Genomic DNA, 72,089 nt, shown 5'->3' with positions numbered 1-72,089 from the left:
CGACCAAGTGTGCGGGAAATGTATCCAGCTGCAGCTACTGACAAACCGCATTGCGGCACTGGAGCTGCGGATGGAGTCATTATGGAGCATTCGCGATGCTGAGAACGTCGTGGAGAGCACGTTTAGTGAGATGGTCACACCGCAGGTAAAGGTTGTACAGGCAGGAAGTAATTGGGTGACCACCAGGCAGAGTAAGAAGAGCAGGCAGGCAGTGCAGGGGTCCCCTGTGGCCGTCCCCCTCTCAAACAAATATACCGCTTTGGATATTGTTGAGGGGGATGACTTATCAGGGGAAGGCAGCAGCAGCCAACTTCCTGGCACCAGGGGTAGCTCTGCTGCACAGGCTGGGAGGAAAAAGAGTGGAAGAGCTATAGTGGTAGGGGATTCTATCGTAAGGGGAACAGACGGGCGTTTCTGTGGCCGTAAACGTGACTCCAGGATGGTTTGTTGCCTCCCTGGTGCCAGGGTCATGGATGTCACTGAGCGGCTACAGGGCATTCTCAAGGGGGAGGGTGAGCAGGCAGAGGTCGTGGTCCACATTGGGACCAACGACATAGGTAGGAAGGGAGATGAGGTCCTGCATCAAGAATTTAGGGAGCTAGGTAGCAGATTAAAGAGCAGGACCTCAAAGGTTGTAATCTCTGGATTACTCCCAGTGCCACGGGCTAGTGAGTATAGAAATAGGAGGATAGAACAGATGAATGCGTGGCTAAAGAGTTGGTGCAGGAGGGAGTGTTTCAGTTTCCTGGATCACTGGGCCTGCTTCTGGGGAAGGTGGGACTTGTACAAGTCGGACGGGTTGCACCTGAACCAGAGCGGGACAAATATCCTTGCGGGGAGGTTTGCTAGCACTGTTGGGGGGGGGGGGGGGGGTTTAAACTAACTTGGCAGGGGAATGGGATACAGAGTGGAGCTACAATAGGGGGTGATGTGCAGCCAAATATAGAGAAAGAAACAAGTCAGCTTGGAAGACAGGGCAAATATGTAAGTGCAAGGCTGGATGGCATCTATTTTAATGCAAGGAGTCTTGCGAATAAGGTGGATGAACTGAAGGTGTTGATAAACACATGGGAGTATGATATTGTTGCTGTCACAGAGACATGGTTGAGGGAGGGGCAAGACTGGCAGCTAAATATTCCGGGGTACAGAATCTTCAGGCGAGACAGAGGGGGAGGTATAAGAGGAGGGAGGTCGCAATATTAATTAAAGAATCAATTACTGCCATAAGGAGGGATGATATATTAGCAGGTTCCTCTAATGAGGCCATATGGGTGGAGCTTAAAAACAAAAAGGGGGCAAGCACTTTGATGGGAGTGTACTATAGGCCCCCAAACAGTCAGGGGGAGATCGAGGAACAGATATGTAGGCAAATCTCAGAAAATTATGCAAATAATAGGGTAATAATCTTGGGGGATTTCAACTTCCCCCAATATTAACTGGGATACTCAGAGTGTAAAAGGCTTAGAGGGTACAAAATTCTTCACGTGCATCCAGGAGAGCTTTTTGAGCCAGCATGTAGAAAGTCCTACAAGAGAGGGGGCGGGACTGGACCTAATTCAAGGGAATGTGGCCGGCCAAGTGGAAGAAGTGCTAGTAGGTGAGCACTTTGGTGACAGTGACCATAATTCGGTGAGATTTAAGGTGGTCATGGAAAAGGACAGGGAGGGGCCGGAAATAAAGGTTCTAAATTGGGGGAAGGCCGATTTTAATAGGATAAGGCAGGATCTGGCCAAAATGGACTGGGATCAGCTGCTTGTAGGAAAATCCGCATCGGAGCAATGGGAGTCTTTCAGAAGGGAGATTGAGACCATACAATGGCAACATGTTCCCGTAAAGGTCAAGGGTGGTTCCAAGAACTCCAGGGAACCTTGGATGTCAGGGGATATACGAGAATGGATTAGGAAAAAAAGGAGGGCTTTTGGCAGATACAAAAGGCGAAAGACGGAGGAAGCCCTAGAGGAGTACAAAAAGTGCAGGGGGATACTTAAAAAAGAATTTAGGAGATCAAGGAGGGGCCAGGAAATAACACTGGCGAGCAAAATAAAGGAAAATCCTAAGATGTTTTATAAGTATATTAAGGGTAAGAGGATGACCAGGGAAAAAATAGGGCACATTAGGGACAAAAATGGCAATCTGTGTGTGGAGCCGGCAGATGTAGGAGGGGTTCTAAAAAAATGTTTTGCATCTGTTTTCACGATGGAGAAGGACGATGTAGACATAGAAATACGGCAGGGGGACTGTGATATACTCGAACATATTAACATCGAGCGGGAGGAGGTATTGGCGGTTTTAGCAGGCCTAAAAATGGATAAATCGCCAGGCCCGGACGAAATGTATCCCAGGCTACTGTGTGAGGCAAAGGAGGAGATTGCGGGGGCTCTGACACATATATTCAGAACCTCTCTGGCCACAGGGGATGTGCCAGAGGACTGGAGAACAGCTAATGTAATACCATTATTCAAGAAGGGGAGTAGGGAAAACCCGTGAACTACAGGCCAGTGAGCCTAACATCAGTGGTAGGAAAATTATTGGAAAAAATTCTGAAGGACAAAATTAGTCTCCACTTGGAGAAGCAAGGATTAACCAGGGATAGTCAACATGGCTTTGTCAAGGGAAGATCATGTCTGACGAATTTGATTGAATTTTTTGAGGGGGTGACTAGGAGTGTGGATGAGGGTAACGCAGTGGATGTGGTATACATGGATTTCAGTAAGGCCTTCGATAAAGTCCCCCACAGGAGACTGGTCAAGAAGGTACGAGCCCATGGAATCCAGGGTGCCTTGGCACTTTGGATACAAAACTGGCTTAGTGGCAGAAGGCAGAGGGTGATGGTCGAAGGTTGTTTTTGTGACTGGAAGCCTGTGGCCAGTGGGGTACCACAGGGATCGGTGCTGCGTCCCTTGCTGTTTGCGGTCTACATTAATGACTTGGATATGAATGTAAAAGGTATGATCAGTAAGTTCGCTGATGATACAAAGATTGGTAGGGTGGTAAATAGTGAGGAGGATAGCCTCAGTCTGCAGGACGATATAGATGGGTTGGTCAGATGGGCGGAACAGTGGCAAATGGAATTTAACCCGGAAAAGTGCGAAGTGATGCACTTTGGAGGGACTAACAAGGCAAGGGAATACACAATGAATGGGAGGACCCTAGGCAAGACAGAGGGTCAGAGGGATCTTGGTGTGCAAGTTAACAGATCCCTGAAGGCGGCGGAACAGGTAGATAAGGTGGTAAAGAAGGCATATGGGACACTTGCCTTTATTAGCCGAGGCATAGAATATAAGAGCAAGGAGGTTATGATGGAGCTGTATAAAACACTGGTTAGGCCACAGCTGGAGTACTGTGTGCAGTTCTGGTCGCCACACTACAGGAAGGATGTGATCGCTTTGGAGAGGGTGCAGAGGAGATTCACCAGGATGTTACCAGGGCTGGAGCGCTTCAGCTATGAAGAGAGACTGGGAAGATTGGGTTTGTTTTCCTTGGAGCAGAGGAGGCTGAGGGGGGACATGATTGAGGTGTACAAAATTATGAGGGGCACAGATAGGATGGATACTAAGGAGCTTTTTCCCTTCGTTGAGGGTTCTATAACAAGGGTACATAGATTCAAGGTAAAAGGCGGGAGGTTTAGAGGGGATTTGAGAAAGAAATTTTTCACCCAGAGGGTGGTTGGAGTCTGGAACTCACTGCCTGAAAGGGTTGTGGAGGCAGGAAGCCTCACAACATTCAAGAAGCATTTGGATGAGCACTTGAAATGCCATAGCATACAAGGCTACGGACCAAGTGCTGGAATATGGGATTAGAGTAGACAGGGCTGATGGCCGGCGCGGACACGATGGGCCGAAGGGCCTCTATCCGTGCTGTATGACTCTATGACTCTATCCTTTAATTACTGACACTGACCAAGGAACATCTTCGAAATACTGACACTCACCCAGGAACATTCTATAAATACTGACACTCACCCAGGACCCTGCTGTAAATACAAACAGTCAACGAGTAACATTCTGTAAATAATGTGATTCACCTAGTAATATACTGTATACACTGAAATTCATCCAGGAGCATTCTGTAAATACTGACTCACCGAGGAACATCCTGTAAATCCTGACACTCACCCAGGACCATGCTGTAAATACAAACACTCAAACTGCTCATTCTGTCAATTGTGACGCACACTCAGGGACATCCTGCGAATACTAACAGATACTCGGGAACATCCTGTAAATAATGACACAAACTCGGGAACATAATGGAAATATTGACACTCACCTAGGAACGAACTGTAAATACTGACGCTCACTCAGGATCGTTCCGTACATACTGACACTCACTCGGAAACATCGTATAAATACTGAGACCTACCCAGGAACATTGTATAAGGAAGGAATCTCGCCGAGGAGCATCCTGTAAATACTGACACTCAAGCGGGATCTTCCTGAAAATACTGACAGACACTCAGGAACATCCTGTAATTACGGACACACACTCAGGACCTTCCTGTAAATACTGACACTCACTCGGGAACACATTGTAAAAAAAGACACTCATTCAGCAAAATCCGGTAAATTCTGACACTCACTCAGAAAAATCCTGTATAAACTGACACATATTCAGGAACATCCTGTAAATACTCACGCACTCAGGAACATCCTGCAAATACTTACGCTCACGAAGGAACATCCTGAAAAAAATGACAATCATTGAGGAACATCCTATAAATACTGACACGCACCTCTGAACAATCGAGAATACTGACACCCACTCAAGAATATTCTGTAAATACTGACACTCACTCAAGAACATCCTGTAAATATTGACACTCGCCCAGGAACATCCTGTAAATAATGACACTCATCCAGGAACATCCTGTAAATAATGACACTCATCCAGGAACATTCTGTCAATACTTCCACTCACCTGGTACATCCTGCAAATAAAACATCACACAGGAACATCCTGTAAATATTGACACTCACCTGGTACATCATGTAAATCCTGACACTCACCACGTAACGTCCTGTAAATACTGACACTCATTCAGGAACATCGTCTAAATACTGACACTCACCGAGAAACAACCTATAAATACTGACACTCACCGAGAAACAACCTATAAATACTGATACTCACCGAGGAACAACCTATAAATACTGACACTCAACGAGGAACAACCGATAAATACTGACACTCACCGAGAAACAACCTATAAATACTGACACTCAGCGAGGAACAACCAATAAATACTGACACTCAGCGAGGAACAACCAATAAATACTGACACTCACCGAGAAACAACCGATAAATACTGACACTCACCGAGGAACAACCAATAAATACTGACACTCACCGAGAAACAACCTATAAATACTGACACTCACCGAGAAACAACCTATAAATACTGACACTCACCGAGGAACAACCGATAAATACTGACACTCACCGAGGAACTAACTATAAATACTGACACTCACCGAGGAACAACCTATAAATACTGACACTCACCGAGGAACAACCTATATATACTGACACTCACCGAGAAACAACCTATAAATACTGACACTCACCGAGGAACAACCTATAAATACTGACACTCACCGAGGAACAACCAATAAATACTGACACTCACCGAGGAACTAACTATAAATACTGACACTCACCGAGGAACAACCTATAAATACTGACACTCACCGAGGAACTAACTATAAATACTGACACTCACCGAGAAACAACCTATAAATACTGATACTCACCGAGGAACAACCTATAAATACTGACACTCACCGAGAAACAACCTATAAATACTGACACTCACCGAGGAACAACCAATAAATACTGACACTCACCGAGGAACTAACTATAAATACTGACACTCACCGAGGAACAACCAATAAATACTGACACTCACCGAGGAACAACCTATAAATACTGACACTCACCGAGGAACAACCTATAAATACTGACACTCACCGAGGAACAACCTATAAATACTGACACTCACCGAGGAACAACCGATAAATACTGACACTCACCGAGGAACAACCGATAAATACTGACACTCACCGAGGAACAACCTATAAATACTGACACTCACCGAGAAACAACCTATAAATACTGACACTCACCGAGGAACAACCAATAAATACTGACACTCACCGAGGAACAACCGATAAATACTGACACTCACCGAGGAACAACCAATAAATACTGACACTCACCGAGGAACAACCAATAAATACTGACACTCACCGAGGAACAACCTATAAATACTGACACTCACCGAGGAACAACCTATAAATACTGACACTCACCGAGGAACAACCTATAAATACTGACACTCACCGAGGAACAACCGATAAATACTGACACTCACCGAGGAACAACCAATAAATACTGACACTCACCGAGGAACAACCAATAAATACTGACACTCACCGAGGAACAACCGATAAATACTGACACTCACCGAGGAACAACATATAAATACTGACACTCACCGAGGAACAACCAATAAATACTGACACTCACCGAGGAACAACCTATAAATACTGACACTCACCGAGGAACTAACTATAAATACTGACACTCACCGAGGAACAACCAATAAATACTGACACTCACCGAGGAACAACCTATAAATACTGACACTCACCGCGCAACAACCTATAAATACTGACACTCACCGAGGAACAACCGATAAATACTGACACTCACCGAGGAACAACCAATAAATACTGACACTCACCGAGAAACAACCTATAAATACTGACACTCACCGAGAAACAACCTATAAATACTGACACTCACCGAGGAACAACCGATAAATACTGACACTCACCGAGGAACTAACTATAAATACTGACACTCACCGAGGAACAACCTATAAATACTGACACTCACCGAGGAACAACCTATATATACTGACACTCACCGAGAAACAACCTATAAATACTGACACTCACCGAGGAACAACCTATAAATACTGACACTCACCGAGGAACAACCAATAAATACTGACACTCACCGAGGAACTAACTATAAATACTGACACTCACCGAGGAACAACCTATAAATACTGACACTCACCGAGGAACTAACTATAAATACTGACACTCACCGAGAAACAACCTATAAATACTGATACTCACCGAGGAACAACCTATAAATACTGACACTCACCGAGAAACAACCTATAAATACTGACACTCACCGAGGAACAACCAATAAATACTGACACTCACCGAGGAACTAACTATAAATACTGACACTCACCGAGGAACAACCAATAAATACTGACACTCACCGAGGAACAACCTATAAATACTGACACTCACCGAGGAACAACCTATAAATACTGACACTCACCGAGGAACAACCTATAAATACTGACACTCACCGAGGAACAACCGATAAATACTGACACTCACCGAGGAACAACCGATAAATACTGACACTCACCGAGGAACAACCTATAAATACTGACACTCACCGAGGAACAACCTATAAATACTGACACTCACCGAGGAACAACCGATAAATACTGACACTCACCGAGAAACAACCTATAAATACTGACACTCACCGAGGAACAACCAATAAATACTGACACTCACCGAGGAACAACCGATAAATACTGACACTCACCGAGGAACAACCAATAAATACTGACACTCACCGAGGAACAACCAATAAATACTGACACTCACCGAGGAACAACCTATAAATACTGACACTCACCGAGGAACAACCTATAAATACTGACACTCACCGAGGAACAACCTATAAATACTGACACTCACCGAGGAACAACCGATAAATACTGACACTCACCGAGGAACAACCAATAAATACTGACACTCACCGAGGAACAACCAATAAATACTGACACTCACCGAGGAACAACCGATAAATACTGACACTCACCGAGGAACAACATATAAATACTGACACTCACCGAGGAACAACCAATAAATACTGACACTCACCGAGGAACAACCTATAAATACTGACACTCACCGAGGAACTAACTATAAATACTGACACTCACCGAGGAACAACCAATAAATACTGACACTCACCGAGGAACAACCTATAAATACTGACACTCACCGCGCAACAACCTATAAATACTGACACTCACCGAGGAACAACCGATAAATACTGACACTCACCGAGGAACAACCAATAAATACTGACACTCACCGAGGAACAACCAATAAATACTGACACTCACCGAGGAACAACCTATAAATACTGACACTCACCGAGGAACAACCGATAAATCCTGACACTCATTCAGGTACAACCCGTAAATATTGAAACTCACTCAGGAACGGCTTGTACAGACAAACACTCACTCGGGAACATCCGGTAAATAATGACACTTACTCAGGATTATCCTGTAAATACTGACACTCACTCACGAACATCTGGTAAATACTGACAGTCACCCAGGAAAAACCTGTAAATACTGATACACACTCAGCAACATCCTGCAAACACTGACACGAACACGGAACATCCTGTAAATACTGACAATAAAACAGGAACATCCTGTAAATACTGACAATAAAACAGGAACATCCTGTAAATACTGACACTCATTCAGGAGCAACCCGTAAATACAGACACTAATTCAGGAACATCCTGAAAATATTGAAACTCACTCAGAAACGGCTTGTAAATACAGACACTCACTCGGGAACATCCGGTAAATAATGACACTCACTCAGGATTATCCTGGAAAAACTGACAGTCACTCAGGAAAAACCTGTAAATACTGATACACACCCAGCAACATCCTGTAAACATTGACACTCACACAGGAACATCCTGTGAATACTAACAATAAAACAGGAACATCCTGCAAACACTGACACTTATTCAGGAACATCCTTTAAATACGGACACTCACTCAGGAACATCTGGTAAACACTGACACTCACTCGGGAACATCCTATCAATACTGGCACTCACTCGGGAACATCCTATCAATACTGACACTCGCTCGGGAACATCCTATCAATACTGACACTCACTCAGGTACATCCTATCAATACTGACACTCACTCAGGAACATCCTATCAATACTGACACTCATTCAGTAACAACAAGTAAATACTGAGACTCACAGAGGAACATCCAGTAAATACTGACACACAATCAGGAACATCCTGTAAATAATGACAATGGCCCAGGTATAATCTGCAAATACTGGCACTCACTCAGAAAAATCCTGTCAATGCTGAGCCTCAGAGAGGAACATCAAGTAAATACTGGCACACAATCAGGAACATCCTGTAAATTATGGCAATGAAATAGGAAAAATCTGTAAATGCTGACACTCACACAGGAGCAACCTATAAATAATGACACTCATGCAGAAACATCCTTTAAATGTTGACATTCGCTCAGTAACATCCTTTAAATACTGACACAAATTCAGGAACATCCTGTAACCACTGACAGTCACTCAGGAACAACCTCTAAATGCTGACACTCTACAAGGACATTCCGTTAATAATGACACTCTCTCAGGAAAACCCTGTAATTACTGACACTCATCCAGGAACTACCTGTAAATGTTGACAATGACCCTGGAATGATCTGCAAATAATAACACTCGCACAGGTATCCAAATATATTTTTGTGAATCACCAGGAGTTCCCATAATTACATCTCCCATCCCAGAAAACCCATACAGATAAAGGGACATGCCAGTCGATATCGGAATTACATCTCCCATTCTAGAAACCTACACAGATATAAAGACTTAGCAGGAAACCTCCGCAATTACATCAACCATCCCAGAGACCGCTTAAAGATATAAAGACCTAAGAAGAGTGCCCGTAATGAGATCACCCATCCCGGAAACCCCATATCGATATAAAGACTTATGAGGAGACACCTGTAACTACATGGAACATCCCAGAATCCCCACATAGATATTCAAAACTTGCAGCAGAACCCCGTAATTTTATCTCCCATTCCAGAAACCCCATATAGGTGCAGAGTCTTACGAGGAGACCCCAAAATTACATCGCCCATCCCGGAAAACCCATATTGATAGAGAGACTTCCGCGGAGTCCCCGTAATTTCATCTCCCATCACGGAAAACCCACACAGATATAGGGACAGACCAAGAATTCCTGTAATTATAACTTCCATTCCTGATACCCCATACAGATTAAAAGACATCCAAGGAGACCTAGTTTCCATCCTGGAAACCAAATATTGATGTTGACTGACCAGGGGATCCCTTAATTGTGTTTCCAATCCTGGAAACCCCATATAGATATAATTTCTCAGCAGAAGACCTCCGTAAGTACTTCTCCCATCGGAGATACCACATATAGATACAGAGACTGAAGAGGACAGACCAGAATTACATCTCCCATCCCGGATAAATCATGCAGCCACAGAGACTGAGAAGGAAAACCCGTCATTTCCGCACAACCTGGAAACCGATCTAGATATAGAGGTTTCCGAGGAGGTAATTAAATCTCCGATCCCGACAACTCCATATGGATATAGAGACTTACCAGGAGACCCCGTAATTACATCTCGCATCCTGGAAACACATTTGGATATAGAGGCTGACCAGTCGACCCCGTAATTACATCTCACATCCTGGAAACACATGCAGATATCGGACTTACCAAGAGACCCCGTAATTACATCTCGCATCCTGGAAACACATGTGGATATAGAGGCTTACCAGTCGACCCCGTAATTTCATCTCGCATCCTGGAAATACATGTAGATATGGAGACTGACCAGGAGACCCCGTAATTACATCACGCATCCTGAAAACACATGTAGATATAGACACTTACCAGGAGACCCCTTAATTAAATTTCTTTCCCAGAGATACAATATAGATATAGAAACTTACCAGCAAACATCGTAGTTACACATTGCGTCCCGAATACCCCATATACATATGCAGGCTTGGCAGGAGCTCCAGGAGAAGTGAAGATGAGGCAGTAAATTACGAGAACAGTAATACAGTGAAAGGTAGTTTACAAAACTAAAAGCTGGATATAGAGGCTTATCAAAAATGGCATCATCAGCGAGGAGCAGACAGTAAACGGGAAGAACAGTATTACAGTGAAACACGTGTTATAGAATTAATAGCTGATATAGAAGTTCCCAGGGACACCGACAGCAGCGAGGAGGGAATTGTAAATGACAGGAATAATAATACAGTGAAACCTGTTTTATAGAGTTAATAGGTGAATATAGAGAATAACCAGGAACACTAACTGCACAAAGGAGGGGATGGTAGCTCACAAGAAATGTAATACGGTAAAACGTGGGACATATAAATAATAGCTCGACATTGAACTCACCACGATCACCAAAATCAGCTAACTGGAAGAAATAAATGAGAGGAGCAGGCGTACAGTTAATCGTGGATTATAGAATCGATAGGTTGATATAGAGAATTAACAGCAAGGAAGGGGAAGTAAATGAGAAGAACAGTAATACAGTTAAACATGGTTTAGGGAATTAATAATAAAGAATATTACCAGGGACACCTGCAACAGCGAGGATGGGATAGTAAATCTTTTGAATAATCCGAAGTGCCAAATATATCCGAACAGCTAATCTTAGTCTATCATAATTTGCAGAAAGATAATCAAACTCCCAGGAGAAACTCCTGCCCATTGTTGTAACATTCCAATCGATTGTAACCAGATTATGACCCATTGTTGTAACATTCCAATCCATTGTCCTCAGATTGTGGCCCATTCTTGTCACATTCAATTTATTGTTCGCCGATTCAGACGCTTTCTCCCACTCTCTGTCGAGCCGCTGATCCCTGTTCAGGCCGGAGGTGGTACTTCACCTGACATATGGGATAACACATTGCACGGAGCTCCATATTTATAGCAAAGGGAAACTCTCCAGTGAAACAATTAGGGCCCGTGGAGGCTGACTTGAATTACAGTCACAGAATAAACAGGTTCAGTTAACGCCTTTCAAACCAATACATTTTATATCACAACATATATTTATCCAAATATTTCACAGTTGTAAATCTAAAAGCTCAGCACATTATTATAACTAATATTTGAAAGAACAGCAACTATGAGACCCGCCATGTGACAGCATCGGTGTGAACCGAGAGCAGCTTCAATTACAGATTGCAGATTATTTCTGAACGTGATTTATTAATTAATTTTAGTTAGTTTCTAAACATTTCTAAAGGGTTTGGTTTGCACTGAGAGTTAGAAACTGAATCATTTTATCAGTCAGCTTGAAGAACACCCTGCCAATATTGGTGTAATCTCTGGATACCCCGTTAATATTTGGAAATCAAAGGATAATCTTGCAAATATTGGTACCGTCTCTGGATCTACCTTTAAGTATCGGTAATTTGTTGGATTGTACTGTATATATTCACACAGTCTATTGGTCTCCCTGCAAATATTCCTATAGACTACGATAAAGGCTCTGGATAATTCTAAAATTATTGGGCCATCTCAAGATTTCCCAGTATTATTGAAACATCTCTGGATAACCCACATAAATATTGGCACCATCTCTGCATCCCTCTCTAAATCCTATCAAACTGTCTGCATCCCATGTAAATATTAGTCCAGTCTCTCCATGCACAATGAATTTCAGTGCAGTCTATGGAATCTATTGTAAATATTGTTTATTTTTCTGGATCGCTTTGCAATCGTTGTAGAGCGTGTGGTTCCCCTGAGATAAGAATTACAGCCTTAACCTCTCATTATTTAATGGCAAGAACTCTGTAGCCTTTGCAAATATTGGCAGAGTCTCTAAGTTTTCTCCTTTTATATTTGAACACCAGCTACATCCATTCTAAATATCGGTGCAATCCATAGACCATAGGGACTGACTGAAAGTCTACTCTCCACGGTGCACCGATACAGATGAACATAAGATATCGGAGCATCATTAGGCTATACGACCCCTTGAGCCTGCTCCGCCATTCAATCAGATCATGGCTGATCTTCTACCACAATTCCGTTTTCCCGCCCGATCCCCAAATACCTTGATTCCCTTAGTTTCGACTGTACTCAGCGACTGAGCTTCCACAGCCCGCTGGGTAGAGAAATCCAAAAAATCACAATCCTGTGAGGAAAGATTTTATTCTCATCTCAATCCTAAATGGCGGACCAAACTCCAGAGAAAAAATGCCCAATCAAAACAATTTCTCCTCAAAGGACAACCCTCTCATCCCTGGAATCAATCTAGTGAACCTTCGTTGCACTGCATCTAAGGCAAGGACATCCTTCCTTCGGTCAGGAGGCCCGCCCAAACGGACACAGTAAATCAGGCGTGCACTAAACACCTCTTTAATTGCAGCAAGATGTCCTTACTCTTATACTCCAACCACATGCCATCAAGCCGAACATATCATTTGCTTTCCTTATTGCTTGCTGTCCCTGCATTTTAGCTTTTTGTGATTCGTGTATAACGACACCGATATCCCTCTGAATATCAATATTTACCATTCTCTCACATTTTAAATAATATTCTGCTTTTCTATTCTTCCTACAAAGTGGATGATTTCACATTTCCCCACATTATACTTCATCTGCTGCCGATTTGCCAAATAACTTAAACTGCCTTTAATCCTTTGCATCCTCTAAGTGTCAATCTCATAGCTTACTTTCCCACCTAGCTTTGTACCGTCAGCAAACTTGGCTACATTACACTAGGTCGCCTCGTCTCAGTCATTAATATAGATTGTAAATAGATGAGGGCCATGGACTGATCCTCGCGGCACCCCACTAGTTAAAACCGGCCAACCCGAAAATGAACTGTTTCTTCTTACTCTGTGTTTTATGTCTGTCAGCCGATCCTCAAACCATGCTAATATATTAGCCCCCGACTCCACGAGTCTTTATTTTGTATGGAAACCTCTTTTGATGCACCTTATCAAACGCCTTTATAAAATCCAAACATGCCACATCCACTGGTTCCCCCATATCTGCCCTGCTGGTTGGACCATCAAAACACTTTGATAGACTTGTCAAATACGATTTCCCTTTTATAAAACCGTGTTGACTCTGGCTAATCACATTATGATTTTCTATGTGTCCTTTCATCACAGCCCAATCAAATATTCTATCATTTTCCCAACCACTGATGTCAGGTTAACTGGCCTGTAGTTTCCTGTTTTCTCTCGCCTTCCTTTCTTGAACAGCGGGGTTACATTTGCTGCCTCAGAATCGAGGGAATTCTGGATGATGAAAACAAATGCACCCACTACCTCTGCAGCCATCTCTTTTAAAACCCGAGGATGAAAGCCATCAGGTCAAGGCGATTTGTCGGCTTTTAGTCCCATTAATTTATCCAATACCTTGTCTTTACTAATCTTAATTTCTTTAAGTTCGTCACTCTCAATGGACCCCTGGTTCACCACTACTTCCGGTACCTTTTGTGCCATCTACTGTGAAGACAGATACAACATATTTGTTCAGCGTCTCTGCCATTTCCTTATTCCCCATAATAATTTCTCCTGTCTCTGCCTCCCAGAAAACCCATCTTTTCCAAGCAGTATTGTGTGCAGCATTGCAATGTTGGGGCAAGACTAACGGAACTGATGTGTGGTGCAGTGATCGTACAGTGGTTACACACGTGTTAATAAAGGGTATAAGGATAAACTCAACAACCACTCAGTTTGAACTCGGGAGTGGGGAAACTTTTAGAAACAATAAATATGGACAAAATTAATAGTCATTTGGACAAGTGTGGATTAATTAAGGAAAGCCAGCACGAATTTATTGAAGGCCAATCATGTTTGACGAACTTGATTGAGTTTTTTGATGGGGCAGCAGAGAGGGTCGATGAGGGCAATGCGGTTGATGAGGTGTAAATTTACTTCAAAAGGCGTGTGAAAATTACCGCATAATAGGCTCTTCATCAAAGTTCAAGCCCATGGAATAAAGGGGACAATGGCAGCATGGATACGAAATTTGCTCAGTAACAGGAAACAGGGAGCAGTGGTGAACGGTTGTTTTTCCGATTGTCGGGCCACGATTTCAAAATTTGAAGATGACACAAAACTTGGAAGGGTAGTGAACAGTGAGGAGGATAGTGATAGAGTTCAAGAGGATAGAGACAGGCTGGCGGCATGAGCAGACACGTGGCACATGAATTTCAACGCAGAAAAGTGTGAAATGATATATTTAGAATCATAGAATCATAGAAGTTTACAACATGGAAACAGGCCCTGAGGCCCATCATGTCCTTGGCGCCCAGTTTATACCAATAAGCTGGTCCCAATTGCCTGCACTTGACCCATACCCCTCGATACCCATCTTACCCATGCAACTGTCCAAATGCTTTTTAAAAGACAAAATTCTACCCGCCTCTACTACTGCCTCTGGCAGCTCGTTCCAGACACTCACCACCCTTTGAGTGAAAAAACTGCCCCACTGGACCCTTTTGTATCTCTCCCCTCTCACCTTAAATCTATGTCCCCTCGTGGCAGGGGGATAGTCAAAATCTTTTCCCAAATGTAGGGGAGTCTATAGACTCCCCTACATTTGGGAAAAGATTTTGACTATCTACCTTATTTATGCCCCTCATTATTTAATAGACTTCTATAAGATCACCACTTAAACTCCGACTCTCCAGGGAAAAAAGTCCCAGTCGATCTAACCTCTCCCTATAAGTCAAACCATCAAGTCCCGGTAGCATCCTAGTAAATCTTTTCTGCACTCTTTCTAGTTTAATAACATCCTTTCTATAGTAGGGTGACCAGAACTGTACACAGTATTCCAAGTGTGGCCTTTCTAATGTCTTGTACAACTTCAACAAGACATCCCAACTCCTGTATTCAATGTTCCGACCAATGAAACCAAGCATGCCGAATGCCTTCTTCACAACCCTATGCACCTGTGACTCCACTTTCAAGGAGCTATGTACCTGTACTCCCAGATCTCTTTGTTCTATAACTCTCCCCAACGCCCTACCATTAACGGAGTAGGTCCTGGCCCGATTCGATCGACCAAAATGCATCACCTCAAATTTATCTAAATTAAACTCCATCTGCCATTCATCGGCCCACTGGCCCAATTTATCAAGGTCCTGTTGCAATCCTAGATAACCTTCTTCACTGTCCACAATGCCACCAATCTTGGTGTCATCTGCAAACTTACTAACCATGCCTCCTAAATTCTCATCCAAATCCTTAATATAAATAACAAATAACAGCGGACCCAGCACCGATCCCTGAGGCACACCGATGGTCACAGGCCTCCAGTCTGAAAAACAACCCTCTACAACCACCCTCTGTCTTCTGCCGTCAATCCAATTTTGTATCCAATTGGCTACCTCACCTTGGATCCCGTGAGATCTAACCTTATGTAACAACCTACCATGCGGCACCTTGTCAAAGGCTTTCCTAAAGCCCATGTTTCCCACGTCTACTGCACAGCCCTCATCTATCTTCTTGGTTGCCTCTTCAAAAAACTCAATCAAATTTGTGAGACATGATTATCCTCTCACAAAACCATGCTGACTGTTCCTAATCAGTCCCTGCCTCTCCAAATGCCCGTAGATCCTGTCTCTCAGAATATCCTCCAACATCTTACCCACTACAGATGTCAGGCTCACCGGTCTGTAGTTCCTAGGCTTTTCCCTGCCGCCCTTCTTAAACAAAGGCACAACATTTGCTACCCTCCAATCTTCAGGCACCTCACCTGTAGCTGTCGATGATTCAAATATCTCTGCTGGGGAACCCGCAATTTCCTCCCTAACCTCCCATAACGTCCTGGGATACATTTCATCAGGTCCCGGAGATTTATCTACCTTGATGCGCGTTAAGACTTCCAGCACCTCCCTCTCTGTAATATGTACACTCCTCAAGACATCACTATTTATTTCCCCAAGTTCCCTAACATCCATGCCTTTCTCAACCGTAAATACCGATGTGAAATAGTCATTCAGGATCTCACCAATCTCTAGTGGTTCCGCACATTGATGACCTTGTTGATCCTTAAGTGGCCCTACTCTCTCCCTAGTTACTCTTTTGCCCTTTATGTACTTGTGGAAGATCTTTGGATTCTCCTTTGCCTTATCTGCCAAAGCAATCTCATGTCCCCTTTTTGCCCTCCTGATTTCTCTCTTAACTCTACTCCAGCAATCTCGATACTCTTCAAGGGATCCACTTGATCCCAGCTGCCTATGCATGTCATATGCCTCCTTCTTCTTTTTGACTCGGGCCTCAATCTCCCGAGTCATCCGGGGTTCCCTACTTCTACCAGCCTTGCCCTTCACTTTATAAGGAATGTGCTTACCCTGAACCCTCTTTAACACACTTTTGAAAGCCTCCCACTTACCAGACGTCCCTTTGCCTGCCAACAGACTCTCCCACTTAACTCCTGAAGTTCCTGTCTAATACCATCAAAATTGGCCATTCCCCAATTTAGAATTTTAAGTTTTGGGCCAGACCTATCATTCTCCATAGTTATCTTAAAACTAATGGACTTATGATCACTGGTCCCAAAGTGATCCCTCACTAACACTTCTGTCACCTGCCCTTCCTTATTTCCCAAGAGGAGGTCAAGTTTTGCCCCCTCTCTAGTCGGGCCATCCACATACTGAATGAGAAATTCCTCCTGAATACACTCAACAAAGTTCTCTCCATCCAAGCCCCTAATGCTATGGTTGTCCCAGTCAATGTTGGGAAAGTTAAAGTCCCCTACTATTACCACCCTATTTTTCTTGCAGCTGTCTGTCATCTCCATACATATTTTCTCCTCAATTTCCCGTTGACTATTTGGGGGTCTGTAGTACAATCCTATCAAAGTGATCTCTCCCTTCTTATTTTTCAGTTCTACCCATATAGACTCAGTGGGCGAACCCTCGGATATATCCCCTCTCACTACTGCCGTGATGTTCTCCCGAATCAAGAACGCAACTCCCCCTCCTCTCTTGCCTCCTGCTCTATCTTTCCGATAGCATCTGTACCCTGGAACATTGAGCTGCCAGTCCTGCCCCTCCCTTAGCCATGTTTCAGTAATATCTATAACATCCCAGTCCCATGTACCCATCCATGCCCTGAGTTCATCTGCCTTGCCCATCAGACTTCGTGCATTGAAATAAATGCATTTTAATCTAGACTTCCCTTGGTCTTTGCCTGCTTTCTCAGCCCATCTGTCCAGTCATGTTTTGTACACTCTCCCTTACTGCCTTTTGTTTCTGTCACCACTTTACTTCCCACTGAATTCCTGCATCGGTTCCCATCCCCCTGCCACATTAGTTTAAACCCTCCCCAACAGCACTAGCAAACACTCCCCCCAGGACATTGGTTCCAATCCTGCCCAGATGCAGACCCTCCAATTTGAACTGGTCCCACCTCCCCCAGAACCGGTTCCAATGGCCCAGGAATTTGAATCCCTCCCTCTTGCACCATCTCTCAAGCGACGTATTCATCCTAGCTATCCTGTCATTCCTACTCTGACTTGCCCGTGGCACTGGTAGCAATCCTGAGATTACTACCTTTGAGGTCCTACTTTTTAGTTTAACTCCAAACTCCCTAAATTCAGCTTGTAGGACCTCATCCCGTTTTTTACTTATATCGTTGGTACCTATATGCACCACGACAACTGGCTGTTCACCCTCCCCCTCCAGAATGTCCTGCAACCGCTCCGAGACATCCCTTACCCTTGCACCAGGGATCAACATGCCATCCTGGAGTCTCGGTTGCGTCCGCAGAAACGCCTGTCTATTCCCCTTACAATCGAGTCCCCTATCACTATAGCTCTGCCACACTTTTTCCTGCCCTCCTGTGCAGCAGAGCCAGCCACGGTGCCATGAACCTGGCCGCTATCACCTTCCCCTGGTGAGTCATCTCCCCCAACAGTATCCAAAACGGTATACCTGTTTTGGAGGGAGATGACCGCAGGGGACCCCATGCACTGCCTTCCTACTCTTCCTCTGTCTGTTGGTCACCCATTCACTATCACCCTCAGTAATTTTTATCTGGTGTGACCAACTCACTGAACGTGCTATCCACGACTCACTCAGCGTCGCGGATGCCGCAAAGTTTATCCATCCGCAGCTCCAGAGCCGTCAATCAGCTGCAGCTGGACACACTTCCCGCAGGTGAAGGAACCAGGGACACAGGAAGTATCCCTGAATTCCCACATCCCACAAGAGGAACATGACACGGGTCTGCGATCTCCTGCCATGACTTAACCTTTAAATTAGCTTAACAACATCTACAATGTCAAGAAAAAAAAAAGTAAAACTACTTACCAGTCACTATCCAATCACTTACCTGTTGGCTTTAACTTCATAACTCCAGCAGCTGCAGTAGCTCGATCCTGCTCCTCGTCAACTTGCTTGCCCTCCTCACAGATCCTCCTGTTTTTTTGGTTGCAGGAGGAGGGAGAGAGGGAAACACAAGTGTTGTGTTTCGGGTTTAACTGCTCCTCGACACCAGTTCTTCTGCTACCCACTGTTCAGTGGAGGTGACTGAGCCGACTTCTCCCAGAATGCCCCTCTGTCTGCTCTGCTGGTTGGATGCTTTTCCTCCTGGTAGTCACTGAAGGGCTTCTTCTGCTACCCACTGTTCAGTGGAGGTGACTGAACCGACTTCTCCCAGAATGCCCCTCTCTCTCCGCTGCTGGATTTCGGTCGGAAGAACGAGGAGAAGCAATATAAACTAAAGCTTATGAACTGAAATGGGTGCAGGTACACAGAGATCTGGGAGTATATGTGCACAAATCGTTGAAGGAGGCAGGGCAGGTTGAGAAAGCGGTGGAGAAAGCATATGGGATCGTGGGCTTTATAAATAGCGGCAGAGTACAAAAGTAAGGATGTTATGATGAACCTTTGTCAAACATTGGTTCGGCCACAACTGGAGTATTGTGTCCAGTTCTGGGCACCACAATTTAGGAAGGATGTGAAGGCCTCAGAGAGGTTGCAGAATAGAATTACCGGGATGATGCCAAGGATGAGAGACATCAGAGACGTGCATAGACTGGAGAAGCTGGGGTTGATCTCCTTGGAGGAGAGAAGTTTGAGAGGAGATTTGATAGAGGTATTCAAAATCATGAAGGGTCTGGACAGAGTTGATAGAGATAAATTGTTCCCATTGGAGGAGGGGTCAAGAACCAGAGGACAAACATTGAAGGTGACTTGCAAAATAACCAAAGGCGACATGAGGAAAAACTTTTTTGCACAGCGAGGCTTCACATCCTTCTTAACGGACGGTGCTCAGAACTAGGCACAATACTCCTGATGTGGCCGAACCAGTGTTTCATAAAAGTTCATCATAACTTCTTCGCATTCGTACTCCATGCCTCTATTTATAAAGCCCAGGATCCCGTATGCTTTGTTCAAACTTTTTTATGATGTGGAGATGCCGGTGATGGACTGGGGTGGACAAATGTAAGGAGTCTTACAACACCAGGTTATATATAACCAGGACTGTAACCTGGTGTTGCAAAACTTTTTTACACAGCGAATGGTTGTGACCTGGAATGTACTGCCTGAGGGGGCGGTGGAGGCAGAGTCAATCGGGGCTTTTAAATGGGAATTGCATAAGTCCTGCAATGGAAAAATTGCAATGCCACGGGGATAGGGCGGGGCAGTGTGACTCGTTGTATTGCTCTTGCTGAGAGCCGGCACGGACTCGCTGGGCCGAATGGCCTCTTTCCGTGCTGTAACCATTCTCTGATTCTGTGCTGAATTACTGAACATCACGACCAGAATAAGAACCCACGCAATCTGAATAACTGGCCTTAGACCCTGCGGCCATCCTCGCTCCTGGGTGTAACATTCAAATCCATTAATCAACCGGTAACGTTCTGTTTTAGATTGCCGGAAAGCCGAACAAGGTTCGCGAGTCGCCATCAAAAATGTAATATATGGTTTGTGTTTTGTCCATGTTGATCGTCATCCATTCTCATTCTACAGACGGTATTTTGGAACTTGGTTAAACATGTTCCGTGTTTATGTCACCATGAATCTTAAAATAATTTAAATTCTCCACCTCAATAAAACACAACAGCAACTATTGCCCCCATTCGATCTTGCAACCACACCAAGTGCCGCCTCAATTAAAAAACCTGAACGAATACCGCCACCCTTTCCGCCACTATTGTACAACCTCTAGTGTGTAAATACAAAGTGTGAGTGTGTTTATTTGAATGTGATATTTATGTAATAGCAGCCTCTAATCCCTCCGTGTCTATGGAAAGATGGTGACGAAAGTCGAATTGCGCCCTCACAATACTGGAGCATCAATGTCCGGGCTCAGGCCACTCGACCACGCTCTCTCCCAGTGTTGTCCAATGGAAATTGCTGATTAACCGCAGGTGTGGTTATGGCGACACCATTTTATCCACAGGAATGGATTTTAGTGGAAAACATCTCCCACACACAATGCAGGGAAATGGGCCTGTGATCTCAATAATCATATTCGCAGGCGGTTTGCATGTGAACTTCAACCTTAATGTGTTTTTGATAACATGATAAATGAAATTCAGAGTGTTCGAGTGTTGTTTCGTCGTTGTGAGTGTTTTACTTCCTTGGTTACTGAATGGTGAAAGATGTTCTGAAATACACACATGTGAAGTCCATTTCCCTGTATTGTCAGGGCGCGATTCGACTTTCGTCACTAACAAACTTTCCATAGACACGGAGGGATCGGAGGCTGCCATTACTTAAATATTACAGTCAAAAAAACACACTCACACTTTGAAAATACACACTTGAGGTTGTACAATAGTGGGGGGCTCTAGTTAAGTTTCTTTAAATGAGGGGCACTAGTTGGGGTTGTATGATTGAGTGGAGCAGTAGTTACCGTTGTGTTTTAATGAGGTGGGGAATTTTACAAAGGTTGCACCAGAGTCCTGGTGTCATAAACACGGAACATTTTTAATCAAGTCCTAAAATACCGTCTGTAAAATGAGAACGGGAGACAATTCCGCACATGCAAAACACAAAAACTTTTTAAAGTTTTGACTGTCTCGGTAACCATGTTCGGATTTCCTTCAGTCTGAAACAAAAAGTTATCGGTTCATTAATGGCGATTAGAACAATTATTCATCTTTTTTTACCGAGTTTAATGAGTTTTGTGTAATGAATACAATAAACTCTTTTGTAAAGGTTAATTCCCTGAACGGGAATCGAATCCACCTCCCGCTTTGAAAATATTTGGATCCCGCTCTTCTCTTCTGAGTTGTTCCGATAATAATTTACAGAGCTGAGTTTCCGCAGTGTAGCGGTTATCACTTTTACCTAATATACAGTAAGTTCACGGTTCGAAATCGAGTAGCATCATTTTGCAAACGATCTTCATTGAAAATAAATCAATTCAAACGGTGGAAGATTTCACTTGGGGGGTTAAATATGAATAAAATACCATATCACACAGCCCCGGTATATTCTTTATTTCTCTGTACAGTTCTACACACAGTCCAACACGACACACATACCGGCAGTATCTCTACTTCACTCCCGTTTCCTGCTCTGAAGATGCGGAAAGCTCCTCTAAAAGCTGCACATTTCGACTGGTTTCAGTTGATCTGTGAGGGAACATTCAAGGATCCCGCAGCGCTGCCTCCCTTAATAACAATAGGTTGTAACTGCATTTCAGCCGCGGCAACAAAGCCATCAGTTTTTCGCTGTTCCCCAGCTGCCTGAGTGAATGAGGCCGCGACAAGCAGCAACATTGAGGCCGCCTGTCCGGCCCCGCTCTCTCCAATCACCCGCTGCCGGTGGAAAGCAGCAAATGCAGCCTCAGACGTCTCATCACTGCTCCTCCCTGGGAAACAAGATAACACGGCCCGGTCAAACCTCCACATACACCGAGCAAGTGGACAGCAATTAATGGGGAGATTGTATCCCAGTCGCTGAACCATTTAGAGAACCTCCGGTGCTGTGTTCAGGTCGCGTGGAGACGTCCCTCTAATCCTGCACACGGTTCTTCGCTTTGAAACTGTCCATCACCACTGTGCTCGGTCACCTCCATTGGCTCCCGGTCCGCCAATGCCTCGATTTTAAAATTCTCATCCTTGTGTTTAAATCCCTCTGCGGCCTTACCACTCCCTTTCGATGTAACCTTCCACAGACCTACAACCCTCCGAGATCACTGCGTACCTTAAATTATGGCCTCTTGTGCACTCCCAAATTTTATTCGCTCCACCAATGGCGGTTTTTCCTTCAGCTGGCTGGTCCCAAATCTCTGGAATACCCGACTTAAACCCCTCCGCCTCTCTCTACTCCTTTATGACGCTCCTTAGAAACTAACTTTTTGACTAAGTTTTCGTTCACCTTTCCGAATATCTCCTTTTGTGGATCAGTGTCAAATTGTATCTGATAACGCTGCTGTGAAGCTCCTTGGGACATTTTATTGTGTCAAAAGCAACAGCAATTAAAGTTCTTGTTAATTTTAAATTTTCTCACCATTTAAAGAAATAAGGATATGACAATGAGCTTGGTAACTCCGAACCGTCCATTCCTGCACCCGATTCACCGTTTCCATCACCAGCCCAGGAGGACCCTCTCGAGAGAATGTATGTAGTGAGACTGAGGGTATCTCACAGGGTGAAGCACCGAGCACCAGAGTGAAGGAGGAGCTGCAAGTAATTCTACGTTTCTCCCCTGGGGAGGCCGAGAAACAACTGCCCTTGGCTGAGGGGCCCAAGGCCGCAGATCTCAGGACTCCAGTCTTCAACAGAACTTCGAATTGTTCGCACAGGCTGAATGACCAGGCCGTGGAGACAGTCACCTCCCACATTCTGGAGATGGACGATCAGTTGTAGAAGTTCAAGAGCCGCATTTGTAAAACAGCACAGGAGGAATGTAAGGCCGTGCAGAGCACCCTGGACAATGAGGCAGTCCAGGCGATTCCTGCAACAGCAAGGGGTCTGGTGGAGATTCTTCCGGAGTGGTAGCCATGACCGCTCCAATAGATTACTGGTGTGATGCCCTTAATAGCATCATATCTCAGGGCTTTCCCAGCTTCATTGTAACAATGTGGTCTGTCTCACGCTGAACTACAGCCCAACCGAGCCCATTCCCAGCACCAATGGCCTGCAAGGAATGTGTGCAGATGTCACTGTTTCTGATGACGTGGATACTGAGGTTGTTTCATTCCAGTGTGTGGTTCTGGGCCGAACCCAATAGGCATTACATGTACAAGTGAGATGAGAGCAGAAACAGGTCCTCCAAGAACATCAACATCCCATCAGTCCAAGTCCCATTGCTGCTGATTTGTTGGACCTAACACAGAATGGCTGAAGAGAAGACAGGTTACGTTACATTGAAAACAGGGATAAAACCGAGGAGCCCGGACAGAAACAGTGTATTGATACAGGAACAAAGTGTTTGACTGTTCGAGATGTGGAAAGTGACTTGACACTTTGGGCTGCTTGACAGATCATCAGTGAGTTCAATCTGGAGCGAACCTGCAGAGTGCCGCGGATCAGGTCAGAGGCTGGTGGCTGCATCCAGGTCCGCTGATCTCTCCACATAACTTAAGTCCCTCATCCCTGATATCTTCCTGATAAACCTCCTTTGTAACCTCTCCAATTCCTTGACATCCTTACTAAAGTTTGATCCCCAGAATTGTACCTCATTCTCCAGCTGAGGCCTAACCAGTGATTTGTAACGGTTCCGCATGGACTTCCTTGTTTTTGTATTCAATGCCACTGTTTACAAAGTCAAGTATCCCATACGCTTTCTTATAAACTTGCCCTATTCTGAGACTATGCACACCCAGGTCCTCTGTAATTGCATCCCCTCCGCCTCAAAATAACATAATTTACATCATAGTGCCCCTCTCCATATTGTTCCTCACAAAGTGCATCACTTCACACTTATCCGCATTAGATTGCATCTGCCATGGGACTGCACATTTTACCAGTCTGACTATGTCCTCCAGAAGTATTCTGCTAATTTTCCTCACTCTTCACTCCATTGCAAAGTTTACACATCGTGTTGTTATAATCTGGAATGCACTGCAAGAAGGGGTGGAGGATGGAGAGTCAATTGTGACTATAAAAATGGAATTGGAAAATAATGGAAGAGAAAAAAATTGCAGGGCTATTATGAAAGAGCTGGAGAGTGGGACTAATTGGATAGCCGAAAAATAGCCCACATCGCCATGATGGGCTGAATTGCCTCCTCCGGTGTTGTGAGATTCAACGAAAGTTGAGGTGTAAAAATCCCTGTTACCAGAAGATGGCATCTTTGCCGAAAACGTTCTCGCTCACCCCAGAGGATTTTTGGAATCATAGATGCAGAGAATGGTTGAATCACGGAAGGAGGCCATTCGGCACGTCGAGTCGGTGCCGGCACCCTGCAACAGCAATCCAGCTAGAACCACCCCTCTGCCCTATCCCGGTAGCACAGATTTTTTCCCCTTCAAGTGCTTATCCAATTCTCTTTTGAAAGCCACGATTGAATCTGCATGCACCACCCCCTCAGGGGGGTGATCATTCCTGATCACAACCACTCGCTTTGTAAAAAAGTCAGGAGGGGAGAGAGATGGAGAAAGAGGGTGAGGAAGAGACAGAAAGAGAAAGACAAACACACACACGCACACAGCGAGTCAGAGGGAAAGAGATACAGAGAGAGAGACAGAGAGATGAGGAGGCAGAGAGACAGAGAGAGAGGCAGATTGAGCGAGGTAGAGGGAGAGAAACAGAGAGACCGAGAGATTGAAAGACAGAGAGAGACAGAACGTAGAGGGAGAGAACGAGAGGGAAAGGAACTGAGAGAGAAGGACACACACGCACAGAGTGACAGAGACAGAGAGTCACAGAGAAAGAGAGTGAGAGAGGGGCGAGACGGAGAGAGAGACGAAGAGTGATGGAGAGAGAGACACAGAGAGTTAGATGGAGAGACACAGGGAGAGAGAGAGAGAGAGAGAGAGAGAGATAGAGAGACAGAGATAGAGGGACAGAGACAGACATAGAGTCTCATAGATGGACAGAGACATACAAAGAGACATAGTCAGAAACACGGGGAGAGAGAGAGAGACAATGAGAGAGACAGAGAGAGAGAGACAATGAAAGAGACAGAGAGAGAGAGAGAGACAGGGAGACAGGGAGAGTCAGAGAGAGAAAGGGAGAGAGAGACAAAGAGAGACGGACAGAGATACAGTGAGGCAGAGAGGAAACAAATCTGTAATGATTAACAGAAACAAAAAGAGAGAGTGAGCGTAAGGCAGACAGAGAGACAGCGAACGAGAGACAGAGAGAGACCAAGGGAAGAGGAAGATAGCGAGAGATAAGAGACAGAGAGCAAGAGACAGAGCAGAGAGGGGAGCAGAAGGGGAGTCAGTGAGAGAGCGAAAGACAAGAGGGAGAGACAGAGAGACAGAGAGTGAGAGGGGGACAGAGAGAGAGGGAGATGGGGAGAAAGTCAGAGCGAAAGGGAGAGAGAGGGGAGATAGAGACAGAGAGAGAAACAGAGAGAGATTCACGGACAGAGAGAAAGAGAGAGACAGAGAGAGGCACAGCGAGAGAGACACAGAAAGAGAGACAGAGAGAGTGTGACAGAGTCAGAGGCAAAAAAGGAGAGAGAGAGGCAGAGTGAGACAGAGAAAGACAGAGGAAACAACACTGGAATAATCAACAGAAACAAAAAAGAGGGGGAGAGGAAGACACTGAGAGAGTGAGAGGGAGAGCAGAGAGGGGGCAGAGGGGAGACACTGAGAAAGAGAAAGACAAGAGGGAGACAGAGTGATATATAGAGCGAGAATTAAAGAGAGAGTAGAGTTAGAGAGAATAAAGACGGGGAGAGAGAGAGAGAGAGAGTGGTCGGAGAGAGACAAAGCAGACTAGAAAGACAGAGAGACAGAGAGGGACAGGGAAATTGTGGAGGCGGAGGCAAGATTGAGAAAGTAAAATAAAAGCAGAGAAAGACAGGGAGAGAGAGAAATCGTAAGAGAGATAGAGAGAGTGGATAGAGAGGAAAAGTCACAGAAAAGAGGGAGAAAGAGAGAGACAAGGTGGAGGGACAGAGGGATCGTGAGAGAATGAGCGATAGAGATAAGAGAGAGCGAGACACAGAAGAAGAAAAGAGACGGAGATAAGAGGGTGATAGAGAGATAGAGAGGAAAAAAGAGATAGAAAAACAAAGATAGAGGGAAGAGAAAGGAAGGGAGAGAGACAGGGCAGAGAAAAAGGGACAATGTAAGTGAAACAGGGTGAGAGAGATGAAACGACAAAGAGAGACAGACAGGGAGATAGAAATAAGATGGAGAGAGACAGCGGGAAAAGCAAAAGTGCAACCCAGCTGATGAATTCGTAGCTAATGTCTCCATATTCATATCTCTTCGACCTCACAGAAAGAGAAAGACAAACACACACACGCACACAGCGAGTCAGAGAGAGAGAGATCGAGAGGGAGAGACAGAGATATGAGGAGACAGAGAGACAGAGATAGAGATAGAGAAAGATGCAGATTGAGGGAGGTAGCGGGAGAGAAACAGAGAGACCGAGAGATAGAAATACAGAGAGAGACAGAACGTAGAGGGAGAGAACGAGAGGGAAAGGAACTGAGAGAGAAGGACACACACGCACAGAGTGAGAGAGAGAGGGGCGAGACGGAGAGAGAGACAAAGAGTGACGGAGAGAGAGACACAGAGAGTTAGATGGAGAGACACAGAGAGAGAGAGAGAGAGAGAGAGAGAGAGACAGAGAGATGAGGAGACAGAGAGACAGCGAACGAGAGACAGAGACCAAGGAAAGAGGATGATAGCGAGAGATAAGAGACAGAGCAACAGACAGAATAGAGAGGGTGGCAGAAGGAGAGTCAGTGAGAGAGCGAAAGACAAGAGGGAGAGACAGAGAGAGACAGAGAGTGAGAGGGGGACAGAGATAGAGGGAGGTGGGGAGAAAGTCAGAACGAAAGTGAGAGAGAGGGGAGATAGAGACAGAGAGAGAAACAGAGAGAGATTCACGGACAGAGAGAAAGAGAGAGACAGAGTGAGGCACAGCGAGAGAGACACACAAAGAGAGACAGAGAGAGTGTGACAGATTCAGAGAGAAAAAAATGAGAGAGAGGCACAGTGAGACAGAGAGAAAGACTGTGCAGTGTGAGGAAACAACTCTAAAATAATCAACAGAAACAAAAAAGAGGGGGAGAGGGAGACACTGAGAAAGTGAAAGGGAGAGCAGAGAGGGGGCAGAGGGGAGACACTGAGAAAGAGAAAGACAAGAGGGAGACAGAGTGATATACAGAGCGAGAATGAAAGAGAGAGTAGTGTTCGAGAGAATAAAGAGAGAGAGAGTGTGTGGTCGGAGAGATACAAAGCAGACTAGAAAGACAGAGGGACAGAGAGGGACAGGGAAATTGTTGAGGCGGAGGCAAGATTGAGAAAGTAAAATAAAAACAGAGAGAGAAAGACATGGAGAGAGAGAAATAGTAAGAGAGATAGAGAGAGTTGATAGAGAGGAAAAGTCACAGAAAAAAGGGAGAAAGAGAGAGACAAGGTGGAGGGACATCGGGATCGTGAGAGAATGAGAGATAGAGATAAGAGAGTGAGACACAGAAGAATAAAAAAATACGGAGATAAGAGGGTGATAGATAGATAGAGAGAAAAAAAGTGAGAGAAAAACAAAGATAGAGGGAAGAGAAAGGAAGGGAGAGAGACAGGGCAGAGAGAAAGCGACAAAGAAAGTGAAACAGGGTGAGAGAGATAAAAAGACAAAGAGAGACAGACAGGGAGATAGAAATAAGATGGAGAGAGACAGGGGGAAAAGGAAAAGTGCAACCCAGCCGATGAATTCGTAACTAATGTCTCCATATTCATATCTCATCGCCCTCACAGTGAAAAATTAGCAATTTTATTATACTTTTGGTTCAGTGGATAACCTGCGGATGCCGAGACAGTTGACAATGTAGCTTTGGAGCAATAAATTCTGTAAAGTTTTACTTGATAATACAAGTCGTTCATTCAAAACGCATGTGGTAAAGAGAGTCCAATATTGATGACTTGAAATAGTTCGTGCTCAACTTGACATTGCTGTACATCGGATTAGAAAACGAGATTGGATGAACAGAAGTGGCCTGAAAGGCTGGGTAGTCTGCTGTGCGTTGCTGCGATTTATACATTGTCTGTACAGTAGTACTCGTGGTTCCCTGTTGTTTGAGGCGTATAATGTTGGCTTCGGGCGGTTTAACTGGTTGTGCATGTGAGCGGTCCCGGGTTCAAATCCCAATTAAATACGGCTGTACCCCGACTGACAGTGAAAATTGACTCAATTCCTGATCCTGTTTCAGAGGACAGAATGCCGAGGTTTCGTCAACGCTACGCACGTGGAGAAAAGAAAATATGCCAATTCACGCGATGTCATGAACGCAGATGAAAATGCTCCTGCATTGGGCGGGAATCAAACCCCAGCTTACTGTGCGGCAGGCAAAAATTCGACAACGAAAACACCAATGTCCGAACGGCAGTTGTCTGCTTGGAAACTTGTCTGAAAGAACAGACAGTCTCACAGGCCGCAAATGACACTGTTTGCTGGGCACACTAATCGTGGGCGGCTCTAGTGGCGCAATCGGTTAGCGCGCGGTACTGAAAAAACAGTATCAGATTGGAGCAAATGCCGAGGTTGTGAGTTCGAACCTCACCTGGAGCAGATTTACCTTTTGCTTCTGAACATTTCCACCGGAGCTGATATGTTTCATGAAGCATCTCCTTCTTCGTGTTTTCATGTGGGCACTTGGGGTCCTCTGGCCGGCCGTATCGCAATACCAGGTGTGAGTTTATTTATTAATAGGCAGGAGAGGGGGCGATTGGCGACAGCATGAAATGGGAAAGGAGGCGGCACGAGATCTTTCAATCTGAAGAACCGATCACACAATTCTTCTTTTCGTGAAACAGACATTTTTCTGTTTGAATTTTCGTGTAGGAAAATTCGGATTTATTTGCTCGAATAAATTAAATACTTTTTATCCCCCACCCTCTCCTTGCAGACACTTCCAGCATTATCTCCGTGGGCGGTCGAATGCAGAGACATTCAGCGCTACAAATCAATCCGTGCTGCCTCTTACCGAAACTCGGGAACAATGTGAACCATTTCAGCCTCTCAGATGCTGATGTCGCCAATTTCATCTTGTGCTGCAAGAACCCCTGGTCATTTCACAGTCACTGAATTTCGCTTCACTTTCGCCAAAGTTTACTCCAAGAGAGAACAACGAAAAATAAAGGAAAAGTGAGCGTTTCGTCATTGGCAAAATCGCTGCTTTCATTCCTTCCACCGTTGATCTTCCTTCAGGCTTTGAACCTTCTGCAATCTGCAATTTTTTCACATGACCAGGGACGAGAAACAAGTTGAATGTGAAAGTGGGAGCAACAAACTGGATCAAGCGGATAGGCGGGGCGGGATATTGCAAAACAAACAGCCAAGCCACCAAGAGCGGGTCAGCTGTTACATAAGAACATAAGAAATAGTTGCAGGAGTCGGTCTTACGGCCCCTCGAGCCTGCTCCGCCATTCAATAAGATCAGGGCTGATCTTCGATCTCGAATCCATCTTCCCGCCCGATCCGCTTTTTCATGCACGACACTAAAAACAGAAGAATGTCTATTTCACCAAAAGAAGAATTGTGATATCGGTTCTTTCGGTTTAAAGACGTCGTGCCGCCTCCTTTCACATTTCATGCTGTCGCCAATCGCCCCTCTCCCGCCTATTAACAAATAAACTCACACCTGCTATTGCAATAAGGCCGGCCAGAGGACCCTAAGTCCTCACATGAGAACACGAAGAAGGAGATGCTTCATGGAACACACCAGCGGTACCTTCAGATCCGGTGGAAATGTTCAGAAGCAAAAGACTCAAACATTCAAGGTGAGGCACGAACTCACAACCGCGGCATTTCTCGAGCCCTGATACTGTTATATCAATACCCGCGTTAACCGATTTTGCTACTGGAATCACGTCAGAGTAATAATCTCATCAAACACTCTCATTTTCGGTTTGTAAGATTGTCTGTTCTTTCAGGTAGGTTTCCAAGTGGACACATGGCGGCACCTGCCCGCTTGGGCGTTGGTGTTTTATTGGTCGAATTCTTGCCTGCCACACAGGAAGCGGGGGCTCGATGACCGCCCAATGCAGGAGCATTTTCATTCTGCATTCATGACACCGCGTGAATTGTGATAAATTCATATTCAGCTTCAATCTGCACAACATCTTGAGACATTTTCTTTTCTCCAGTTGTGTTGCGTTAACTTAACCTCGGCTTCTCTGCGCAAAGAGTGGGAGACGTTTGAAACGCTCTTCTGCAGATAATAGTTGATGGTAGCGCACTTGTGAATGTTAAATCTGAGATTGATCGATTTCTGTGAACCAAGGGAATTAAGGGATATCGTGCTAAGCCGGGTATATGGAGTTAGGTCACAGGTCAACCATGATCTCATTGAATGGTGGAACAGGCTCGACGTGCTAAATGCCACTGCCACTTGCTGCCTCCTCATATGCGCCACCTTCTTCTGCCAAAAAACGGGACGTGTGTCTGGATGATGTGCCTGTCATGGTAAAATAGCTGCCAGTGTGTGTGGCCTGTGAGTTGTGGGTGGGCGGCTTGCAACAATGGTAACGTGTAAGGGTGAGAGGAAGCCTCTGGTTACAAGAGTTGAATACTGATGGAAAGAGTTTGTTGGTATGTGGGGGATGGTGGGTGTATTGCGTGGTTCAGCTTGTAAGAGATGCCACTTGAGAGTTGACCTCACTCACCTTGACGACTCATATCAAAGCATTGAACTTCTTCCTGCAATGTATCCAAGTCTATGATGCTGTAGGACTGGCATTGACTTCGCCCCCCGCTGCCTCCCGCTGTCTTTTGGATATATGTCTGGACGCCTCTTGCCCCCCGACCCCCTCCAACCCTCGGGGATATAGAATGTCCCTCCTTCTGTCCACCTCTTGCACCAAGGTCTCTCAGCACCAGCAGGGAACCTTGGTGCATGCACTCTCCAGGCCTGGTACCAACTCAGATCGGCAGATTGGTGAGATCTGGCATGCAGATTGAAGGATGTGAGATTTAGTTGTGTTCAACCTTTGTCCAGTGTTTAAAGATAACTCATCATGTGTAAACATAGGGATGGAACCTGCATCTGTGTTTTACGTGTGCGATGTCTCATCTCAGTTCAGATTCCGTGCAGACAGTAGACTGTTATTTTCGGCAAATAAGAGGTCCCAGCTGTCTTTGAGAGATCTCGAAGAAACAACCTCCCTTTAAGCGATTGTGCTCCCTCTGGTGGTGGAAAGCGCGTGTTGCATTGATTCCAAGTGCAAGGCCGAGAATGGAACGCTGATTGCAGGTGAGTCTTCCGTCCAGCGAATCTTGCGTCCAGCCAGCGCAAGGGTCATTGGGCGAGGAGAAACAGCGCATCACGCTACCCACGGCCAAAAACCGCCCTGATCCAATTTTCGCCCCAAACATTTCCTTCGTGCGCCAGTCGACTGGATCCGATATGGTACCTGGAACTTGGGGCCACAGGAAGAAAGATTGCATTTTAATATATTGAACAGGGCTCCGGGGAGAACGAATCACCTTTAAAGACGCAGACCAGGTGATTGGATCAGTTCGAGTTTTGACCTTAGTAATATTTTCCTTCCTTATTTTTAACTTCTTCAGATTCAAACTGATCAGAAAACTGACAACTGAACTCTCAATGAATGTTCGATAAATCTGTCACTCAAAATAACCAATGTTACAACTAAAGAAATAAACCGGATTGAGACGGTTCACTTCACTTCACTGAAACGTCTAATTCCGGTTGAACCGACGCGGCGGAGTCACAGCAGCTCATCGCTGATCTGCACCTCAACTCCATTTAGCGAAATAGAAACTGGAAATCTCATGTTTCGAGACGAGTTTGCTGATTTCCTGAAAAATGATTATCACTAAAACAGCAAAACATTCCCTGCCCTGATTAAACACACAGCAAGGGGATGTGTCGAATACAGAGCAAGAAACCCGCGATTTTTTGTTACACGGATAGAATCCCGTGCTCAATATTAACATTAACACTGAGCGCCAGGTCTGGATCTGACCCGTTTACCCCGTGGTGCGGGACCCCGTCCGCGTTTATATTAACCAAAAAAAGAAAATCAGAAACTAATTATCTCACCCAGCAGAATTGGGAATTGTTCGCATTTTACAGGACAGGATGAGGCCACTCGGCCCGTCTGGCTTGGACAGTAAATTCTGTTCACAATCTCCGCTCTGTGTCTTTCTCCGTGTACATTTTTAGTTTACTGATTTGATATCCATTTTATGTCCCCTCTCTCTATTTTGCAGACCGGGTGGCAAAGAGATTCGCTTTGGAGGCTAAACATTTTGATCAAAGATTTGAACATTGTTTATTCTGATTGTAGGTTTCTCGGAGACCCAGCGGGAGTTCGGTTGTCAGTTTCCTGATCAGTCGGAAACAGTAGAGCCAACTTGTTACAAGAAAGAAAACAATAAATTAACAACATCAATAAAGTGAAAGGAAGTGAAAGATGCAAACAGAGTCTTAACCACCCTGCCCCGGGTTTAAGATCTTTTGCTGAAACTTTGCAGCAGCGGCCGCGTGGCACAATGGATAACGCGTCTGACTTCGGTATTAATCGGGGTGTTATCAGAAGATTGCAGGTTTCAGTCTTACCGCGGTCGTTTTTACAATCCTTCCAACGTGTGCCGTTACTGTTTCATCCCCGGTCGTTCTTGCAGTAACTGACCTCTTTGAACGGAAATCCGTAAATACCTTTCCTTACAGAAGTTGGCCCGACACATTCAACATTCTCGGTCACGGTGCTCGGGCAGGATATAGTGTAAAAGTGACTTTATTTCTACTGTTTGGATTCAGAAATGGTCGAATAATCCATTCTGCTCTTTACGTGTGGGTCCGAATCCCATCGGTGTCGTAATTGTATTGAACTTTTGTTGCGGCCCTCCGTCAGTTTTGGAGAATGAAAATGGGCTTGAATGATATTACTATCAATCCGACACCGGTGTTTTAAGTCTGTGTCCCAGGATTGTTCATATTTTGTTTAAATGGAGAGGGACAATTGGAATTTTACACCTGCTGTAATGGGCTAAAGGTCGAGTAGAGAGGACGGATCGGAGATAGATCTCTCTGTCCTTCCTTGCTGCCTCTGGGGTTTACAGCGAATGAAAGATTAACGGGAAAAGCAAATGAAAAGGGAGCTGGCCAGAAGCGCTCCCGCGGTATTGGTCTGTGTTTAATCTCCACCATGAATGTTTAGCTCTACCCTAGAATCAGTTTGTCCAACGTCATCACAGAAAGATTCGTTCCCTCCTGTCTAATTGATTGGGGAAAATACAGAATATCAGCGAACAGCTGAATTTTTATATTTAATGGAAATATAAAGGAGCAGGGGGCACTTTAACCTCACGGAGATGATTCGTTGCAATTGTCAACCCGTGGATGGGAATCTCCGGAACGAATTTAACTCGGCAGTCAACACAGAGAGGCTGGGAAGTGAACCAAGGGGTTCTGCAAGTAACAAATGTGGAGGAGGAAACGGGTGGAAAAATGGGAGCAACAAAACATGGAGACAAACAACATAAGCTAAAGGTACCGCTGGGATTCGAACCCAGGATCCCCTGTTTGCAAGACAGGTGCTTTAACCACTGAGCCACGGCGCCACATTTACGCGGCTCTTTCCCAACGTTATGGCATTGATACCTGTGCCAAGTGACTTTGTTGAGTCTCTTCCTTCAATGCGTCTGCGCAATAACATCGATCTTTTGTTCATCGGTCTCTGCATGAGAAACCATGGATATCCGTCATGACCTTCTCTTCCTTATTCCCTGTCAGTACATCATATATCTAGCCCTATTCATCATGTTGTATTCCCACACTCTCTCCACACTATCTGGTCTGATCCTATTCCATTTCTGATCTCTTCCCACGAAATGTTGGTGAGTAATGTCTGTGATACACCAGGTCCTGACCTCCTCCTTTGGGGGACCTCCCACAACGACTGCACAATAGTTTAAAGTGTGTGTGTTTTAGATTAGGCAATATGTACCAGCGCTAGTCTACCTAGTGTACCTATTCTCACACAAACGGCAATGTGGCTTCAGAGCATATCGATTTTAGAAAATCTTACTTGATGAGACAAGTTGTACATTCAAAATTTGGTGAAGAGAGGCTGATATTGTTCACTTGAAATAATTAGTGTACAACTCGATGGTGCTGAACATCGGAATAGAAAGCGAGACTGGATGGACAGGAACAGTCTGAAAGGATGGCTGATCGGCTGTGGGTGGTGGCGAAATTTTGCAGTGGCTGTGTGATTCAATTGCCAGCGATTCGTTGATCTATGGGTGTGAATCTCGTTTTGGTGCTTTCATTGATTGATAGTTGAGAAATCCGCGTTTCGAACACTTGCTAAACCTCCCTATGCTTTTGATCTGAGTCAATAATCACCAAATCGCATCTCTCAGAGTTGTGGATGGCAGAAGCGCTTTTTTCCCAAGAAAGAAGGCGGTGATGGAAAGAAGGAAGGAAAGCAGGAGAGAGACACAAAAACGATTGAAAAGGAACAAAATGTTGCACCTGAGAGAAAGAGAGTGAGAAGGCAGGAGAGAAGCTGAGAGGCTGAAGTTTGTGACTTTTCTCAGTCATTTCTTGCTGCCTCATACTTCATTTGCCGTTATTGTCCAATTGCAAGTGACTGCGGCGCGATGAATGACGTAAATACAGCGAATTCGGCATCACGGTTGACAGCAACGGTGGGCTGAGCGACGAAAACAACTTTTATCGTTTAATCGACTCTTCCGGACGAGCGGCGCAATTGTTCCAGAAATTATGGGCAATTCACCCCATCCCGTATCTCACCTGCTGCAACATTCACCTATCGACAATGGCTCACGCCGTGAATGCATCATTGTGGCTCGAGGTCCCAGCAATTGTAGGATTATAATGAAAGTGAAATCATTCTGGTCCGTCAAAATTTCGGCCTTGTTCCACTGCGGGTTCCAACAGCCTTCTGTGTCCCTGCTCTGTCCACTTTTCCCAGTTATTCACACAGAAAATGAGCCTGGTCCAGTATTGTAACAACTTGGTGAAAGAGAAAATCTGTCTTCTTCACCCGGCGAGAACAAGCGTCGTAACAGCGAACCAAACCAAATGGTGGCCGAGCACAGGCCTGGAGATCTCAGTGAATCAGCCGTCGGTGACATTAACCTCCCAATCAGGTCAATAAACAGCAGACAGTTGTTTCTATCTCTCTGCCTGGTGCTGAATCCAGATATAAACGGTGGTCCCATTGGCAATTGGTGAAAGCAGAGGTAAACCGATCAGGGAGAAAACAGTGTCGGCGACCGAGACCAGACCGGGATCCCGAGCCACACGGGCTGGATCCAATCACTGAGCAGCTCATCGCTTCAACCACCTTCGCGCTTCACTCTCGGAACAGTTTCACCAAAACTGCTTCCTGTTTCTGGGTCAAATTCAATCTGATCGAGCGGATCAAAAACAAAAATCGAACTCATATTTCTCCAGTAGCGCAGTCGGCAAGATCTGGTTCCAGATCATATTCCTGATTCTTGGAACACTAATCACTGACTGGCCATCACGGGATGCAAAGACAATGCTGATTGAACAGCAAAAACTGACGGTTTTCAATAAAGTCCCGAGGACGAGATTTACTGCAGCGCTCACTGAAACCTCTGTGGGGAAACACCGTGGGATTTCGAGGAGTCCTCAAAATATTAAGGAACCGGATTTCAGTGAACACTCGGGAATGTACTCCCAATATTTCTCAGTGACTTGGATGAAGGTTTAGAGAGTTGTATATCCAAGTTTGCAGATGACAGTAAGATCGGAGGCACAGTTACCTGTGTGGATGGGATCAGGACGTTACAAAGGGACAGAGACAGATTTAGTGACTCGCAAAACTGTGTTAAATGGAGTTCAATGTGGGGAAGTGTGAGGTAATTCACTTTGGATCCAATCAATCGGAAAAAGTTCTAAATGTCGAGATATTAGGAACAGTGGAGGAGCAAAGGGATTTGTGTGTCCATGTACACAAATCACTAAAATCTAGTGGACAATACAAAACGTAATTGGATGTTGGCCTTTATCTTAAGGGGACTGGAATACTAAGAGGAGGAAATCATGCTTCAGTTGCATAGATCCTTGGTCAGACTACATCTAGAGAACTGCGTTCAGTTCTGGGCACCGAGCGTCAGGAAGGATATATTGGCCTTGCAGTATGCAGTATCATTCCTGGTCTTAAATGGTTAAATTATGAGGACAAGTTGTATAAACTTGGATGGTGTTTCCTTCAGTTTGAAAGGTTGATCTGATTGAGGTATTCAGAATAATAAAACGATTCGGAAGAGTAGATACAGAGAAGCTATTTCCTCTGGTGGTGGTGGGGTGGGGCGGGGCATAAAATTAGAGCTCGGATTTTCACGCTAAATCAGGAAGCACTTTATTACGTTGCACTTACAGACAACAATGTAGTTTCTTACCTCATACATTCTGCAAAGCCTTACTTGATAATGCATGTCGCACATTGAAAACGATTTTGGTAAAGAAGGCCTGATAGTGTCGGCTTGAAATAGATAGTGTACAAGATGGACTTGGATGGACAGGGCAGAATTTCCAAGTGTGCAGATGAAACGAAACTCGACAATGTGGTAAACAATTTCAAATATATTAACAGACTTCAGGACGATATTGGCAGGCTGATGAAATTGCCAGACACATGGCAAATTAAATTTTACTCAAAGAGGTGTGAAGTGATATATTTTGTTCTGAAGAATGAGGAGAGGCAATATAAATAAATGGTACAATTTTAAATCGGGTGCAGGAACATAGAGATCTGGGGGTTTAGGTTATCAAATCTTTGAAAGTGATAGAAAAAGATGAGACGGCTGTAAAATCAGCAAATGGGATCCTTGGCTTTGGAAATAGAGCCATAGAGTACAAAATAAAGGAAGTTATGCTGAACTTTTTTTAAAATACTGGTTAGGCCTCAGCTGGAGCATTGTGTTCAATGATTAGCACCACATTCTAGGAAGGATATCAAGGCTTTCGAGAGGGTGTAGGAGAGATTTGCAAAAAAGGTATCGGTTATGAGGGGCTTCAGTTATGTGTGGAGATTGGAGAAGCTGAGATTTTTCTCCTTAGAGCAGAGAAGGTTAAGAGGAGATTTGACAGAATATAAATAATCCAGGGACACAGACTTAAACCACCGGTGTCGGATTGATAATAATAGCAATTCAAGCCCATTTTGATTGTGCAAAACTTAAGTAAGGCTGCATCAAAAGTTCAATACAATAAGTACACGGATGGGATTCGGACCCAGACAGAAAGAGCACAATGGATTAGCCGACCATTTCTGAATCCAAACAGTAGAAATAAGGTCACGTTTACTTTATGTCCTGCCCGTGCACCCAGATCGACAATATTGAAAATGTCGGGTCAACTTCTGTAACCACAGGAATTTACGGATTTCCGTTCCATCCGACTGTTCGAAACGGTCGGGTGCAAAACAGTGATGGCGCACGGTGGACAGAATCTCAACCAGCGAGTAAAACGACCGCGAACCTACAATCGTCTGATAATATCACGATTAATTCTGAAGTTAGACGCCTTATCCATTAGGCCACGCGATCCATCGTGGACTCGTTCTCCAAATGAAGTTAAATCCTGGGCAGGGGTGGTTCAGACTCTGCTTGTATCTTTCACTTCCTTTCACTTTATTGCTGTTGTTCATTTATTGTTTTCTCTCTTGCAGCAAATTGCCTTACTGTTTCCGACTCATCCGGAAACTGAGAACTGAACTCCCGCTGGATCTCCGAGAAACCTACAATCAGAATAAACAATGTTCAAATATTTGATCAAAATGTTCAGCCTCCAAAGCGAATCTCTTTCGCACTCTGTCTGCAAAATAGAGAGAGGTGAAATAAAATAAAAGTAAAATCGGTTAACTAAAAATGTATACGGAGAACAACAACGAGTGGAGATTGTGAACAGAATTTGCTATCCAAGCCTCCAGTCCTGTAAAATACGAACAATCCCCAATTCTGCTGGGTGTGATTATTATTTTCGTGTTTTCTTTTTTTTGGTAAATATAAACGCGACGGGGTCCCGCACCACGGGGTAAACGGGTCAGATCCAGACCTGGCGCTCAGTGTTAATGTTAATATTGAGCACGGGATTCTATCCGTGTAATAATAAAATCGCGGGTTTCTTGCTACACATTCGACACATCCCCGTGCTGTGTGTTTCATCAGAGCAGGGGATGTTTTGCTGGTTTAGTGATATTTATTTCACAGGAAATTAGCAAACTCGTCTCGAAACATGATTTTCCCAGTGTTTATTTCGCTGAATGGAGTTGAGGTGCAGATCAGCGATGAGCTGCTGTGACTCCGCCGCGCCGGTTCAACCGGAATTAGACGTTTCAGTGAAGTGAATGAACCGTCTCAATCCGGTTTATTTCATTATTTATAACATTATTTGTTTTGAGTGACAGATTGATCGAAAATTCATTGAGACTTCAGTTGTCAGTTTTCTGATCAGTTGGAATCTGAAGAAGATGAAAATAAGGAAGGAAAAATATTACAAAGGTCAAAACTCGGACTCATCCAATCACCTCGTCTCCGTCTTTGAAGGTGATTATTTCTCACTGGAGCCCTTTTCAACATTTATCCCTTCAGCCACATCACGATAACAAATTATCTGGTCATTGTAACATCACTGTGGTTGGGATCTTGCTGTGCGCATGATGGCTGCCTCGTTTCTTACATGTCAGCAGTGACTACACCTCAAAAAGTTCTTCATTGTCTGTAAATCGCTTTTCGACGTCCGAGGTGGCAAATTGTTCTATCGAAATGCAATATTTCTTCCCGCGGCCCCATGTGCCATGTACCATAACGAAATCCTGTCGACTGGTGCAAGCAGAAAACGTTGGGGGAAAAATTGGAAAAGGGCCATTTCTGGGCGGAGGGAGCGTGATGCGCTGTTTCCCCGTGCCCAATTCCCCTTGTCGAGGCAGGACGCAACATTCGGCTGGCCGAAGACACACCTGCAATCAGCGTTCCATTCCGGGCCTTGGACGTGGAATCAATTCGCACTTTCCACCACCAGGGGAGCTCAATCTCTTTAAGGGAGGATGTTTCTTCGAAATCTCTCAAAGGTTGCTGGTACCTGTTATTTGCTGAAAATATCAATCCACTGTCCGCGCGGAGTCTGAACTGAGATCAGACATCGCACACGTAAAACACAGATGCAGGTTCCATCGTTATATTCACATGCCGATGAGTTATGTTAAAACATTGAATAAATGTTGTCCAAAACTAAATCTCACACCCTCCAATCTGCACTCCAGATCTCTGCAATCTGCCGATCTGAGTTGGTACCAGGCCTAGAAAGTGAATGCAGCAATGTTCTCTGCTGATGCTGACAGACCTTGGTGCAAGAGGTGGACAGAAGGAGAGACATCCTATATCCCCAGGGGGAGGGTGGTGGTCGGGGGGGGGGGGGGCGTGCAAGAGGCCTCCAGACAAAAACCAAAAGACAGCGGGAGGCAGCGGGGGACGAAGTCAATGCCAGTCCCACAGCATCATAGACTTGGCTAAAGTGCAGGAAGTAGTTCAATGCTTTGATATGAATCGTCAAGGTGAGTGAGGTCAAATCTCAAGTGGCATCTCCTACTAACTGCACCACGAAATACACCCACCATCCCCCACATACCAACAAACACTTTCTATCAGTATTCAACTCTTGTAACCAGAGGCTTCCTCTCACCCTTACACATTACCACTGTTGCAAGCCGCACACCCACAACTCACAGGCCACACATACAGGCAGCTATTTAACCATGACAGGCACATCACCCAGACACAAGTCCCGTTTTTTGCAGGAGAAGGTGGCGCACATCAAGAGGCAGCAAGTGGCAGTGGAATTTAGCTCGTCGAACCTGTTCCACCATTCACTGAGATCATGGTGGACCTGTGACCTAACTCCATATACCCGGCTTAGCCCGATATCCCTTAATTCCCTTGGTTCACAGAAATCTATCAATCTCAGATTTAACATTCACAAGTGAGCTACCATCAATTACCATCTGCAGAACAGCGTTTCAAACGTCTCCCAACCTTTGCGTATAGAAGCCGAGGTTAAGTTAACGCAACACACCTGGAGAAAAGAAAATGTCTCAAGATGTTGTGCAGATTGAAGCTGAATATGAAATTCTCCCAATTCACGCGGTGTCATGAATGCTGAATGAAAATGCTCCTGCATTGGGCGTTAATCGAACCCCCGCTTCCGTTGTGGCAGGCACGAATTCGACCAATAAAACGCCAATGCCCAAGAGGCAGGTGCCGCCATGTTTCGACTTGTAAACCTGCCTTAAAGAACATATAATCTTATAGGCCGAAAATGAGAGTGTTTGATGAGACGATTATTCTGACGTGATTCCAAGAGCGCAATCGGTTTGCGTACGGTATTTAAATAACAGTATCAGGTTCGAGAAATGCCGAGGTTGTGAGTTCGCGCCTCACCTGGAATATTTGAGTCTTCTGCTTCTGAACATTTCCACCGGATTTGGAGGTACCGCTGGTGTGTTCCATGAAGCATCTCCTTCTTCGTGTTCTCATGTGGGCATTTAGGGTCCTCTGGCCGGCCTTATTGCAACAGCAGGTGTGAGTTCATTTGTTAATAGGCGGGAGAGGGGGCGATTGGCGACAGCATGAAATGTGAAAGGAGGCGGCACGACGTCTTTAAATCTAAAGAACCGAACACACAATTCTTCTTTTGGTCAAATAGACATTCTTCTGTTTGAAGTGTCGTGTAGGAAAATGGGGATCGGGCGGGAAGATGGATTCGAGGTCGAAGATCAGCCCTGACCTTATTGAATGGCGGAGCAGGCTCGAGGGGCCGAAAGGCCTACTACTGCACCTATTTCTTATGTTCTTATGTAACAGCTGACCCGCTCCTGGTTTCTTGGCTGTTTGTTTTGCAATATCCCGCCCCGCCTATCCGCTTGATCCAGTTTGTTGCTCCCACTTTCACATTCAACTTGTTTCTCGACCCTGGTAATGTGAAAAAATTGCGGAGCGCAGAAGGTTCAAAGCCTGAAGGAATATCAACGGTGGAAGGAATGAAAGCAGCGATTTTGCTTCGCCACCAATGAGGCAACGCTCAATTTTCCTTTATTTTTTGTTGTTCTCTCTTGGAGTCAACTTTGGCGAAAGTGAAACGAACTTCAGTGACTGTGAAATGACCAGGGGTTCTTGCAGCACAAGATGAAATTGGCGACATCGGCATCTGAGAGGCTGAAATGGTTCACATTGTTCCCGAGTTTCGGTAAGAGACAGCACGGATTGATTTGTAGCGCTGAATGTCTCTGCATTCTCCCGCCCACGGAGATGATGCTGGAAGTGTCTGCAAGGAGAGGGTCGGGGATAAAAAGTATCTAATTTATTCGAGCAAAGAAATCCGAATTTTCCGACACGACACTTCAAACAGAAAAAATGTCTGTTTCACGAAAAGTAGAATTGTGTGTTCGGTTCTTTGGATTTAAAAATCTCGTGCCGTCTCCTTTTCCATTTCATGCTGTCGCTGAACGCCCCCTCTCCCGCCTATTTATAAATAAACTCACACCTGCTATTGCGATACGGCCGGCCAGAGGACTCCAAGTGCCCACATGAAAACACGAAGAAGGAGATGCTTCATGAAACATACCAGCTCTGGTGGAAATGTTCAGAAGCAAAAGGTGAAACTGCTCCAGTGGAAAATCGAACTCACAACTTCGAGCATTGCTCGAGTTTGAGTACCGCGCGCTAACCCATTGCGCCACTGGAGCCGCCCACGGTTCGTGTGCCCAGCAAACAGTGTCATTTGCGGCCTGTGAGACTGTCTGTTCTTTCAAACAAGTTTCCAAGTGAACACACACAGCCAACTGCCGTTCGGACATTGGTGTTTTCGTTGTCGAATTTCTCCCTTCCGCACAGGAAGCTGGGGTTTGATTACCGTCCAATGCAGGAGCATTTTCATCGGCGTTCATGACATCGCGTGAATTGGGATACATTCATATTCAGCTTCAACCTGCTCAACATCTTCAGACATTTTCTTTTCTCCACGTTCGTTGCGTTGAAGAAACCTCGGCATTCTGTCCTCTGAAACAGGATCTGGAATTAAGTCAATTTTCACTGTAAGTGGGGGTACAGCCGTATTTGATTGGCATTTGAACCCGGGACCGCTCACATACACAATCAATTAAACCGCCCGAAATACAAAATTATACCCATCAAACAACAGGGAACCACAAATACTGCTGTGCAGACAATGTATAAATCGCAGCCACACACAGCAGACCACCCAATCTTTCAGGCCACTTCTGTTCATCCAATCTCGTTTTCTAATCCGATGTACAGCAATGTCAAGTTGAGCACTAACTATTTCAAGTCATCAATATTGGACTCTCTTTACCACATGCGTTTTGAATGAACGATTTGTATTATCAAGTAAAACTTTACAGAATTTATTGCTCCAAAGCTACATTGTCAACTGTCTCGGCATCCGCAGGTTATCCACTGAACCAAAAGTATAATAAAATTGCTAATTTTTCACTGTGAGGGAGATGAGATATGAATATGGAGACATTAGCTACGAATTCATCGGCTGGGTTTCACTTTTCCTTTTTCCCCTGTCTCTCTCCATCTTATTTCTATCTCCCTGTCTGTCTCTCTTTGTCTTTTTATCTCTCTCACCCTGTTTCACTTTCTTTGTCGCTTTCTCTCTGCCCTGTCTCTCTCCCTTCCTTTCTCTTCCCTCTATCTTTGTTTTTCTCTCACTTTTTTTCTCTCTATCTATCTATCACCCTCTTATCTCCGTATTTTTTTATTCTTCTGTGTCTCTCTCTCTTATCTCTATCTCTCATTCTCTCACGATCCCTATGTCCCTCCACCTTGTCTCTCTCTTTCTCCCTTTTTTCTGTGACTTTTCCTCTCCATCAACTCTCTCTATCTCTCTTACTATTTCTCTCTCTCCATGTCTTTCTCTCTCTGTTTTTATTTTACTTTCTCAATCTTGCCTCCGCCTCAACAATTTCCCTGTCCCTCTCTGTCCCTCTGTCTTTCTAGTCTGCTTTGTATCTCTCTCTTTATTCTCTCGAACACTACTCTCTCTTTCATTCTCGCTCTGTATATCACTCTGTCTCCCTCTTGTCTTTCTCTTTCTCAGTGTCTCCCCTCTGCCCCCTCTCTGCTCTCCCTTTCACTCTCTCAGTGTCTCCCTTTCCCCCTCTTTTTTGTTTCTGTTGATTATTTCAGAGTTGTTTCCTCACACTGCACAGTCTTTCTCTCTGTCTCACTGTGCCTCTCTCTCATTTTTTTCTCTCTGAATCTGTCACACTCTCTCTGTCTCTCTTTGTGTGTCTCTCTCGCTGTGCCTCACTCTGTCTCTCTCTTTCTCTCTGTCCGTGAATCTCTCTCTGTTTCTCTCTCTGTCTCTATCTCCCCTCTCTCTCACTTTCGTTCTGACTTTCTCCCCATCTCCCTCTATCTCTGTCCCCCTCTCACTCTCTGTCTCTCTCTGTCTCTCCCTCTTGTCTTTCGCTCTCTCACTGACTCCCCTTCTGCCCCCCTCTCTATTCTGTCTGTTGCTCTGTCTCTTATCTCTCGCTATCATCCTCTTCCCTTGGTCTCTGTCTCTCGTTCGCTGTCTCTCTGTCTCCTCATCTCTCTGTCTCTCTCTCTCTCTCTCTCTCTGTGTCTCTCCAACTAACTCTCTGTGTCTCTCTCTCCGTCACTCTTTGTCTCTCTCTCCGTCTCGCCCCTCTCTCTCTCACTCTGTGCGTGTGTGTCCTTCTCTCTCAGTTCCTTTCCCTCTCGTTGTCTCCCTCTACGTTCTGTCTCTCTCTGTATTTCTATCTCTCGGTCTCTCTGTTTCTCTCCCGCTACCTCCCTCAATCTGCATCTTTCTCTATCTCTATCTCTGTCTCTCTGTCTCCTCATCTCTCTGTCTCTCCCTCTCTATCTCTCTCTCTCTGACTCGCTGTGTGCGTGTGTGTGTTTGTCTTTCTCTTTCTGTCTCTTCCTCACCCTCTTTCTCCATCTCTATCCCGCTCCTGACTTTTTTACAAAGCGAGTGATTGTGATCAGGAATGATCACCCTCCTGAGGGGGTGGTGGAGGCAGTTTCAATCGTGGCTTTCAGAAGAGAATTGGATAAGGACTTGAAGGGGAAAAAATCTGTGCTACCGGGATAGGGCGGAGGGGTGGTTCTAGCTGGATTGCTGTTGCAGGGCGCCGGCACCGACTCGACATGCCGAATGGCCTCCTTCCGTGCTTCAACCATACTCTGAATCTCTGATTCCAACAATCCTCTGGGGTGAGCGAGAATGTTTTCGGCAAAGATTCCATCTTCTGGTAACAGGGAGTTTTACACCTCAACGTTCGTTGAATCTCACAGCACCGGAGGAGGCCATTCAGCCCATCATGGCGATGTCGGCTATTTTTCGGCTGTGCAATTAGTCCCACTCTCCAGCTCTTTCATAATATCCCTGTATATTTGTTTCTCTTCCATTATTTTCCAATTCCCTTTTTTATAGTCACAATTGGATCTCCATCCTCCACCCCTTCTTGCAGTGCATTCCAGATTATAACAACTCGATGTGTAAACTTTGCAATGGAGTGAATAGTGAGGCAAATTAGCAGAATACTTCTGGAGGACATAGTCAGACTGGTAAAATGTGCAGTCACATGGCAGATGCAATCTAATGCGGATAAGTGTGAAGTGATGCACTTTGTGAGGAACAATATGGAGAGGGGCACTATGATGTAAATGATATTATTTTGAGGCGGAGGGGATGCAATAACAGAGAACCTGGGTGTGCATAGTCACAGAATAGGGCAAGTTTAAAAGAAAGCGTATGGGATACTTGGCTTTGCAAATAGTGGCATTGAATACAAAAACAAGGAAGTCCATGCGGAACCTTTACAAATCACTAGTTAGGCCTCAGATGGAGTATGTGGTACAATTCTCGGCACCACACTTTAGTAAGGATGTCATGGAATTGGAGAGGGTACAAAGGAGGTTTACCAGGAAGATTTCAGCTATGAGGGACTTAAGTTATGTGGAGATATTAGCGGACCTGGATGCAGCCACCAGCCTCTGACCTGATCCGCGGCACTCAGCAGGTTCACTCCAGATTGAACTCACTGATGATCTCTCAAGCAGCCCAAAGTGTCAAGTCACTTTCCACATCTCGAACAGTCAAACATTTTGTTCCTGTATCAATACACTGTTTATATCGGGGCTCCTCGGTCAACTTGGGTATAAGGAATAAAACGTTTTACTTTTATCCCTGTTTTCAATGTAACGCAAACTATCTTCTCTGCAGCCATTCTGTGTTAGGTCCAACTCATCAGCAGCAATGGGACTTGGACTGATGGGATGTTGATGTTCTTGCAGGACCTGTTTCTGGTCTCATCTCACTTGTACAGGTAATGCCTATTGGGGTCGGCCCAGAACCAAACACTGGAATGAAACAACCTCAGTATCCACGTCATCAGAAAAAGTGACATCTGCAACCATTCCTTGCAGGCCATTGGTGCTGGGAATGGGCTCGGTTGGGCTGTAGTTCAGCGTGAGAGAGACCACATTGTTACAATGAAGCTGGGAAAGCCCTGAGATATGATGCTATTAAGGCATCACAACTGTAATCTATTGGAGCGGTCATAGCTGCCACTCCAGAAGAATCTCCACCAGATCCCTTACTGCTGCAGGAATCACCTGGACTGCCTCATTGTCCAGGATGCTCTGCACGGCCTTACATGCCTCCTGTGCTGTTTTACAAATGCGGCTCTTGAACTTCTACAACTGATCGTCCATCTCCAGAATGTGGGAGGTGACTGTCTCCACGGCCTGGTCATTCGGCCTGTGCGAACAAGTCGAAGTCCTGTTGAAGACTGGGGTCCTGAGATCTGGGGCCTTGGGCCCCTCAGCCAAGGGCAGTTGTTTCTCAGCCTCCACAGGGGAGAAACGTAGAATTACTTGCAGCTCCCCCTTCAATCTGATGCTCGGTGCTTCAACCTGTGCAATACACACAGTCACAGTACATACATTCTCTCGAGAGGGTGCTCCTGGGCTGGTGATGGAAACGATGAATCGGGTGCAGCAATAGACGGTTCGGAGTTACCAAGCTGAGTGACATATCCTTACTTCTTTAAATGGTGAGAAAACTTAAAATTAACAAGAACTTTAATTGTTGTTGCCTTTGACACAATAAAATGTCCCAAGGCACTTCACAGGAGCGTTATCAGATAAAATTTCACACAGATCCACAAAAGGAGATATTCGGACACGTGAACTAAACCTCAGTCAAAAAGGTAGTTTTTAAGCAGCATCCTAAAGGAGGAGAGAAAGGCGGATGGATTTAAATCGGGTATTCCAGAGTTTAGGACCAGGCAGCTGAAGGGAAAACCGCCAATGGAGTGCACAAGAGGCCATAATTTGAGGTACGCAGTGATATCGGAGGGTTGTAGTTCTGTGGGAGGTGACAGCGAAAGGGAGAAGCGAGGCCACAGATGGATCTGAACACAAGGATGAGAATTTTAAAATCGAGGCATTGGCGGATCGGGAGCCAACGGAGGTGAGCGAGCACAGTGGTGATGGACAGTTTCAAAGCTAAGCACCGTGTGCAGGATTGGAGAAACGTCTCCCCGCGACCTGATCGCAGCGCGGGAGGTTCTGTAAATGGTTCAGCAACTGGGATACAATCTCCCCTGTAATTGCTGTCCAGGTGCTCGGTGTATGTGGAGGTTTGACCGGGCCGTGCGATCTTGTTTCCCAGGGAGGGGCAGTGATGAGATGTCTGAGGCTGCATTTGCTGCTTTCCACCGGCAGCGGGTGATTGGAGAGAGCGGGGCCGGACAGCCGGCCTCAATGTTGCTGCTTGTCGCGGCCTCACTCAATCCGGCAGCTGGGGAACAGCGAAAAACTTATGGCTTTGTTGCCGCGGCTGAAATGCGGTTACAACCTATTGTTATTAAGGGAGGCAGCGCTGCGGGATCCTTGAATGTTCTCTCACAGATCAACTGAAACCAGTCGAAATGTGCAGCTTTTAGAGGAGCTTTCCGCCTCTTCAGAGCAGGAAACGGGAGTGAAGTGGAGATACTGCCGGTATCTGTGTGTTGTTGGACTGTGTGTAGAACTGTACAGAGAAAGAAAAAATATACCGGGGCTTTGTGATATGGTATTTTATTCATATTTAACCTCCAAGTGAAATCTTCCACCGTTTGAATTGATTTATTTTCAATGAAGAACGTTTGCAAAATGATGCTACCCGATTTCGAGCCGTGAACTTTCTGTATATTAGGTAAAAGTGATAACCGCTACACTGCGGAAACTCAGCTCTGTAAATTATTATAGGAACAACTCAGAAGAGAACAGCGTGATCCAAATATGTTTAATGCAGGACGAGGATTCGATTCCCGTTCAGGGAATTAACCATTACAAAACAGTTTATTGTATTAATTACGCAAAACTCATTAAACTCTGTAAAAAAGATGAATAATTGATCTAATGGTCATTAATGAGCCGATAACTTTCTGTTTCAGACTGAAGGAAATCCTAACATGGTACCGAGACAGTCAAACCTTTAAAAAGTTTTTGTGTTTTGCATGTGTGGAATTGTCTCCCGTTCTCATTTTACAGACGGTATTTTAGGACTTGATTAAAAATGTTTCTTGTTTATGACACCAGGAATCTGGTGCAACCTTTGTTAAATTCCCAACCTCATTAAAACACAACGGTAATTACTGCTCCACTCAATCATACAACCCCAACAAGTCCCACTCATTTAAAGAACATTAACGAGTGCCCCCCACTATTGTACAACCTCAAGTGTGTAGATACAAAGTGTGAGTGTGTTTATTTGACTGTGATATTTAAGAAATCGCAGCCTCCAATCCCTCCGGGTCTATGGGAATTTTGTTCGTGACGAAAGTCGAGTCGCGCCCTGACAATACTGGAGCATCAATGTCCGGGCTCAGGCCACTCGACCACGCTTTGTGCCAGTGTTGTCCAATAGAAATTGCTGAGTAACCGCAGGTGTGGCTGTGGCGAAACCGTTTTTTCCACATGTCCGGATTTTAGTCGAAAACATCTCCCACACACAATACAGGACTTCACATTTGTGTATTTCATAACATCTTTCACCATTCAGTAACCAAGGAAATGAAACACTCACAACGACGAAACAACACTCGCACACTCTGCTTTTCATCTTATCATTTTATCAACAACACATTAAGGTTGAAGTTCACACGCAAACCGCCGGCGAATATGATTATTGAGATCACATGCCCATTTCCCTGCATTGTGTGTGGAAGATGTTTTCCACTAAAATCCGTTAATGTGGACAAAACGGTGTCGCCATAACCACACCTGCGGTTAATCAGCAATTTCCATTGGACAACACAGGTATAGAGCGTGGTCGAGTGGCCTGAGCCCGGACATTGATGCTCCAGTATTGTGAGGGCCCAATTCGACTTTCGTCACTAACTTTCCATAGACACGGAGGGATTAGAGGCTGCTATTACATAAATATCACATTCAAATAAACACACTCACACTTTGTATTGACACACTAGAGGTTGTACAATAGTGGCGGAAAGTGTGGTGGTATTAGTTCAGGTTATTTAATTGAGGCGGCACTTGGTGTGTTTGCAGGATAGAATGGGGGCAATAGTTACTGTTGTGTTTTAGTGAGGTGGATAATTTAAATTATTTTTAGATTCATGGTGACATAAACACGGAACATGTCCCAAAATACCGTCTGTGTAATGAGAATGGATGACGATCAACATGGGCAACACACAAACCACATATTACATTTTTGACGGCGACTCGCTAACCATGTTAGGATTTCCGGCAATCTGAAACAGAACGTTACCGGTTGATTAATGGATTTGAATGATGCACCCGGGAGCGAGGATGGCCGCATGGTCTAAGGCCATGTGTTCAGATTGCGTGGGTTCTTATTCTGGTCGTGATGTTCAGTACTTCAGCATAGAATCATTGAATGGTTACAGCACGGAAGGAGGCCATTCGGCCCATCGAGTCCGTGCCGGCTCTCAGCAAGAGCAATCCAACTAGTCACACTGCCCCGCCCTATCCCCGTAGCATTGCAATTTTTCCATTGCAGTACTTATCCAGTACCCTTTTAAAAGCCCCGATTGACTCTGCCTCCACCACCCCCTCAGGCAGTACATTCCAGGTCACAACCATTCGCTGTGTAAAAAAAGTTTTGCAACACCAGGTTACAGTCCTGGTTATATATAACCTGGTGTTGTAAGACTCCTTACATTTGTCCACCCCAGTCCATCACCGGCATCTCCACATCATAAAAAAGGTTGAACAAAGCATACGCGATCCTGGGCTTTATAAATAGAGGCATGGAGTACGAATGCAAAGAAGTTATGATGAACTTTTATGAAACACTGGTTCGGCCACATCAGGAGTAATGTTCCTCGTTCTCAGCAGCGTACTTTAAGAAGGATGTGAAGCCTCGCTGTGCAAAAAAGTTTTTCCTCATGTCGCCTTTGGTTATTTTGCAAGTCACCTTAAATCTTTGTCCTCTGGTTCTTGGACCCTCCACCAATGGGCACAATTTTTCTCCATCAACTCTGTCCAGACCCTTCATGATTTTGAATACCTCTATCAAATCTCCTCTCAACCTTCTCCCTTCTAAGGAGAACAACCCCAGCTTCTCCACTCTATGCCCGTCTCTGATGACTCTCAACCCTGGCATCATCCTAGTAAATCTCTTCTTCACCCTCTCAAAGGCCTTCACATCCTTCCTAAAGTGCGGTGCCCTGAACTGGACACAATATTCCAGTTGTGGCCGAACCAGTGTTTTTCAAATGTTCATCATAACATCCTTGCTTTTGTAATCTATGCCGCTATTTATAAACCCAAGGGTCCCATCTGCTTTATTAACCGCTTTCTCAATCTGCCCTGCCACCGTCAAGGATTTGTGCACATATACTCCCAGATCTCTCTGTTCCTGCACACCTTTAAGTTTGTCCCCTTTAGTTTATATTGCCGCTCCTCGTTCTTCCTACAGAAATATATCATTCCACACTTTTATGCGTTGAACTTCATCTGCCACGTGTCCGCCCATGACACCAGCCTGTCGATATCCTCTTGAACTCTATCACTCTCCTCGTCCACGCTTCCAAGTTTTGTGTCATCTTCAAATTTTGAAATTGTGCCCTGTACAACCAAATCCAAGTCATGAATAAATATCAAAATCAGCAGTGGTCCTAGTACCGACCCCCGGGGAGCATCACTGTACACTTCCCTAGAGTTGAAAAAAACAACCGTTCACCACAGGTCTCTGTTTCCTGCCACTGAGCCAATTTCATATCCATGCTGCCAGTGTCCCCTTTATTCCATGGGCTTGAAATTTGATGACGAGCCTATTGTGCGGCAATTTTTCACAAGCCTTTAAGAAGTCCCTTTCCATCTCATCAACCGCATTGCCTTCCTCGACCCTCTCTGTAACCTCATCAAAATACTCAATCAAGTTCGTCAAACATGATTGGCCTTCAACAAATGCTTGCTGGCTTTCTTTAATTAATGCACACTTGTCCAAATGACTGTTAATTTTGTCCCGGGTTATCGTTTCGAAAAGTTTCCCCACACCCGAGGTTAAACTGACTGGCCTGTAGTTGTTGAGTTCATCCTTACACCCTTTTTTAACACGTGCGTAACCACTGTACGTTCACTGCACAACACATCAGTTACGGTAGTCTTGCCCCGACCACAGCAATTCCGCACACAATACTGCTTAGAAAATAATGGTTTTAGGGGAGGCAGAGACAGAAGCAATTATAATGGGGAATAAGGAAATGGCAGAGACATTGAACAAATATGTTGTATCTGTTTGACAGTTGAAGCACAAAAGATACCGGAAATAGTGGTGAACCAGGGGTGTAATGAGAGTGAGGAACTTAAAGTAATTAAGATTAGTAAAGAAAAGGTACTTTATAAATTAATTGGACTTAAAGCCGACAACTCACCTGGACCTGCTGGCTTACACCCTAGGGTTTTAAAAGAGATGGCTACAGAGATCGTGGATGCATTTATTTTCATCTTCCAGAATTCCCTAGATTCTACTGCGATCCCCATCGATTCTAAGGCAGGAAATGTAACCCCGCTATTTAAGAAAAGAAGGTGAGAGAAAAGAGGGAGCTACAGGCCAGTTGGCCTGATATCAGTGGTAGCGAAAATGATAGAATCTATTATTGGGCTGTGATGAAAGGACACATCGAAAATGATGAAGTGATTTGCCAGAGTCAACACGGTTTTATAAAAGGGAAATCGTATTTTACAAATCTATCAAAGTGTTTTGATGGTCTATCGAGCAGGGCAGATAAGGGGGAACCAGTGGATGCAGCATGTTTGGACTTTATAAAGGCGTTTGATAAGGTGCATCATAAGAGGTTTTCATACAAAATAAGGACTCGTGGAGTTGGGGGGTAATATATTAGCATGGTTTGAGGATCGGCTGACAGATATAAAACACAGAGTAAGAATAAACGGTTCATTTTCGGGTTGGCAGGTTTTAACTAGTGGGGTGCCGCAAGGATCAGTCCATGGCCCTCATCTCTTTACAATCTATATTAATGACTTAGTTGAGGCGACCAAGTGTAAAGTAACCAAGTTTGCTGACGGTACAAAGCTAGGTGGGAAAGTGAGCTCTGAGATTGACACATCGAGGATGCAAAGGGTTAAAGACAGTTTATGTGATTGGGCAAATCGGCAGCAGATGAAGTATAATGTGGGGAAATGTGAAATCATCCACTTTGTAGGAAGAATAGAAAAGCAGAATATTCTTTAAAATGTGAGAGAATGGTAAATATTGATATTCAGAGGGATATCGGTGTCGTTATACACGAATCACAAAAAGTGAAAATGCAGGGACAGCAAGCAATAAGGAAAGCAAATGATATGTTAGGCTTGATGGCATGTGGTTGGAGTATAAGAGTAAGGACATCTTGCTGCAATTAAAGAGGTGTTTAGTGCACGCCTGATTTACTGTGTCCGTTTGGGCCTTCTCACCTAAGGAAGGATGTATTTGCCTTAGATACAGTGCAAAGAAGGTTCACTCGATTGATTCCAGGGATGAGAGGGTTGTCCTTTGAGGAGAAATTGTGTTGATTGGGCATTTTTTCTCTGGAGTTTGGTCCGCCATTTAGGATTGAGATGAGAAAAAAATCTTTCCTCACAGGATTGTGATTTTTTGGTTTGCTCTACCCAGCGGACTGTGGAAGCTCAGTCGCTGATTACAGTCAAAGCTGAGGTCGATAGATTTTTGGACACTAAGGGAATCAAAGTATTTGGGGATCGGGCGGGAAAGTGGAATTGTGGTAGAAGATCAGCCATAACCTGATTGAATGGCGAAGCAGGCTCGAGGTGTCGTATCGCCTAATGATGCTCCGATATCTTATGTTCTTCTGTATCGGTGCACCGTGGAGAGTAGACTTTCAGTCAGTCCCTATGGTCAATGGATTGCACCAATATTTAGAATGGATGTAGTTAGTGTTCAAATAGAAAAGGAGAAAACTTAGAGACTCTACCAATATTTGCAAAGGCGACAGAGTTCTTGCCATTAAATAATGAGAGGTTAAGGCTATAATTCTTATCTCAGGGGAACCACACACTCTACAACGATTGCAAAGCGATCCAGAAAAAAAACAATATTTACAATAGATTCATAGACTGCACTGAAATTCTTTGTGCATGGAGAGACTGGACTAATATTTACATGGGATGCAGACAGTTTGTTAGTATTTAGAGAGGGATGCAGGGATTTTGCTGATATTTAAGTGGGTTATCCAGAGATGTTTCAATAATACTGGGAAATCTTGAGATGGCCCAATAATTTTAGAATTATCCAGAGCCTTTATCGTAGTCTATAGGAATATTTGCAGGGAGACCAATAGACTGTGTGAATTACCGATACTTAAAGGTAGATCCAGAAGCGGTTCCAATATTTGCAATATAATCGTTTGATTTCCAAATATTAAAGGGGTATCCAGAGATTACACCAATATTGGCAGGGTGGTCTTCAAGTTGACTGATCAAATGATTCTGTTTCTATCTCTCAGTGTAAACCCAACCCTTTAGAAATGGGTAGAAACGAACTGAAATTAATTAATAAATCACGTTCAGAAATAATCTGCAATCTGTAATTGAAGCTGCTCTCGCTTCATACAGATGCTGTCAGATTGCGGGTCTCATAGTTGCTGTTCTTTCAAATATTAGTTAAAATAATGTGCTGAGCTTTTAGATTTACAACTGTGAAATATTTGGATAAATATATGTTGTGATATAAAATGTATTGGGTTGAAAGGCGTTAACTGAACCTGTTTATTCTGTGACTGTAATTCAAGTCAGCCTCCACGGGCCCTAATTGTTTCACTGGAGAGTTTCCCTTTGATATAAATATGGAGCTCCATGCAATGTGTTATCCCATATGTCAGGTGAAGTACCACCTCCGGCCTTAACAGGGATCAGCGGCTCGACAGAGAGGAGGAGAAAGCGTCTGAATCGGAGAACAATAAATTGAATGTGACAAGAATGGGCCACAATCTGAGGACAATAGATTGGAATGTTACAACAATGGGTCATAATCTGGTTACAATCGATTGGAATGTTACAACAATGGGCAGGAGTTTCTCCTGGGAGTTTGATTATCTTTCTGCAAATTATGACAGACTAAGATTAGCTGTTCGGATATATTTGGCACTTCTGATTATTCAAAAGATTTACTATCCCATCCTCGCTGTTGCAGGTGTCCCTGGTAATATTCTTTATTATTAATTCCCTAAACCATGTTTAACTGTATTATTACTGTTCTTCTCATTTACTTCCCCTTCCTTGCTGTTAATTCTCTATATCAACCTATCGATTCTATAATCCACGATTAACTGTACGCCTGCTCCTCTCATTTATTTCTTCCAGTTCGCTGTTTTTGGTGATCGTGGTGAGTTCAATGTCGAGCTATTATGTATATGTCCCACGTTTTACCGTATTACATTTCTTGTGAGCTACCATCCCCTCCTTTCTGCAGTTAGTGTTCCTGGTTATTCTCTATATTCGCCTATTCACTCCATAAAACAGGTTTCACTGTATTATTATTCTTGTCATTTACAATTCCCTCCTCGCTGCTGTCGGTGTCCCTGGGAACTTCTATATCAGCTATTAATTCTATAACACGTGTTTAACTGTCATACTGTTCTTCCCGTTTACTGTCTGCTCCTCGCTGATGATGCCATTGTTGATAAGCCTCTATATCCAGCTGTTAGTTTTGTAAACTACCTTTCACTGTATTACTGTTCTCGTAATTTACTGCCTCATCTTCACTTCTCCTGGAGCTCCTGCTAAGCCTGCATATGTATATGGGGTATTCGGGACGCAATGTGTAACTACGATGTTTGCTGGTAAGTTTCGATATCTATATTGGATCTCCGGGAAGGTGATTTAATTAAGGGGTCTCCTGGTAAATCTCTATATCTACATCTGTTTCCAGGATGCGAGATGGAATTACGGCGTCTCCTGGTAAGTTTCGACATCGACATGTGTTTCCAGGATGCGAGATGTCATTACGGGGTCTCCTGGTAAATCCCTATATCCACATATGTTTTCAGGATGCGTGATGTAATGACGGGTCTCCTGGTAAGTCTCGATATCGACATGTGTTTCCAGGATGCGAGATGTAATTACGGAGTCTCCTGGTAAATCCCTACATCTACATGTGTTTTCAGGATGCGTGATGTAATTACGGGGTCTCCTGGTAAGTCTCTAGATCTACTTGTGTTTTCAGGATGTGTGATGTAATTACGGGGTCTCCTGGTCAGTCTCCATATCGACATGTGTTTCCAGGATGCGAGATGAAATTACGGGGTCCACTGGTAAGTCTCCATATGTACATGTGTTTTCAGGATGCGAGATGTAATTACGGGGTCCACTGGTAAGTCTCCATATCTACATGTGTTTCCAGGATGTGAGATGTAATTACGGGGTCTCCTGGTAAGTCCGATATCTACATGTGTTTCTGGGATGCGAGATGTAATTCCGGGATCTCCTAGTAAGTCTCTATATCCATATGGAGTTGTCGGGATCGGAGATTCAATTACCTCCTCGTGAACCTCGATATCGAGATCGGTTTCCAGGATGTAAGGAAATGACGGGTTTTCATTCTAAGTCTCTGTGGCTACATGAGTTATCCGGGATGGGAGATGTAATTCTGGGCTGTCCTCTTCAGTCTCTATATCTATATAGGGTATCTCCGATGGGAGATGTACTAACGGAGGTCTTCTGCTGAGAAATTATATCAATATGGGGTTTCCAGGATTGGAAATACAATTAAGGGATCCCCTGGTCACTCAACATCAAAATTTGGTTTCCAGGATGGAAACTAGGTCTCCTTGGATGTCTTTTAATCTGTATGGGGTATCAGGAATGGAAGTTATAATTACAGGAATTCTTGGTCTGTCCCTATATCTGTATGGGTTTTCCGTGATGGGAGATGTAATTACGGGGACTCCACGGAAGTCTCTCTATCAATATGGGTTTTCCGGGATGGGCGATGTAATTTTGGGGTCTCCTCGTAAGACTCTGCACCTCTATGGGTTTTCTGGAATGAGAGATAAAATTACGGGGTTCTGCTGCAAGTTTTGAATATCTATGTGGGGTTTCTGGGATGTTCCATGTAGTTACAGGTGTCTCCTGATAAGTCTTTATATCGATGTGGGGTTTCCGGGATGGGTGATCTCATTACGGGCACTCTTCTTAGGTCTTTATATCTTTAAGCGGTCTCTGGGATGGTTGATGTAATTGCGGAGGTGTCCTGCTAAGTCTTTATATCTGTGTAGGTTTCTAGAATGGGAGATGTAATTCCGATATCGACTGGCATGTCCCATTTTCTGTATGGGTTTTCTGGGATGGGAGATGTAATTATGGGAACTCCTGGTGATTCACAAAAATGTATTTGGATCCCTGTGCGAGTGTTATTATTTGCAGATCATTCCAGGGTCATTGTCAACATTTACAGGTAGTTCCTGGATGAGTGTCAGTAATTACAGGGTTTTCCTGAGAGAGTGTCATTATTAACGGAATGTCCTTGTAGAGTGTCAGCATTTAGAGGTTGTTCCTGAGTGACTGTCAGTGGTTACAGGATGTTCCTGAATTTGTGTCAGTATTTAAAGGATGTTACTGAGCGAATGTCAACATTTAAAGGATCTTTCTGCATGAGTGTCATTATTTAGAGGTGGCTCCTGGGTGAGTCTCAGTATTTACAGATTTTTCCGATTTCATTGCCATTATTTAAACGATTTTCCTGATTCTGTGCCAGTATTTACTTGATGTTCCTCTCTGAGGCTCAGCATTGACAGGATTTTTCTGAGTGAGTGTCAGTATTTACAGGATGTTCCTGAATTAGTGTCTGTATTTACGGGTTGCTCCTGAATGAGTGTCAGTATTTACAGGATGTACCTGAATAAGTGTCAGTGTTTACAGGATGTTCCTGTTTTATTGTCAGTATTTACAGGATGTTCCGTGTTAGTGTCAGTGTTTACAGGATGTTGCTGAGTGTGTATCAGTATTTACAGGTTTTTCCTGTGTGACTGTCAGTATTTACCAGATGTTCGTGAGTGAGTGTCAGTATTTGCAGGATAATCCTGAGTAAGTGTCATTATTTACCGGATGTTCCCGAGTGAGTGTTTGTATATACATGCCGTTCCTGAGTGAGTTTCAATATTTACAGGATGGTCCTGAATGAGTGTCAGTATTTACGGGTTGTTCCTGAATGAGTGTCAGCCTTTAAAGGATGTTACTAGGTGAGTGTCAGTATTTATAGATTGTTCATAGGTGAGTGTCAGTATTTAGTGGATGTCCCTGGGTGACTGTCAGCATTTGCAGAATGTTCCTGTTTGAGTGTCAGCATTTACAGGATGTTGCCCGGTTAGTTTTAGTATGTCAAGAATGTTCCTGTTTGAGTGTCAGTATTTAGAGGATGTTCCTAGGTGAGTTTCAGTATTTACATCATCTTCCTGAGTGAGTGTCAGGATTTACAGGACGATCCTGAGTGAGTGTCAGTATTTACAGGATGCTCTTGAGTGAGTGTCAGTATTTACTGGATCAAGCTGTTGAGCATCTGTCTGTGCAGGATGTTGCTCAGTGAATGTCAGTATTGACGGGATGTTTCTCTGTGAGTCCAGTATTTGCAGGAAGTTCGAGCGTGCGTGTCAGTATTTACAGGGTGCTCCTGAGTGAGTGTCAGTATTTACAGGATGATCCTGAGTGAGTGTCATTATCTACCGGATGTCCCTGAGTGAGTGATTGTATTTACAAGCCGTTCCTGAGTGAGTTTCAATATTTACAGGATGTTCCTGAGTGAGTGTCTGTATTTACAGGATGTTCCTGAATAACTGTCAGTGTTTTCAGGATGTTCCTGTTTTAATGTTAGTATTTACAGGATGTTGCTGGGTGTGTATCAATATTAACAGGATGTTCCTGAGTGACTGTCAGTGTTTACAGGATAATCCTGAGTGAGTGTTATTATTTACCGGATGTTCCCGAGTGTATATCTGGATTGACAAGCCGTTCCTGAGTGAGTTTCAATATTTACGGGTTTTGCCTGAATGAGTGTCAGTGTTTATAGGTTGTTCCTCGGTGAGTGTCAGTATTTATAGGTTGTTTCTCGGTGAGTGTCAGTATTTATAGGTTGTTCCTCGGTGAGTGTCAGTATTTATAGGTTGTTTCTCGGTGAGTGTCAGTATTTATAGGTTGTTTCTCGGTGAGTGTCAGTATTTATAGGTTGTTCCTCGGTGAGTGTCAGTATTTATAGGTTGTTTCTCGGTGAGTGTCAGTATTTAGACGATGTTCCTGAATGAGTGTCAGTATTTACAGGATGTTACGAGGTGAGTGTCAGTATTTACAGGGTGTTGCCCGGTTAGTTTCGGTATTTCAAGAATGTTCCTGTTTGAGTGTCAGTATTTATATTTACAGGATGTTCCTGGGTGAGTGTCAGGATTTACATGATGTACCAGGTGAGTGTCAATATTTACAGGATGTTCCTGTGTGATGTTTTATTTGCAGGATGTACCAGGTGAGTGGAAGTATTGACAGAATGTTCCTGGATGAGTCTCATTATTTACAGGACGTTCCTGGGCGAGTGTCATTATTTACAGGATGTTCTTGAGAGAGTTTCAGTTTTTACAGAATATTCTTGAGTGGGTGTCAGTATTTATAGATTGTTCAGAGGTGAGTGTCAGTATTTATAGGATGTTCCTCAGCGATTGCCTTTTTTTTCAGGATGTTCCTTAGTGAGCGTAAGTATTTGCAGACTGTTCCAAGGTGAGTGTCAGTATTTACATGATCTTCCTGCGTGATGTATTTTTTGCAGGATGTACCAGGTGAGTGTAAGTATTTACAGAATGTTCCTGGGCTAGTGTCATTATTTACCGGATGTTCTTGAGTTAGTGTCAGTATTTGCAGAATATTCTTGTGTGAGTGTCAGTATTCATAGGATGTTGCTTATTGATTGTCAGTTTTTACAAGATGTTCCTTTTTGAGTGTCAGTATTTACAGGATGTTCCTGAGCGCGTGAGTATTTACAGGATGTTCCTGAATATGTGTCAGTTTTTACAGGATTTTTCTGAGTGAGTGTCAGTATTTACCGGATTTTCCTGAATGAGTGTCTTTTTTTACAAGGTGTTCCCGAGTGAGTGTCAGTATTTACAGGAAGGTCCTGAGTGTGTGTCCGTAATTACAGGATGTTCCTGAGTGTCTGTCAGTATTTTCAGGAAGATCCCGCTTGAGTGTCAGTATTTACAGGATGCTCCTCGGCGAGATTCCTTCCTTATACAATGTTCCTGGGTAGGTCTCAGTATTTATACGATGTTCCCGAGTGCGTGTCAGTATGTACGGAACGATCCAGAGTGAGTGTCATTATTTACAGTTCGTTCCTGGGTGAGTGTCAATATTTACATTCTGTTCCGGAGTTTGTGTCATTGTTTACAGGATGTTCTTGAGTGAGTGTTAGTTTTTACAGGATGCTCCTGAGTGAGTTTCAGTATTTACAGTTTATTCTTGAATGAGTGTCAGTATTTACAGGATGTTCCTGATTGTGTCATTATTTACAGGATGTTCCCGAGTATCTGTTAGTATTCGCAGGATGTCCATGAGTGTGTGTCACTATTGACAGAATGTTCCAGTTTGAGTGTTTGTATTTACAGCATGGTCCTGCGTGAGTGTCAGGATTTACAGGATGTTCCTAGGTGAGTGTCAGTATTTACAGAATGCTCCTGGATGAATTTTAGTATATACAATATATTCCTAGGTGAATCACATTATTTACAGAATGTTCCTCGTTGACTGTTTGTATTTACAGCAGGGTCCTGGGTGAGTGTCAGTATTTATAGAATGTTCCTGGGTGAGTGTCAGTATTTAGAAGATGTTCCTTGGTCACTGTCAGTATTTACAGGATGTTCCTAGCTGAGTGTCAGTATTTACAGGATGTTACTAGGTGAGCGTCAGTATTTATAGATTGTTCCAAGGTGAATGTCAGTATTTAGAGGATCTTCCTGGGTGAGTTTCAATTTTATCAGGATGTTCCTGAGTGAGAGTAAGTATTTGCAGGCAGATCCTACGTGAGTATCAGTATTCAAAGCATGTTCCTGTTTGAGTGTCAGTATTTACAGGATGCTCCAAGCTGAGTGTCGGTATTTACAGGATGTTACTCGGTGAGTGTCAGTATTTATAGATTGTTAATAGGTATATGTCAGAAATTAGAGGATGTTCTTGGGTGAGTTTCAATTTTTTCAGGATGTTTCTGTGTCAGTGTAAGTATCTGCCGCCTGTTACTCGGTGAGTGTCAATATTTACAGGATGTTCCGAGGTGAGTGTCAGTATTTACAGTCTGTTCCTCGCTTAGTGTCAGTATTTCAATAATGTTCCTTAGTGAGTGTCAGTATTTACAGGGTATTCCTGAGTGAGTGTCAGTATTTACAGGATGTTCCTAGGTGAGAAACATCATTTAGACAATTTTCCTGAGGGAGTGTCAGTATTTACAGGATGTTCCTGCTTGAGTGTCAGTATTTACAGGATGTTCCTGGTTGACTGTCAGTATTTATAGGATGTTCCTGGTTGAGTGTCAGTATTTACAGGATGTTCCTGGTTGAGTGTCAGTATTTATAGGATGTTCCTGGTTGACTGTCAGTATTTACAGGATGTTCCTGGTTGAGTGTCAGTATTTACAGGATGTTCCTGGTTGAGTGTCAGTATTTACAGGATGTTCCTGGTTGACTGTCAGTATTTATAGGATGTTCCTGGTTGAGTGTCAGTATTTACAGGATGTTCCTGGTTGAGTGTCAGTATTTACAGGATGTTCCTGGTTGAGTGTCAGTATTTACAGGATGTTCCTGGTTGAGTGTCAGTATTTACAGGATGTTCCTGGCTGACTGTCAATATTTTTAGGATGTTCCTGGTTGAGTGTCAGTATTTACAGGATGTTCCTGGTTGAGTGTCAGTATTTACAGGATGTTCCTGGTTGAGTGTCAGTATTTACAGGATGTTCCTGGTTGACTGTCAGTATTTATAGGATGTTCCTGGTTGAGTGTCAGTATTTACAGGATGTTCCTGTTTGAGTGTCAGTATTTTTAGGATGTTCCTGGTTGAGTGTCAGTATTTATAGGATGTTCCAGGTTGATTATCAGTATTTACAGGATGTTCCTGGTTGATTGTCAATATTTACAGGATGTTCCTTGTTGAGTGTCAGTTTTTACAGGATGTTCGTGGTTGAGTATCAGTATTTACAGGATGTTTTTAAATTAGTGTCAGTATTTGCTGGATCTTTCTATTTGTGTGTCAGTCATTATAAGTTATTCAAAAGTGATTCTCACTCTTTACTGGATGTTCCTTTGTGCGTGTCAGTACTTGTGGGATGCATAAACTTTTTTGTATTCCCTTTCGTTTAAAATCTGAGAAGTTATCGAATCGAAGTGTTTAAAGTCATAAATGGATTGAATCGGGTAGATCCCGACAAATGTTTTCTATTCTGGTGGAATCCAAAGGGAGCGGGCAAATTCTTCCATTTAGGAGCGAAATCAGGAGGCACTTTTTGACCCAACGGGAAGTGGAAACCTTGAACACTGTTCCCCAAACGGCTGTGTGCATTGGGTCAATTGACATTTTCTGAACTGAAATCGATAGCTTTTTGTTTATTAACAAATTATATGGATCAAAAGGGGTTTAAAAGGTGTTGAGATGCAGATCAGCCATGAACGAATTGGATGGTGAACAGACTCGAGCGGCTGAATGGCCTACTCCTGGTCCTGTGTCCTAGGTTTGCATTGACTTATTGTTACGGAATCTGTACATATCAACGCACTCGGGGTTTCCTGAATGGGCACGCTCCCTGGTAACCCTGTAAATATTGACTCACCCATGCATGTAATCACTGGCGCATTCTGGCGTCTTCCTGAATATGTAAACGCTCTGCCACTGCTTCGTTCGGCCTCAGCTGGGTTATTGTGCCCAATTCTGGTCACCATACTTTTGAAAGTTCGTCAAATAAAGAGTGCAGAGGCCATTAGCTAAAATGGTAGCAGGCATAAAGGATTTCATTGTGTGGAGAGACTAGAGAAGCTGGGATTGTTCACTTAGAGCAGAAAAAAGCCATGGGGAGATTTAATAAAGGTGTTCAAATTAATGAGCGGTTTTGAGAGAGTTAGAAAGTAGAAACTGTATCCACTGGCAGGAGGGTCGGTAACCAAAGGAACGGATTTAAGATCATTGGGAAATGAACCAGGGGGAGATGAGGAGATTTTTTTTATGCAGCGACTTGTTATGATCTGGAATGTATTGTCTGAAAGGTGGTGGAAGAATATTCAACAGTAGCTTCCCAAAGGTAATTGGACAGACACTTGAAAAGGAAACATTTTCAGGGTTTTACGGAAAGGGCAGGGGAGTGGGAATAATTGGATAACTCTTCCAGAAGAGCCGGCATGGGCACGTTGGGCCGAGTGTCCTCCTTGTATGCTCTAAGATTATTTTACTGTCTGAAATATTGACACTGTCCATTGACGCTTGTCTAGACTAACACGGTCTGGAGATTGAATGGAAAGATCAACATTAATGGGGGATTTAGTGACTGTACCAAAATTTCAGAGGTTTTTAGAGAAGATACCACATTAACACGGGATCCGGAGAAATTACCAATACTTAAAGTTGGATCTCTGGACTTCCCGAATGTTTATAGTGGCGCCGAGAATCTGTGGCCATATCGACAAGAGTTAAAATGACGGTACGATATTGACAAGTGGGTCCACAGATTATGACAAAGTTGACTTTGGAACCACGGATAGTATTAATATTTACACGTGGATCAAAGGCTCTACCAATACAGGGGGATGTGATTCATTGGAAACCGATTATCTTTCATGTGTAATTTAATTCCTTTATTTTATTTAGTTCTCAATCCACTCCTGATTCCAGCAGAAATCCCTGTTTGTTTCTCTGTTTCAAAGTCCAATCACTATTATTATATTTAAACTCTGTCTCCAGTAGAAAGCCGTATCACAAGTATAATAATCAGACCCATCACTGGATGCAGTAAAAAATCAGCAAATTTCACCCCGAACTCCATCAAACTGCTGCTTTTGCTCCCAGCCTGATGTATAATTTCCCTCTTCATTTACCTTCCTTACAGTTAACTTAGTGACGATTGTGATCCTGTCGCGAGGAAAGTGCGGTCTCTCCAAATGTGTCACTCGGTACCTGGTGGCCATGGCAGCGGCGGATCTACTGGTCGTTGTCATCGATCTGATATTGAGACAGATTCCGATTGTTTATTTCGAACATTTTGTTTTCCTGTCCGACATCCGCGTGTGTAATATCCACGCCGTCCTGCTTTATGCAGCGACAGACTGTTCTGTCTGGTTCACCGTCACTTTCACCTTTGATCGATTTCTGGCCATTTGTTGCCAGAAACTGAAAACTAAATATTGCACCGAGAAAACGGCGGCTGTGGTTCTGGGAACAGTGACTGTGCTGAGCTGTTTGAAGAACATCACCTGGTACTTTATGTTATCGAGTGGGTATGCTCTTGGCAACCTTCCCTGGTTTTGTAGTGATGATGGTGGTTTAAAATATTCCCGGGTGGGGGGATCAATCGAACTCCTGCATTATATTCTAACCCCGGGGGTCGCATTTGTTCTGATTCTGTTGCTCAATGTTTTAATCGTCAGACACATTGTAGTGGCCAACAGAGCCCGCAGGAGACTCCGGGACCACAGCAGTGAAGAGAGTCCCAGTGACCCAGAAATTACGAGTCGAAGGAAGTCCATTATTTTACTGTTCGTCATCTCGGGGAATTTCATGCTGTTATGGGCGATGTTTATGTTGTATTCTATATGGGTGCGGGTGTTGGATTTCATACGTCCGTCTGCAATTCCGCCTATCTTTCTAATGGAACTGGGATTCATGCTCCAGCTCCTGAGTTGCTGCACAAACACTTGTATTTATGCTGTGACCCAGACTAAATTCAGAGAGCAGTTGAAAAATATGCTGAAATATCCCTTTTCTCTAATTGTTGAAATCATTAAATGATGAGAACAACAAAAAAATTCCCAGCATCAGAACTCAATCCTCTTTTATGTTCTGTCGGAACCGCTCCGCCCCCGGGCTCTGTGCTAGAGAGATATTGTGGTCAATCGGCTATGACACTGAACCAGTCCAAAGTACTATCATTGGTTCCTAATTTGAATGGAAGTTTGCGGACGATCACAACCTCTGAGGTCCCTGCGGTGAATCTTGAATGTGGCCGGGAATTTCACTACAGCTTCCTGTCGAGACATTGTGGGACTGGACAATCGTTGGAAGGTGTTTTAAATTATTGAAAGAAATGATCACTTAAACGTTCAGTAACATGACGGAAGACTCCTTAGAAATTAAAAAACATAAATGGACAATCGGTGAACAATTACACAGTAACAGAAACACCCGGTAAACATTAACAGACTCAAGGAAACACGCTGCAAACATTAACAGTCGCTCCGAATGGCCCTATAAATAATAACCGTCTCACAGAAACGCACTGTAAACATTAACATTCACAGAAACCACCTGTAAACATTAACAGTTTCACCGAAACGCCACATAAATATTAACAGTCTCACAGACACACCCTGTAAATATTAACAGACTCACAGAAACACTCTGTAAACATTAACAGTCTCACAGAAACAAACTGAAAACATACTGACTCACAGAAACAGGTTGTAAATAACAATATGCTCGCAGAAAGACACTGTAAATATTAACAGACTCACAGAAACACTCTGTAAACATTAACAGTCTCACAGAAACAACCTGAAAACATTAACAGACTCACAGAAACAGGTTGTAAATAACAATATGCTCGCAGAAAGACACTGTAAATATTAATAGAATCACAGAAACACTGTAAACTTTAGCAGACTCACACAAATACACAGTAAACATTAACAGACTGTCAGAAACACTGTAAACATTGACAGATTCAAGGAAACAGCCTGTCAACATTAACAAGTCTCACAGATACACGCAGCAACTATTAAAATACTGACATCATTCCAGACTAATACATTGCCAGGCACTTCCTGTCAGCAACGAATCAACCCCAGAGACCCCCAAGATCTGTTAACAAAATGACAGAAGCATCCTGTAAAAATTACCGTTGATGAACAGACACCCTGTACCAACTACAACACTGCCATAGACTTCCTGTAAACAATAACATACTCCCAATGACTCATGAATATAAACACACCGATAGATTACAGAGGTTAATATTAACATTCTCACTGAGACACTCTGTGCTTCATGGCCCACGGCCAGAGACATCCTGTGAACTGTAAAACACTCCCACTGATGCCAGGGAGATTAAGACCCTGACAGAGACACAGGTGAATATTAACAACAATAACTCCCATTTATGCAGCGCCTTTAACGTAGTAAAACGTCCCAGTGCGTTTCACAGGAGCGATTATCGAACAAAGTTTGACACCGAGCCGCTGAAGGAAATATGAGGACAAGTGACCAAAAGCATCGGTAAATATGTAGGCTTTAAGGAGCGTTTTACAGGGGGAAAGGAAGATTGAGAGGCAGACAGGTTTAGCGAGGGCACTTCAGAGGTTCGGCAGCTGAAGACATGGCCGCCAGTGGTGGGGGGATGAAAAGCGGTGAAAGGCAAGAGGCCAGAATTGGAGGGGCGCAGAGATCTCGAAGTGTTGTCGGGCTGGTGGAGGTTACAGAGATAAGGTGGGGCGAGGCTGTAAATGGATTTGAAGACAAGGATGAAAATTTTAAAATCGAGGCGTTGCTGGACTGGGAGCCAAAGTAGATCAGCGAGCACAGAGGGGTGGTAGGAGAACGGAACTTGATTCGAGTGAGAATTTGGACAGTAGAGTTTTGGATGAGCTCAAGTTTGCAGAGGGTACAAGGTTGGAGGCCGGCCGGGAGGGCATTGAAGTAGTTGATTCTGGAGGTAACAAAGGCATGGATGAGAGTTTCAGCAGCAGATGAGCTGAGGAAATGGGTGGAGACCTGCGATGTGACAGAGGCGGAAGTCGGCGGTCTTGGTGATTGAGAGGATATGGGGTCAGAAGTTTTCTCAGATTCAAACTGGGCGCTAAGGTTGTGAACGGTGTGGTTCAGCCTCACACATTGGCCAGGGAGAGGGATGGCGTCAGTGTCTGGGGAATGGAGTTATTGGCAGGGACAGAAGACAAGGGCTTCGGTATTCCCAAAGTTTAATGGGAGGAAATTTCTGTTCAACTAATACTGGATGACGGAGAAGCAGCGTGACAAAGCAGAGGCAGTGGAGGGGTTGGGAGAGATGGTGGGGATGTGGAGCTGGGTCTTGTCAGCAGCCTGAACTGGTTCCTCCCAGACTGAGCAGGATTACTATTGCAACAACACATCATCAGTGGTGTGAAACTAAGCTGTCTCACGACGGTCTAATCCGAGCTAACGTTCAATATTGGAGTGTGAACAATCCAGCGCTGGGTGAAGTCTACTTCACAATCGGAGGAACAGCCGACATCGAAGGAACAAAAAGCGACATCCCGACCAGCGCTGGATCGCCACAGGCCGTCTGGAACCTGACGTTGTGTTTTCGGATGATCTCGGCGAGGCGCAGAATGTAGAGGAGAAATAGGCGGGGGCCAAGGAGAGGTCATTGGGTTTTCCAGAGGTAAAGATGGAGGAGCAGGAAGAGAAGCCGTCGCGGGTGATTCTCTGACTCGACTGGATAGATGGGAATGGACCAGGCGAGGACAGTCCCAACTCGGCAAAGAGTGAGGGGAAAGAGCGAACCAAAGTCAGAGGGAGAGAGAGAGACACACAGTGAAAGAAGTGGTGAGAAATAGAGCGGGACAGATGAGAGAGAGGGTCGCAGAGAGAGGGGGAGAATTAAACAGAAGCAGAGAAAAGGTGTGACACAAACTCAGACAAAGTACGAGAGAAAATGAGCATCGCACACTGGTCCAGAATTAATCTAGAATCGCAAATAAGACCCGGTTCAATCGTCCCCCGTGATCCCTCTTTTTGAACATCCTTCTTTCCTTCCTTTTTATTCCAATTTAATTCCCCTTTTTGAATCCACTTTAAATTGTCATTTGAAACGTCATTGAACTCCCTTTAATTCCTTTTAAACTTCATTTTTAAACCCTACTATTGAAGCCATTTTGCCCCCTTTTTATTCCCATTTTTTGGAGAGATTGTCTTTCTCCAAACTCTGCCACTGTGGTTCCTTTTCAAACCCATCTATTTCTCACCGAGCTTGCAGTCTCTCTCCTAACCACTTTTAAAACCCCTTTTTAAGACCTGTTCAATCCGCTTTTAACTACATAAACTCCTTAAACCGCTTATAACTATCCTTTTTAAACCATTTAACCTCTTAAACAAATTTTTACCTCCAACCTCCTTTTTAACCTTTTAATTTTATTGGACCTATTTTTAACCTCTTCACTATCCTTTCAACCAGTGACGTATTGAACCCCTTTTAACACTCTTTTTAACCCCTTTATAACATTAGTCCCCCTTTAAACTCATTTTAAACTCTTTAACATTATTCTTAATTCCCTTCCGTGGGAGCAGCAAAGCGTCCCCCAGATATTGAGCACAATGCAGGTTTGCAGACAGGGGGAGGAGGCAGGGACTCTGGCATCGTTGTGTCTCACAGGAAGTGACCTCACCGCGTAAGACAATGACGACCCAACACGGACGCCTCCAACGCTGCTGACCCGCCCGCTCCGCATCCGACATTTTGTCCTTACCAAGAAGTGACTTCGCAACGTCGATGCAAGCTCACCGGGTCCGCCGCCGGGCTCAGCTGGGCTCCGCCTGCTGCCCCGCACCCGAGTGACCGGTTGAGGAGTCACGTGGTCAGGTGAAGCCATCTCCCAGAGTGAAACGCGGCCAGAACTGTGGTTCGATAGGGGCCTTTCTCCGCCGCGCCGCATTGTGGGAAGGTGGGGTCGCCATCGCCACATACGTCCCACCAGCTCCTGAAATCGGGGAAATCGCCGCCCGCCAACGGGGACCGGCACCGAAAGGAGCTCGAGTTGGGATTCAAACCCCGGAAGGCAACTTGGATCGCCCGTCGGCTCCTTCCAACAACCTGAACACATTCCCCACTTCATAAACCCCTTCCCGCTCCCTCAAGCCCTTCCCCAAACACTGAACGACTTCCCTGAACAGCTTCCCATCCCCTGAAGCTCTTCCCACACTCTGAATTGCTTACAATCACAATGAATCCCTTCCCATCCACTGAACCCCTTTTCAAACCCATGAACCCATTCTCGATGCACTCAACCGCTTCTCCTCCCCGAAATCCCTTCCCATCCTCTGAACCCCATTCTACCCGCTGATATGATTCCAACCACCTGAGCATCTTCCCCAAATCCTCACCATCCCTTGAACGACTTCCCATCCCCTGACCCTCTTCCCACTCCCGAACTCCTTCCCTCCCTCTGAAAACCTGCCACATCCCCTGACCCATTTCCAATCCTCTCGATCCCTTCCCCTCCCACTGAACACCTTCCCACCGAATGAATCCCTTCCCCAGCCCGTGAATCCCTGATCCCTTCCAAACCCCTGAACCTCTTTTCCACCCTCTGAATCCGTACCATCCCCTTCCCATCCTTGAAGCAGTTCGCCACAGCCTGATCCCCTTCCCCAACACCTGAACCAAAAAGGATCTCCACTGGGGCATCAACTATTCAATGTATTTATTATTGACAAGGTTAACACAATAAAGAACCATTTATCCACGTTTTCAAATGACACAAGGATTGATGGCATAGCAAGTCGTGTACACGGGAGCAGAAAATTACAATGAGACATTTGTGGAGTAAGTGAGGGCAAAACTGTGGCAGATGGACTTCAAAGCAGTTAAGTGTGAGGTCATCCATTCTGGACCAAAGAATGGTCAATCCGAGGATTTGTTTAAATGGCTGTCATTCCCTTCAGAATAGAAGATTCTAATTCTAAATGAAGATCTAATTGAAGCGTTTAAGATGATAGAGAGGAATTGTTTCCTCTGGTTGGGGAATGCAGAACAACGGGTATAACCTTAAAATTAGAGCCGGGCCGTTCAGGGGTGAAGTCAAATAGAACTTCTTAACACAAAGGGCAGTGTAAATGTCGAACTCTCGCCCCCAAAAGCTGTTGAGGCTGCGGATCCATTGAAAAATCCAAAACTGAGATTTATTTTGTTAGGCAAGGGTATTATGAATAATGGAACCAATGCGGGGAGATGGAGTTAAGATTCAGATCAGCCATGATCGAATTGATCGAATCAGGCTCGAGGAGTTGAATGGTTTACTCTTGTTCCTATGTTCCTATGTCACTATTTTCCCGATGTTCCGAAGTAACTATGTTCCAATGGAGGAGAGGTGGAAGTGATTATCCTCGGGGTCGGTGCTGGGCCCACATCTCCGCTCCGTATGTATAGACTATTCGGATTTGGGAATCGGGAGCACAATCGGAACGTTTGCTGATGACACAAAATTAGGAGATTTGACAACCAGTAAAGAAAATATAAATGAGTTCCGGCAGACGTTGATGGTTTGGACTGGAATGGATTGACAGGTGGCAGATGCCGTTTAATGTGCCTCGAATTTAAATTTCCCATCCTCGTGTTAAAATCCTTTCAGGGCCTCGCCGTTCCTTATCTCTGTATCCTCCTCCTGCCCTACATCACCGCCCCACCCCCCGAGAACTCTGCACTCCTTCAATTCTTGCCTCTTGTGCATTCCCGATTTTCATCACTCCACCATTGGCGGCCGCGCCTTCAGCTGCCTTGGCCGTAAGCTCTGGAATTCCCTCCCTAAACCACTCCGCCTCTCTCCCTCTGTCTCCTCCTTTAAGACGTTCCTTAAAATCGACCTCTTTGACCAAGCTTTTAGTTAACTGTGCTAATGCCTCCTGATGTGACTCAGTGTCAAACTGTGTTTGACAATGTTCCTGTGATGCGAATTGGGACGTTTTACTACGTTCAATGTGCTATATAAATGCAAGTTGTTGTCGACTATGGATATAGAATCATAGAATAATAGAATGGTTAGAGCACAGAAGGACGCCATTCGGCCCATCGTGCCTGTGCCTGCTCTTTGTAAGAGCAATCAATTTAGTCCCATTATCCTGCTCTTTCCTTGGAATCCTGCTTTTTTTTCCCCTTCAACTATTTATCCAATTCATTTTTGAAAGCCACGATTGAATCTGCTTCCACCACGCTTTCAGACAGGACATTCCAAGGGAGGGATCACTTTGGGAAAAGTGTTCATAATTCCATTAGTTTTAAGATAGCTGTGGAGAATGATAGGTCTGGCCCAAAAGTTAAAATTCTAAATTGGGGAAAGGCCAATTTTGATGGTATTAGACAGGAAGTTTCAGAAGTTGATTGGGATAGTCTGTTGGCAGGCAAAGGGACGTCTGGTAAGTGGGAAGCTTTCAAAAGTGTGTTCATCAGGGTTCAGGGTAAGCACATTCCTGAAAAAGTGAAGGGCAAGGCTGGTAGAAGTAGGGAACCTTGGATGACTCGGGGGATTGAGGCCCTAGTCAAAAAGAAGAAGTAGGCATATGACATGCATAGGCAGCAGGGATCAAGTGGATCCCTTGAAGAGTACAGAGATTGCGGAAGTGGAGCTAAGAGAGAAATCAGGAGGGCAAAAAGGGGACATGAGATTGCTTTGGCAGATAAGGCAAAGGAGAATCCAAAGAGCTTCAACAAATATATAAAGGGCAAAAGAGTAACCCGGGAGAGAGTAGGGCCTCTTAAGGGTCAACCAGGTCATCTATGTGCGGGACCACAAGAGATGGGTGAGATCCTAGATGAATATTTCACATCGGTATTTACGGTTGAGAAAGGCATGGATGTTAGGGGACTTGGGGAAATAAATAGTAATGTCTTGAGGAGTGTACATATTACAGAGAGGGAGGTGCTGGAAGTCTTAACGCGCATCAAGGTAGATAAATCTCCGGGACCTGATGAAATGTATCCCAGGACGTTATGGGAGGTTAGGGAGGAAATTGCAGGTCCCCTAGCAGAGATATTTGAATCATCAACAGCTACAGGTGAGGTGCCTGAAGATTGGAGGGTAGCAAATGTTGTGCGTTTGTTTAAGAAGGGCGGCAGGGAGAAGCCTGGGAACTACAGACCGGTGAGCCTGACATCTGTAGTGGGTAAGTTGTTAGAGGGTATTCTGAGAGACAGGATCTCCAGACATTTGGAGAGGCAGGGACTGAATAGGAACAGTCAGCATGGTTTTGTGAGTGGAAAATCATGTCTCACGAATTTGATTGAGTTTTTTGAAGGGGTAACCAAGAAGATAGATGAGGGCTGTGCAGTCGACGTTGTCTACATGGACTTTAGCAAAGCCTTTGACAATGTACCGCATGGTAGGTTGTTATATAAGGTTAAATCTCACGGGATCCAAGGTGAGGTAGCCAATTGGATACAAAATTGGATTGACGACAGAAGGTGGTTGCAGAGGGTTGTTTTTCAAACTGGTGGCCTGTGACCAGCGGTGTGCCTCAAGGATC

General features: G+C 44.4%; 2 non-coding genes across 2 annotated transcripts; one reads left to right on the top strand and one right to left on the bottom strand.

The window, feature by feature from the left end:
• The first annotated feature begins 29,495 nt into the window (after positions 1–29,495).
• Positions 29,496–29,591, top strand: trnaf-gaa (transfer RNA phenylalanine (anticodon GAA)). Its single transcript has 2 exons — positions 29,496–29,533; positions 29,556–29,591. It is a non-coding gene; the product is annotated as a tRNA-Phe (tRNA).
• A 4,946-nt stretch (positions 29,592–34,537) lies between these two features.
• On the bottom strand, positions 34,538–34,610 carry trnaa-ugc (transfer RNA alanine (anticodon UGC)). Its single transcript has one exon. It is a non-coding gene; the product is annotated as a tRNA-Ala (tRNA).
• Positions 34,611–72,089: the final 37,479 nt, after the last annotated feature.

Source organism: Heptranchias perlo, unplaced genomic scaffold (assembly GCF_035084215.1).
Source record: "Heptranchias perlo isolate sHepPer1 unplaced genomic scaffold, sHepPer1.hap1 HAP1_SCAFFOLD_54, whole genome shotgun sequence".
Lineage (NCBI taxonomy): Eukaryota > Metazoa > Chordata > Chondrichthyes > Hexanchiformes > Hexanchidae > Heptranchias > Heptranchias perlo.
Note: the sequence above shows the minus strand (reverse complement) of the source record. Positions and strands in the feature narration are given on the sequence as shown.